At 45.2% G+C, this 61,242-nt stretch overlaps 5 protein-coding genes across 14 annotated transcripts; 3 read left to right on the top strand and 2 right to left on the bottom strand.

The window, feature by feature from the left end:
- The first annotated feature begins 31,013 nt into the window (after nt 1-31,013).
- LOC125540277 (Arabinanase/levansucrase/invertase) lies at nt 31,014-34,312 on the top strand. Of its 5 annotated transcripts, none has more exons than XM_048703874.2 (3): nt 31,014-32,222; nt 33,014-33,053; nt 33,628-34,312. In XM_048703874.2, exon 1 carries the CDS (start codon nt 31,040-31,042, stop codon nt 32,219-32,221), a length of 1,182 nt encoding a protein of 393 aa, XP_048559831.1. In that variant the 5' UTR covers nt 31,014-31,039; the 3' UTR covers nt 32,222; nt 33,014-33,053; nt 33,628-34,312. The 5 variants fall into 5 exon arrangements, with proteins under 5 accessions (XP_048559831.1, XP_048559832.1, XP_087401507.1 ...); XM_048703875.2 differs by having other exon boundaries at nt 33,690-34,312; XM_087545381.1 differs by having other exon boundaries at nt 33,700-34,312.
- Nucleotides 33,801-37,095, top strand: LOC125540279 (transcription factor MYB16). 2 transcript variants are annotated; one of them, XM_048703877.1, is made up of 4 exons: nt 33,801-33,935; nt 35,249-35,441; nt 35,534-35,663; nt 36,068-37,095. In XM_048703877.1, exons 2-4 carry the CDS (start codon nt 35,309-35,311, stop codon nt 36,861-36,863), a joined length of 1,059 nt encoding a protein of 352 aa, XP_048559834.1. In that variant the 5' UTR covers nt 33,801-33,935; nt 35,249-35,308; the 3' UTR covers nt 36,864-37,095. The 2 variants fall into 2 exon arrangements, with proteins under 2 accessions (XP_048559834.1, XP_087401508.1); XM_087545382.1 differs by lacking the exon at nt 33,801-33,935 and adding an exon at nt 34,180-34,308.
- A 2,139-nt stretch (nt 37,096-39,234) lies between these two features.
- LOC125540276 (uncharacterized) lies at nt 39,235-42,218 on the bottom strand. 2 transcript variants are annotated; one of them, XM_048703871.2, is made up of 3 exons: nt 41,335-42,218; nt 40,894-41,264; nt 39,235-39,927 (listed from the first exon to the last, which is right to left on the bottom strand). In XM_048703871.2, the coding sequence occupies exons 1-3, from the start codon at nt 42,209-42,211 to the stop codon at nt 39,709-39,711; spliced, it is 1,467 nt and encodes a 488-aa protein (XP_048559828.2). In that variant the 5' UTR covers nt 42,212-42,218; the 3' UTR covers nt 39,235-39,708. The 2 variants fall into 2 exon arrangements, with proteins under 2 accessions (XP_048559828.2, XP_048559827.2); XM_048703870.2 differs by having other exon boundaries at nt 40,894-42,218.
- An 8,234-nt stretch (nt 42,219-50,452) lies between these two features.
- On the bottom strand, nt 50,453-53,317 carry LOC125540280 (uncharacterized). Of its 4 annotated transcripts, none has more exons than XM_048703878.2 (3): nt 52,014-53,317; nt 51,459-51,641; nt 50,453-51,229 (listed from the first exon to the last, which is right to left on the bottom strand). In XM_048703878.2, exons 1-3 carry the CDS (start codon nt 53,179-53,181, stop codon nt 50,967-50,969), a joined length of 1,614 nt encoding a protein of 537 aa, XP_048559835.2. In that variant the 5' UTR covers nt 53,182-53,317; the 3' UTR covers nt 50,453-50,966. The 4 variants fall into 4 exon arrangements, with proteins under 4 accessions (XP_048559835.2, XP_048559836.2, XP_048559838.2 ...); XM_048703879.2 differs by having other exon boundaries at nt 52,096-53,309; XM_048703881.2 differs by lacking the exon at nt 51,459-51,641 and having other exon boundaries at nt 52,096-53,309.
- A 3,344-nt stretch (nt 53,318-56,661) lies between these two features.
- Nucleotides 56,662-59,819, top strand: LOC125540281 (pentatricopeptide repeat-containing protein At4g01990, mitochondrial). Its single transcript, XM_048703882.2, has 2 exons — nt 56,662-57,190; nt 58,240-59,819. The coding sequence occupies exons 1-2, from the start codon at nt 56,777-56,779 to the stop codon at nt 59,479-59,481; spliced, it is 1,656 nt and encodes a 551-aa protein (XP_048559839.2). The 5' UTR covers nt 56,662-56,776; the 3' UTR covers nt 59,482-59,819.
- The last annotated feature ends 1,423 nt before the right edge of the window (nt 59,820-61,242 follow it).

Genomic DNA, 61,242 nt, shown 5'->3' on the forward strand with positions numbered 1-61,242 from the left:
CCACGCGTCTTCCCAACGAGGATCGCCCGAGTCGAAGGCGCCGGAGGGGCGCTGGCGGACGCCGGGGTAGCTCGAAGATCCCAGGCGGCGCGGCGGCATGGTGGCGTGGTTGTGGCGCGTCAGTGGCGGGGCGAGGAAGTGGCAGAGGAAGCAGGGAGAGAGCGCGTGGCAATGTGGATAGCGATGGGAGGCCGTGTGGCGGGCGCATCAATTTATAGGCGCGCCGGAAGCGGTGCGTCAAATCTAGCGCGCGACCTCCCGCTCCCCCCCCCCCCCCCCCCGCGCGCACAATCGGTTCCTGCCTCCGTTGGAGCGCGCGAAAACGTCCCACGCGTGCTAAAATGGCAATTTACTGCGTGCGCGGGGTTTTTGCCGCCGCTGTTGGAGATGCTCTTAGTCATTGCACATCTAAAGATGCGTTTGGTTACCTGCATATAGCCCAACCAGTCCTGTGTGGAAAGAAAAAAGTCTGTTTGATTCCATACAGGGAGGTCTAGCTCGCATGGGCATGAACCTTAAAGCAGCCCAGAGTCTGGCTTGTTGGGAACGCTTGAATCGGTCGTTTCCGGTGAGCCAGGCTGAGTCGGGCGCAAGAGTGGAGCACGGCGTACGCCGCAATGCAGGGGGAATCGGGGCAGAGATGGTGGGAGAGGGAAATCAGTGGAGACGGGATAGCGCGAAATATAGCCTCACTCCCCATTTACTCGCTCGCCCCTAGCCCTAGAACAAGCCCTTCCTCTGTTCTTGGCACCGAGGGTGGAAGCGACTCAGATCTGCCCAACCGGCGGTGGTGGCAGCGGTGGCGGCGGCAGTGGGGTCACTCTTTGGCAGCATGAGTTGCTTCCCCCTTCTTCGACTCCATCTGATTTGTCAGCCATTTGCAAAGATATTTCAGTAGGTGTCAACTTATTCAAATCAAGTCTATGATATAAAGAGAGAGGCATAACACTAACACCGGCTCCAAGATCACATAAAGCAGTTTTAACATAGTTTCTTTTAATGGAGCATGGTATAGTTGGTACTCCTGGATTTCCAAGTTTCTTTGGTATTCCACCCTTAAAAGTGTAATTAGCAAGCATGGTGGAAATTTCAGCTTTCGGTATATTTCTTTTATTTGTAACAATTTCTTTCATGTACTTAGCATAAGGATTCATTTTAAGCATATCAGTCAAACGCATACGCAAAAATATAGGTCTAATCATTTCAGCAAAGCGCTCAAAATCCTCATCATCCTTTTTCTTGGATGGTTTAGGAGGAAAAGGCATGGGTTTCTGAAATCATGGTTCTCCTTCCTTACCGTGCTTTCTAGCAATAAAATATCTTTTATCATAACGTTGATTCTTTGAGTGTGGGTTATCAAGATCAACAGCAGGTTCAATCTCTACATGATTGTCATTGCTAGGTTGAGCATCAACGTGAACATCATCATTAACATTATCACTAGGTTCATGTTCATTACTAGATTGTGTTTCAGCATCAGAAATAGAAATATCACTGGTATTCTCAGGTGTGTCAACAATAGGTTCACTAGAAGCATGCAAAGTCCTATCATTTTTCTTTTTCTTCTTCATAGAAGAACTAGGTGCATCAACATTAGTTCTCTGAGAATCTTGCTCAATTCTCTTAGGGTGGCCCTCAGGATACAAAGGTTCCTGAGTCATTTTACCCCCTCTAGTCATAGCTCTAACAACATTATCATTTTTCTTATTATTTAATTCATTGAGCAAATCATTCTGAGCCTTAAGTATTTGTTCTACTTGAGCGGTAACCATAGAAGCATGTTTACTAATAAGTTTAAGTTCACCTTTAACACTAGCCATATAATCACTCAAGTGTTCAAGCATATCAGCATTGCGTTTCAATTGTCTACCAACATAAGCATTGAAGTTTTCTTGCTTAACAATAAAATTATCAAACTCATCTAAGCATTGGTTAGCAGACTTGTAACGAGGAATATCACCTTCATCAAATCTATAGAGAGAATTTACCTTCACTACCTATGTCGGGTTATCAAGACAATGTATTTCTTCAATAGGTGGTAAATTCTTAACATCTTCAGCTTTAATACCTTTTTCTTTCATAGATTTCTTTGCCTCTTGCATATCTTCAGGACTGAGAAATAGAATACCCCTTTTCTTCGGAGTTGGCTTAGGAGTTGGTTCAGGAAGTGTCCAATCATTTTCATTACTCAACATATTATTCAATAGCAATTCAGCTTGATCAACTATTCTTTCCCTGAAAACACAACCAGCACAACTATCCAGATAGTCTCTGGAAGCATCGGTTAGTCCATTATAAAAGATATCAAGTATTTCATTTTTCTTGAGAGGATGACCAGGCAAAGAATTAAGTAATCGGAGAAGCCTCCCCCAAGCTTGTGGGAGACTCTCTTCTTCAATTTACACAAAATTATATATTTCCCTTAAAGCAGCTTGTTTCTTATGAGCGGGGAAATATTTAGCAGAGAAGTAATAAATCATATCCTGGGGACTATGCACACAACCAGGATCAAGAGAATTAAACCATGTTTTAGCATCACCCTTTAATGAGAACGGAAACAACTTAAGGATAAAGTAATAGCGAGTTTTCTCATCATGAGTAAACAAGGTGGCTATATCATTTAATTTAGTAAGATGTGCCACAAAAGTTTCAGATTCATAGCCATAGAAAGGATCAGATTCAAGCAAAGTAATTAACTCAGGATCGACAGAGAAATCATAATCCTTATCAGTAATAAAGATAGGTGAAGTAGCAAATGCAGGGTCATATTTCATTCTAGCATTCAAAGACTTTTCTTTAAGCTTAGCTAATAATTTCTTAAGATCAGATCTATCATTTCAAGCTAAGAAGTCTCTAGCAGTTTCTTCATCCATAACATAACCCTCAGGCACAACAGGAAATTCATATCTAGGGGGAGAATCTTCATCATCACTTTCAACAATATTATCAGTTTCAATAATTTCATTCTCTCTAACCCTAGCAAGTTGTTCATCAAGAAATTCACCTAGTGGCACAGTAGTATCAAGCATAGAAGTAGTTTCATCATAAGTATCATGCAAAGCAGAAGTGGCATCATCAATAACATGCGACATATCAGAATGAATAGCAGGTGTAGGTGTCGCAAGTTTACTCAAAACAGAAGGTGAATCAAGTGCAGAGCTAGATGGCAGTTCCTTACCTCCCCTCGTAGTTGGGGAAAAAATCTTGGTTCTTTGATCTTTCAAGTTCTTCATAGTGATCAGCAGATATAAATCCCAAGTGACTTAAAGAATAGAGCTATGCTCCCCGGCAACAGCACCAGAAAATAGTCTTGATAACCCACAAGTATAGGGGATCGCAACAGTTTTCGAGGGTAGAGTATTCAACCCAAATTTATTGATTCGACACAAGGGGAGCCAAAGAATATTCTCAAGTATTAGCAGCTGAGTTGTCAATTCAATCACACCTGGATAACTTAATATCTGCAACAAGGTATTTAGTAGAAAAGTAATATGATAGTAGTTGTAACGGTGACAAAAGTAACGATAGCAGTTTTGCTTTTATAGTGATTGTAATAGTAGCAACGGAAAAGTAAATAAGCGAAGAACAATGTGTGAAGAGCTCATAGGCAATGGACCAGTGATGGATAATTATGTCAGATGCGATCAATCATGCAACAGTTATAACATAGGGTGACACAGAACTAGCTCCAGTTCATCAATGTAATGTAGGCATGTATTTCGAATATAGTCATGCATGCTTATGGAAAAGAACTTGCATGCCATCTTTTGTCCTACCCTCCCGTGGCAGCGGGGTCCTATTGGAAACTAAGGGATATTAAGGCCTCCTTTTAATAGAGTACCGGACCAAAGCATTAACACATAGTGAATACATGAACTCCTCAAACTATGGTCATCACCGGAAAGTATCCCGATTATTGTCACTTCGGGGTTAACAGATCATAACACATAATAGGTGACTATAGACTTAGAAGATAGGATCAAGAACTCACATATATTCATGAAAACATAATAGGTTCAGATCTGAAATCATGGCACTCGGGACCTAGTGACAAGCATTAAGCATAGCAAAGTCATAGCAACATCAATCTCAGAACATAATTGAAAGTGTGTTATATCGACTAGAGGGGGGGTGAATTGGAGATTTTTATGAAAGTCTTCAAAACATGGGAGTTTTGAAGACAAACGATAGAAATGAACCTATAACCATGCAGCGGAAGGTAGACTACCCTAGACAAGCCATAGTCAAGTATTCAATGAAGTGAAAGCATAAAGACTAACAGCAGCTAGGCAGTACGGATCAGGATGGAAGATAATATGAAACCAATCTGAACAAACAGTCACACAATGAAGACAAATGGACAATGCAAATAGGCAATGACTTCACAAGGACCAACTGTAAATAAAGAGATGGGAAGGATAGAACCAGTGAGCTTGGTGAAGACAAAGGTTTGGTAGACCAGTTCCAACTGTGGTGACAGTTGTACGTCTGCTTAGGGCGGCTAGGTATTTAAACCTGAGGACACACAGTCTCGGACACCCAGTCCTGAACACGCAGCTCAGGACACTCAGTCCTCACCGTATTCCCCTTGAGCTAAGGTCACACAGACCTCGCCCAATCACTCTGGTAAGTCTTCAAGGTAGACTTCCAAACCTTCACAGACTTCGTTCACTGGCGATCCACAATGACTCTTGGATGCTCAGAACGCGACGCCTAACCGGCTGGAGGATTCACAGTCCTTCAAGTGTAATAAGTCTTCAGATCACACAGACAGGAAGACTTAAGTGATGCCTAACACTCTTTGGCTCTGGGTGTTTAGGGCTTTATCCTCGCAAGGAATGCTCTCTCAAAGGCTTCGAGGTGGGTTGCTCTCAAACGACAAAAGCCGTGCACTAACTCTGAGCAGCCAACCGTTTATGGTTGTAGGGGGTGGGCTATTTATAGCCACTAGGCAACCCGGCCTGATTTGTCCGAAATGACCCTTGGTCACTAAGGAACTGACACGTGTTCCAACGGTCAGATTTCAAACACACACGGCAACTTTACTTGAGCTACAAGCAAAGTTGACTTATCCAACTCTAGACAAGATTTGCTCTCATAGTCTTCACTCAAAGACATAGGATTTTGGTTAAGCATCACTTCAGTCATTCTGACTGGTTCACTTGGACCCCACTTAACAGTATGGTGGTTCCTATGACTCAACAAAGAAGAAAAAGAACGACGAAAGAACTAAGTCTTCGCGCTCCATAGTCTTCATGCGATGTCTTCTCTTGTCATAGTCTTCAATGTGAATGTCTTCACATACCACCTTTGACTTCAATGTCTTCTTACATTTTTAGGGGTCATCTCTGGTAGGAAAACCGAATCAATGAGGGACTTATACCTGTGTTATCCTACAATTCTCACAAACACATTAGTCCCTCAACTAGGTTTGTCGTCAATACTCCAAAACCAACTAGGGGTGGCACTAGATGCACTTACAATAATGGATACTAGGGATCAAACCCTAACAAAACTAACTCGATTATATGATAAATCTCATCCAACCCATCACCGTCCAGCAAGCCTACGATGGAATTACTCACGCACGATGGTGAGCATCATGAAATTGGTGATGGAGGAAGGTTGATGATGACGATGGCGACGGATTCCCCTCCCCGGAGCCCCGAACAGACTCCAGATCAGCCCTCCCGAGAGAGTTTAGGGCTTGGCGGCAGCTCCGTATCGTAAAATGCGATGAATCCTTCTCTCTGATTTTTCTCCCCGAACATGAATATATGGAGTCAGGATGGACGTCGGTGGAGCGTTAGGGGGCCCATGAGGCAGGGGCGCGCCCCCACCCTCGTGGACAGGGTGTGGGCCCCCCTGACATTGATTCTTTCGCCAGTATTTTTTATATAATCCAAAAATAATCTCCGTTGATTTTCAGGTCATTCCGAGAACTTTTATTTCTGCACAAAAATAACACCATGGCAATTCTGCTGAAAACAACGTCAGTCCGGGTTAGTTCCATTCAAATCATGCAAGTTAGATTCCAAAACACGGGCAAAAGTGTTTGGAAAAGTAGATACGGCGGAAACATATCAAGATTGCCCTTCCGAAGATGGGAGAGTTGTTGGTGATGATGATGACGATGATTTCCCCCTCCGGGAGGGAAATTCCCCCAGCGGAATCGCTTCGCCAGAGGGCGAAAGTGCTCCTGCCCAAGTTCCTCCTCGAGATGGTGGCGCTCCACACCGAAAGTCCTCTCCTTATTTTTTCTAGGTCAAAATTACTTATATACCAGAAGATGGGCACCGGAGGTGGGCCGAGGGGAGCACAACCCACCAGGGCGTGCCTGGGCTCCCTGGCGCGCCTAGGTGGGTTGTGCCCACCTGGTGGGCCTCCTCTGGTACTTATTGGCTCCAATATTCCTCATATATTCCATAAAAATTCTCCATAAATTTTCAGCTTGTTTGGAGTTGTGCAAAATAGGTAGCCTAACGTAGCTTTTCCAGGTCCAGATTTCCAGCTGCCAGAATTCTCCCTTTTTGTGTGTACCTTGCAAATTATGAGAGAAAAGGCATTAGAATTACTCCAAAAAGCATTATTATGCATAAAAACATCATAAATAACAGTAGGAAAACATGATGCAAAATGGACGTATCAACTCCCCCAAGCTTAGACCTCGCTTGTCCTCAAGCGAAAACCAAAATCGAAAAACATGTCCACATGCTTAGAGTGAGAGAGGTGTCGATAAAAACAAAATACATACATAGAAGCATCATTTATATTATTATAACAGCAAAAAATTTAAACATAAGACTTTTATCATAGAACTTTTATCATAGACTTCTCATGAATAAGTAACAGTTCATCACACTATCGAAGTATAAAGCATAAACTCTATTAAAAACCAACAAACTATGTTCTCAGTCAAGTTTGCAACTACAATTCATCATCTTTTCAGGAAGGGTCACGTATCGGAGCCTTTAGGCAAGTCCACATACTCAACCATCATATAGTATTCTACAATTGCTAACACTCACCGTATACACATGACCAAAACATTTCAACCGGGCGCATAGAAAGATGGGGGCTTATAGTTTAGCCTCCCAACGTATTCACCTCAAGGGTGATGTCAACAATAATAACTCATGCTACCCATATTCAACTGAACATATGTGCCTAGATCTTTCCTCACCACATGATGCTTGCCAAAGGAGAAAAATAAAAGGGAATAGAGAGAAGAAACTTTGACTCTTGCATAAAAGTAAAAGATAGGCCCTTCGCAGAGGGAAGCAGAGGTTGTCATGCACTTATTTGTTTGTATGTTCAACCCCTTAGTGCAAAAGAACGTCAGGTTGTATTGCCCCTTATGATGCCGATCTTTATTATGTAGTCTATCACTTTTATTCTTCACCATCACAAGTTCGTACAACGCTCAATTTTCTCTTACACTAAATGATCTCACACTTTTATAAGCAATCTTTATTGCCTTATTGCACCGATGACAACTTACTTGAGGGATCTTGCTCAATCCCTAGGTAGGTATGGTGGACTCTCGAAAATAAGGTTTGGGTTTAAGGGTTTTTGGATGCACAAGTAGTATCTCTACTTAGTGCATAATTTTTGGCTAGCAAAGATGGGGGGCAAACACCACATGTTGAAGGATCTATGACAATATAACTTCTAAGTGAATATGAACAAACATAAGTCATTATGTTGTCTTCCTTGTCCAACGTCAACAATTTTGGCATATAATATTTTGATTGGGGCTCACAATCACAAAAGATTTCTAGGATAGTGTATTTATATGTGAATCTTCTCTTCCCTTATTAATTCTTTCATGAGTTGCATCATTGACCAATGTTATGTTTGTCAATCTCTAATAAAATTTTCTACTTATACTTTTCCTTATGTGGTGCCATCACCTACCATAAGATTAGCATATGAACATTTTCATTTATTTCCTTTCTTTTTATTGCAACATCAAAGTAAAGAAAGCAAAAACTCAAACTAAACTTTATTATATATCTCGCACACGATTACAAGGATAGATCACTAAGCAAGCTCTCGAAAAGAAAGGATCGAACTAAACTTTTATTCATCTAAAGCAAAAGATCAAACTAAAATAAGTAAAGGCAAAATATAGTGGGGATGATACAATACCGGGGCACTTCCCCCAAGCTTGGCGGAAGCCAAGGGGAGTGGCCATACCCGATACTCAATTTTGTTTTGGTGATGAAGAAGAAGGTGGCCGTGATGATGAAGTAGAGGAGATCCTGTCCTTCAGGATCAAGAGATTATCCAATCGACGGATGACGCTCCGGAGGAAGATGATGTGCTATTGATGCAGAATATTTTCACGGGCGAGAGATTTATTTTGCACATGAACCGTTTCAATGATGTGAAAGGCTTCAATCTCAGTAGGAGTAAGATGAGCATAGTAAGGTTTAAGGATATCTTCTTCTTCCTCCTTGGCTGGCAGTACTTGCTCGACCACCGGAGGTTGATCTACGGTAGTCTCCTTGCTCTTGTCTCCCTTGACGGCTTCTACAGGCTCTTCTCTCTTCAGCTCGATCTTCATCAACCAAGGATCCTCTTCTACATTGTTGGAGGAGGAAGAAGACATGATACCTGTCTTAACAGATCTGACCAAAACAACAAGGAAAGAGAACAAAAGATTTCTCCGCGATACGGTGGTCAATGGTTTCAGGGGGTATATAAAGATTTTTTAACTTGGGAAACAAGCAAACGGAAGAAAAACGGAGTCCGGAAGGTGCCCCAGGTGGCACAACCCACCAGGGTCACTTTCCCATTTGGAGAGGAGTTTTCCTGCAAAGAATCTGAAACGAGAGTTGTACAAAAGAACATATTCTCCAACTTTAAACTCATGCTTTTGGATTCTTTTATCATGCCATATTTTAACTTTTTCTTTAAATAACTTGGCATTTTCATAAGCTTGGGTTCTCCATTCACCTAATGAGCTAATATCAAATAACCTCTTTTCACCGGCAAGTTTGCAATCATAGTTGAGTTCCTTGATTGCCCAATATGCTTTATGTTCTAACTCAAGAGGTAAATGACAAGTCTTTCCATAAACCATTTTATAAGGAGACATACCCATAGGATTTTTATATGCTGTTCTATAAGCCCAAAGTGTTGGGGAACGTAGTAATTTCAAAAAAATCCTATGCACATACAGGATCATGGTGATGCATAGCAACGAGAGGGGAGAGTATGTCCACGTACCCTCATAGACCGAATGCGGAAGAGTTAGCACAACACGGTTGATGTAGTTGTACGTCTTCACGGTCTGACCGATCCAAGTACCGAACGCACGACACCTCCAAGTTCTACACACATTCAACTCGATGACGTCCTGCAAGCTCCGATCCAGCAAAGCTTCACAGGAGAGTTTCATCAGCACGACGGCGTGGTGAGGATGATGATGATGCTACCAACGCAGGGCTTCGCCTAAGCACCGCTACGATATAACCGAGGTGGAATATGGTGGAGGGGGGCACCGCACACGGCTGGAATAGATCAACTGATCAACTTGTGTGTCTAGAGGTGCCCCCCTGCCCCCGTATATAAAGGAGCAAGGGGGAGGCCGGCCGGCCCTCTATGGCGCGCCAGGAGGAGGAGTCCTCCTCCTAGTAGGAGTAGGACTCCCCTCTTTCCTACTCCTACTAGGAGGGGGAAAGGAAGGGGGGAGAGGGAGAAGGAAACGGGGGCGCCGCCCCCCCTCTCCTAGTCCAATTCGGACTAGAGGGGGAGGGGCGCGCGGCCTACCCTAGGCCATCCCTCTCTCTCTCTCCCCACTAACGCCCATAAGGCCCATTATTTCTCCGGGGGGGTTCCGGTAACCCTCCAGCACTCCGGTTTTCTCCGAAATCACCCGAAACACTTTCGGGGTCCGAATATAGTCGTCCAATATATCGATCTTTACGTCTCGACCATTTCGAGACTCCTCGTCATGTCCGTGATCATATCCGGAACTCCGAACTACCTTCGGTACATCAAAACACAAAAACTCATAATACCGATCGTCACTGAACTTTAAGCGTGCGGACCCTACGGGTTCGAGAACTATGTAGACATGTGAAAGGATCGATATGGTTGACTAGAGGGGGGGTGAATAGGCAACTAACAATTTTTAGCTTTTCTTTAACAATTTAAACTTTGCATCAAAGTAGGTTGTCTAGATATGCAACTAGGTGAGCAACCTATATGATGCAACAAGGATAGGAACACAAGCAAGCAAGATATATGAAACAAATAAGCTTGCACAAGTAAAGGCACGAGATAACCAAGAGTGGAGACGGTGGAGACGAGGATGTGTTGCCGAAGTTCCTTCCCTTTGAGAGGAAGTACGTCTCCGTTGGAGCGGTGTGGAGGCACAATGCTCCCCAAGAAGCCACTAGGGCCACCGTATTCTCCTCACGCCCTCACACAATGCCAGATGTCGTGATTCCACTATTGGTGCCCTTGGAGGCGGCGACCGAACCTTTACAAACTAGGTTGGGGCAATCTCCACAACTCAATTGGAGGCTCCCAACGACACCACGAAGCTTCACCACAATGGACTATGGCTTGGCGGTGACCTCAACCGTCTAGGATGCTCAAACACCCAAGAGTAACAAGATCCGCAAGGGATTAGTGGGGGGAATCAAATATCTCTTGGTGGAAGTGTAGATCGAGGCCTTCTCAACCACTCCCGAGCAAATCAACAAGTTTGGTCGGCTAGGGAGTGAGATCGGGTGAAAATGGAGCTTAGAGCAATAATGGAGCTTAGGGGTGGAAGAGGTAAGTCAACGGGGAAGAAGGGGACCCCTTATATAGAGTGGGACAAGGATCCAACCGTTACCCACCAACCAGCCCGCGGCCAGCGGTACTACCGCGCCTAGCCAGCGGTACTACCGCAAGGCCGCGCGGTACTACTGCTTGCAACCAAGCGGTACTACCGCATGGCTGTGCGGTACTACCGTACCGACCCACGGTACTGCCGCAACCCCAGCGACAGTAAAGATAAACAAACACGCAGAAGATGGGGGCGGAACTTCCGCACGCGCGGTACTACCGTGCCCCCCATGCGGTACTACCGCAAGGCAAAAACCCCCAGCCAGGGGGAAGGGAACTTCCGTGCCTACTTCCGCAAAGAAACGGAAGTAGCAAAAACCTGACACAGTAGTACCGCCGAGGGGCGGTACTACTGCCTGACTGCATAGCGCGGTACTACCGCTCGGCAAAAACGGTACTACCGCGGTAGGTGCGGATGTAAAAAATTACATCCGCCCCTACTACCGCAAAGGGGCGGCACTAGCCTGGTGGGCAGCGGTAGTGCGGCTCCAGGGGAGCGGTACTACCGTGGGCACCTGCGGTACTACCGCGCCACCGCGCGGTACTACCGCGGATGCCTACGGTACTACCATTTTCCTGGGAGCAGTACTACCGCGACCAACCACAGCAGCCAGACAAGGGAGGCAAGAAAACGGAGGAAGCTCCAAGGGAAAAGGAGGGGACAAGAAGGAGACGTGTACGTGATGATTCCACCCAAACCTTTCCAACGCGGACCCCCTCTTAATAGTACGGCTTTCCTACGACTCAAATCCACCAAAAAGAAACGTAGAAAAGACGACGTCTTCATCAGTCTTCGAGGGGCACCCAACCGTCTTGTGCCTAGCAATGAAGTGTCTGGAATACTCAAGGCACACGATTAGTCCGCAAATGCGTTGTCATCAATCACCAAAACACTTAGGGATAAATATGCCCTTACAACATGACCGAGACATGTCTCCGGTCAATAACCAATAGCGGAACCTGGATGTTCATATTGGCTCCCACATATTCTACGAAGATCTTTATCGGTCAAACCGCATAACACTATACGTTGTTCCCTTTGTCATCGGTATGTTACTTGCCCGAGATTTGATCGTCGATATCTCAATACCTAGTTCAATCTCGTTACCGGCAAGTCTCTTTACTCGTTCCGTAATACATCATCCCGCAACTAACTCATTAGTTACAATGCTTGCAAGGCTTATAGTGATGTGCATTACCGAGTGGGCCCAGAGATACCTCTCCGACAATCGGAGTGACAAATCCTAATCTCGAAATACGCCAACTCAACAAGTACCTTTGGAGACACCTGTAGAGCACCTTTATAATCACCCAGTTACGTTGTGACGTTTGGTAGCACACAAAGTGTTCCTCTAGTAAACAGGAGTTGCATAATCTCATAGTCATAGGAACATGTATAAGTCATGAAGAAAGCAATAGTAACATAATAAATGATGAAGTGCTAAGCTAACGGAATGGGTCAAGTCAATCACATCATTCTCCTAATGATGTGATCCCGTTAATCAAATGACAACTCATGTCTATGGCTAGGAAACATACCATCTTTGATCAACGAGCTAGTCAAGTAGAGGCATACTAGTGACACTCTGTTTGTCTATGTATTTACACATGTATCATGTTTCCGGTTAATACAACTCTAGCATGAACAATAAACATTTATCATGATATAAGGAAATAAATAATAACTTTATTATTGCCTCTAGGGCATATTTCCTTCACAAAGTACATCATCTAATTTCTTAGACCAATTTTTCCGGGACCTATTAACAGTCTTTTGCAAAATTAATTTTATTTCTTTATTACTAAGTTCAACTTGACCACTAGACTGAGGATGATAGGGTGATGCAATTCTATGGTTAACATCATACTTGGCAAGCATTTTATGGGAAGCACCATGAATACAGTGTGAACCACCATCAGTCATTAAATATCTAGGGACTCCAAACCTTGGGAAAATAACTTCCTTAAGCATTTTAATAGAGGTTTTGTGATCAACACTACAGGTTGAAATAGCTTGTACCCATTTAGTAACATAATCAACAACAACCAAAATATGTGTATACCCAGTAGAGGAAGGAAAAGATCCCATGTAATCAAATCCCCAAACATCAAATGGTTCAACAGCAAGTGAATAATTCATAGGCATTTCTTGACGCTCACCGATATGTGTATACCCATTAGAGGAAGGAAAAGGTACCATGTAATCAAATCCCCAAACATCAAATGGTTCAACAGCAAGTGAATAATTCATAGGCATTTCTTAACCCCCTCGCAAGCATCCGCAACTACGAGAAAAGTATTAAGAATAAATTGTAACCATAACATTAAACTTTTGGATCCAATCGGTCCCTTACAGAATAGCGCATAAACTAGGGTTTAAGCTTCTGCCACTCTCGCAACCCATCATCTAATAACTACTCCACAATGCATTCCCTTAGGCCCAAATATGGTGAAGTGTCATGTAGTTGACGTTCGCATGACACCACTAACGGAATCACAACATACATACTATCAAAATATCGAACACATATCAAGTTCACATGATTACTTGCAACATGATTTCTCCCGTGACCTCAAGAACAAAAGTAACTACTCACAAGTGATAATCATGCTCAAGATCAGAGGAGTATTAAATAGCATATTGGATCTGAACATATAATCTTCCACAAACCATATAGTAATCAACTAGAAGATGTAATCAACACTACTAGTCACCCACAAGCACCAATCTATAGTTCCGGTACAAAGATTGAACACAAGAGATGAACTAGGGTTTGAGATGAGATGGTGATGTTGAAGATGTTGATGGATATTGCCCTCCCCAAGATGGGAGAGTTGTTGGTGATGATGACGACGATGATTTCCCCGTCCGGGAGGGAAGTTTCCCGGGCGGAATCGCTTCGCCGGAGGGAAAAAGTGCTTCTGCCCAAGTTCCACCTCGAGACGGCGGCGCTCCATCCCGAAAGTCCTCTCCTTATTTTTTCTAGGTCAAAATGACTTATATACCAAAAGATGGGCACTAGAGGTGGGCCGAGGGGAGAACAACCCACCAGGGTGCGCCTGGGCTCCCTGGCGCGCCCAGGTGGGCGAGGTGGGTTGTGCCCACCTGTTGGGCCCCCTCTGGTACTTATTGGCTCCAATATTCCTCATATATTCCATAAAAATTCTCCGTAAAGTTTCAGCTTGTTTGGAGTTGTGCAGAATAGGTAGCCTGATGTAGCTTTTCCATGTCTAGATTTCCAGCTACCGGAATTCTCCCTCTTTGTGTGTACCTTGCAAATTATGAGAGAAAGGTATTAGAATTACTCCAAAAAGCATTATTATGCATAAAAACATCATAAATAACAGTACGAAAACATGATGCAAAATGGACGTATCAATTGTAAATACAAATTGATTATTTTCAAATTTGAGCAAATTAGTTGAAGTTGGACAAGGAAAACAACATGATGAGTTATGTTTGGGTACATTCGTATCAAAGTTATATTGTTATGGATCCTCCAACATGTGGTGCTTGTTTAGCATCTTTTGCTAGCCAAAAATTTTGTACTAAGCGGGAATACTGCTTGTGCATCCAAAATCCTTGAGCCAAATTTCTTCCATGAGTGTCCATCATACCTACCTATATAAGGTATTACCCTACCATTCCAAGTTAATTTGCATGTGCTATCTCTAAAACCTTCAAATAAACATCTGTTTTGTGTGACCGTACCACTCAGGCATGGAGCGACGGGGCGGTCAGCATCTTCCATTAAGTAGGTTATTCTCATGAGGGTGTTTATTCACTTGTCCTTGCACGAGAGAGGCTGGTATAAGGGATACCCAATCCCGTCAATCAAAAAGAAAAAATATAAAATAAAATAACCCCCCCCCCCCGAAAGTTTGAAGTTTCGAGGGCACCCGTGAATTCGGCTAGCCATGGCTTGTGTATGTATGGTTGAGGGGGAGTAACTTCTCATTTCCGCATGGGAACCGTCATTAATGTGTTTAGCATGGAAGATATTGAATACCTTAGTCGTGACGTTGATAGGAAAGGCACACCACTCAAAATGTATTCTTATCTGTTTTACGCAATGAGCTTTGGCACCTCTGTGAATCAATGTTTCCCTCTGCGAAGGGTTTATCTTTTACTTTTTTGTCATTTTTATTTTTGATGAGTCAATTTCTTATTCCAACCTATTCTTTAGTTGGCAAGCACCATGTCATGGGGAAAGATCCAGGCATATATGGCCATTCAAATATATTTGATTATGAATTTTTATTGTTGACAATTATTTCTATGATAAATGAATGTTGGGAGGAAAAACATTAAGCCCCTATATTTCTCTGTGTTTGATGGATGCTATTTGTTTTAAAAATATGCTTTGAGTACCAGCAATCATAGAAGACTATATGATAATTGAGTATGTTTAGCTCTTACTTAGACTTTGCTGAAAATAAGTTGAACTAAAATTGTTTGGTGACTAAGAACATAGGTTGTTAAGTTTTAAGAGAATGCATTGTTTGAACCATAACACATGAATAGCTTGCTACTTGATCATGAGAAGTTTTATGAAATGAGCTACTATTTACGATACATATTGATGCTAGAAAAGGTGTTTGGAACTATCATTGATCAAACTTATGCACTATCCTAGCATTCACACTTCATAAATTATTTCTTTTATCAGTTACCTACTCGAGGACGAGTAGAAATTAAGCTTGGGGATGCTGAGACGTGTCTAACGTATCTATAGTTTATGAAGTATTCATGCCATATTTATAACAATTTTATATGGTTTTGGTATGATTTGAATGGAACTAATCCGGACTGACGTTGTTTTCAGTAGAACTACCGTGGTGTTGTTTTTTGTGCTGAAATAAAAGTTCTCGAAATGGGTTGAAAATTTATGATGATTTTTTATGGACTAAAAGAGACCCCCGAAGCTTCGAGGAAGGACCAGAAGACTCACGAGAAAGCGACAAGCTTGGGGGCGCGCCCACCAAGCTTATCGCTCCCTCGTGGGCCCTCTTGATATGGAACCAACGCCAATAATTCCTATAAATACCAAAACCCCCAAAAAGAAACCAAGAACTTCCGCTCCGCCGCCGCAAGCCTATGTACCGAAGCGGTCTCATCTGGAGCCCTATTCCGGCATCCTGCCGAAGGGGGAAATCATCACCGGAGGCCATCTTCATCATCCCGGCGGTCTCCGTGACAAGGAGGGAGTAGTTCACCCTCGGAGCTGAGGGTATGTACCAGTAGCTATGTGTTTGATCTCTCTCTCTCTCATGTTCTTAATCCGGCACGATCTTGATGTATTACAAGCTTTGTTAATATAGTTGGATCATATGGTGTTTCTCCCTCTCTATCTTGTTGTGATGAATTGAGTTTTTAACTTTGAGATTTCACTATTATCGAATTGAATAATTTTTGGATTTGAGAACACTTGATGTATGTCTTGCATGTGGATACCCGTGGTGACAATGGTGTGTTCTATTGATTCACTTGATATATGTTTTGGTATTCAACTTGCGGATTATCGTGACATTGGGGTAATCTATGCATAGGGGTTGATACATGTTTTTGTCCTACTTTCTCTGGTAGAAACTTTGGGGAACTCTTTGGAGTCCTTTGTGTCGGATTGAATATTATGAATCTAAGATTGTTTGACGCATATCGAATAATCAGCTCACGGATACTTGTGGTGACATTGGAGTATCTAGGTGACATTAGAGTTGGTTGATGTGTATCATATGGTGTTATTTTAGTATGAACTATAGGGCTATTTGCGACACTTATAGGGATGGCTCAATAGATTGATCGAAAAACATAACTTTGAGGTGGTTTCATACCCTACAACAGTTTCATCTTATGTTCTCCACTAGATAAGAACTTTGGAGTGATTCTTTGTCGCACGTTGAGGGATTGTTATATGATTCGGTTATGTTAGCACTGTTGAGAGATTTCACTAGTGAAAGTATATGAACCCTAGGCCTTGTTTCTAAGCATTGAATACCGTGTGTGCTTCATTTTATCACTCGCTACCTTGCTATTTTTATATTTTTAGATTACAAAAACCTATATCTACTATCCATACTACACTTGTATCACCATCTCTTCACTGAACTAGTGCACCTATACAATTTACTATTGTATTGAGTGTGTTGGGGACACAAGAGATTTCTTGTATTTGATTGTAGGGTTGTTTGAGAGAGACCATATTCATCCTATGCCTCCCACGGATTGATAAACCTTAGGTCATCCACTTGAGGGAAATTTGTTGTTGTCCTACAAGACTCTGCACTTGGAGGCCCAACACGAATCTATAAGAATAAGTGTGTAGTAGAGATCAATCCCCGGTCACTTGTAAAGGTTAGGAGCGATAGGCTTTTACTGACACCTCGAATTACCTCCACATCCTAAACCTATGCAAAGATAGTGATATACTTCATGGCCAATAAAGGCACAAATGCTGAGTGGGGCCCCTTCAAAACATTCACGAAGTTATTAAACTAGCATTCAACAGGTGATCTCATATCCGCAATAAACGTTTCAGATTCTACACATACCAAGGTTCATCCATATCCCCGAGATCTAGGGGTCTACTCACACATGAGAACAACAATCATCATGGAGATGGTAATGGAATACATGGGGGGATGATTCAACCGATACACCAAAGGATCCACTAGGGTTCTTGATGTTGCAGATTATAAGGATGTGGATGATGATGAAGGTGAAGGTGATGATGATGTAGGTGTTGATGACAATGTCGTTCCTCGCGTGGTGAGAGGAATCTCCCTCTTCTCTGGGTCAATCCTCCCTCCGGATGGGTTCCGGAGGCTAGGGTTCTGCCTTCTGGATGAGTTTCTAGAGTCTCTCTTTGCCCTCTACATGATCCGTTTCCATGGGGTAAACATAGCTGATCCCGTGGAGGCGGCGGCGCGCCAAACGACCGCTCATGCGAGCGCGCACGGTCACATGGAACGTCGTTGTTCGCTCTAGAAGCACAACGACGACTGTTTCTTTGGCCTTCTTTCTTGGTCTTCTATGGAATGTATGTATCACCTTTAATACATGATTCCCGTGCTATTTTTGAGTGTTTACTCCATTAAATGAATATTGCTCCAAAAGATGTCACCTGAAGGATCATCAACAAAAATAAGTGCACGAACGCGATAAAATTCCACAAAGCCCACCTTGTAGGCACAAAATATAAGGAAAAACATCACGTAAATTGGACTCGTTAGTCTTCGGGGTTCTTAGCACTTTGAGGAGCGTGTGCATCCTTCCAAATGGACGTCTCATCGCGCCGAGAAAGATTATGGGGACTATGAGGTGGAGATTCAAAAGGAGGAGTTGGTGGCTAGTCGTACCAAGCCAAACACAAGGAAGGAGAAGTCCACTGCTGCCTCTATCTCACATGCCAACCCTGTTCCACTGGGTCTTGCTCTTTCCATTACAATATAAACCAGTTTGTTGAATCCTCCAATGCTCACGATGATCGCTTTCACACCTTGGCGCTGTAGGACATCTATCAGATAGTGATTGCTCATACGGGTTTCCCTCCTGAACATCATGTCAATATGGCCTACTATGCTCTGAAGTGTGACTGGAGCGAGGCTACCGTACCACGGTTCTATGCTACCTACTTCTTCCATGAGGATTGCTCCATCAACCGGATGACCCAACACTCCCAGATTACCCTTACCTATGAGGAGTTTGCTACTGCTCTTGGCATGCCTGGTACAGAGGCGAAACTGCATTCATAATGCTAATCCCAACTTTGAGGCCATCCCAGTTGTCTACTGTGGCCACCTATGCAATTTGACATCCACGGTGACTAAGGTGCAGGCTGCTAAGGACCCCAATGACACCTCCATTTTTCGCACCAAGTACAAGTTGCTTTTTTAGTGCATCCTCAACTCCATTGCTCCCAAGAAAGGTGACAGTGGGATGGTATGGGCCTATAGCATTGACCTGATTATTATTATTAGAAGCCCCCCATCGTTCCATTGATATGGCTGACTTTATCTGGAATGAGATTCGCATGGCTAGCTTTCAAAAACTTTGGACTTTTCCTCATGCGCCATTCATCCAGAGGCTAATTGACTCCGACTACCCATGCACTATCATGAAGACGTGAACTAACACCATGTGGACTCCTCGTGATCGTGATGTGGACAACACTACTTCCAAGGGCAAGGCCACTATCATTGAGTCATCCTCTCGCCTGACCAAGTCCCTCATGAAGCCCTTTGATCGCATTGCTCTCTTTTTTGGGTAAGTCCAACGAAGTGATATTTGATACTTGCTGCTACACCGCCATTCATGTCGCCACTCAAGAGGTTCGTTGTATCATCGAGGCGAATGCTCCCAGGGCTCATCTTCATGCTCACGCTGGGAGCCCTGTTGAGGTTGATGAGCCCGTTACTGGTCGTCTTCCTCTTTCGGATGTCGATTTCCCATTTGTGCATGACTTCCCTGAGTTCCTCATGGGCGACACTGATGTTGCCTACAGTGACGAGGATATTGCTGATGATGTTGAGTGATGATTCTTGGAGTTGGTTCTTCACCCCCTTTTTGGTCCTTTGATGACAAGGGGGAGAAGGCTTATCTTAGGAGAGTTTGTGTCATGTTTCGAGTGTCTCATGGCCCTTGTTTTTCTCTTCATTTGGTATTTGGTGGCATGAACACTATTTATCATTTGTGTTGAACTTTGTGTATCGTGTTGAACTTGTTTCCTTGTAATGAACTAAGTGTGAGGAACCCTATTATTATTTTCTATGTCTGCAAGGTTGATGTTGCTTATGTTGGTTTAGTGCATAACAGTTACATTGCTTCTTCTCCTTGCTCATGACTAATTGTTCAACCTTCACACTTTAGTGCATTTGAGTCACTTTGATCAAACGATAATAATGGTTGAAAGAGTATGGGGAGTTCTCTCTACAAATGCATCTTGCTTTACGTCCAGATCTTTTATGCACATGTAGATAGGGGGCTCTCCTATTCTCAATATACCGCTCTCCTAGTATAACATATATCTGTCATTGAGAGCTATATGTGTTTTGTCATCAACAACCAAAAAGTGGGAGACTCGAAGTGCAATCATGCCCTTGATCGTATTTTGATGTTGATGAGAATATATATATATATATATATATATATATATATATATATATATATATATATATATATGACTAATTATGTTTGCTAAGTGAATACAAAGGTTATTATTCTCCCTGGCATGGTTGTGTGGGGATCATGGACACATCAAACGAGTTATGAGTCAAGAAGAGGACAACAAGCGAACAGGCGTAGATTATTCTTTATATATAACTTCAGTTATAGGGATCCCACACTATTAAGAGGGGTCCATGTGGTATGTTCAAGATTTTCTCAAGTTCAACTTATTGTCACCATCTTCCTACACGTACATTGGCACAAACTAGGTTTTGGAAATACCCCACACCTTCAAAAACTCCTTAGCCAAAACCTATTGCCAAAAATTACTTCACTCTGCGTTCTCTACCGGATCATCCGGACCTAGTCCTAGGTCGTCCGGACGTTGCCCAGATCATCCAAACATTGTCTGATATCATCCGGCAAGAGCATGAGAAACCAACAGAAACTCATCCTCTGGAGCTGGATCAACCAGACCGGGTCCCAGATCATCCAAACCACGTCCCGAATAATCCGGCTAGGTGTCAAGGAACCAACAAAAGCCTCCTCCCTAGAGCTGGATCAACCGGACGGGCTTTCGGATTATGCCCGGGTAGTCCGATTGTCCTTTCGGATGAGTCAGGCTCCCCACTGCACTTTACCTTCCCAGAATCATCCGGTGTCCCTTCCAGACATCCGGACTCCCTGGAGTGGTACATTGATCTGGCCAGATCACAACTACAAATACAAGGTTTAAAATAAACTTCAGTCACTACATGTCATGAAAAATAGTTCAACCACACATTGCTTCGTGATTAGGAGCAATTGTTCGACCACGTAGTTGAAAATTACTGGCACGGATCACACTTAGCCGGTTCATATCGAGGTGATCACATGAGTTGGTTATATGCATGCAAAGATACCCGTAAACTCCAGCGATGCCACACCCATGCACCTACTATAAACAGTAAATTCGAAAAAAAAAATTGTGGCAAACGTTGGTGAAAGTTTTTAGTGCTTCCAAAGTTTCATTATGGTGACATTCGTGAAAGTTGTGTTAAAAAACCAAAATTGATGCTCAAACTGCTTTCAAAAATAGCACATTTTGACCAGTATTTTGTTTTGTCGTGACTTTCACAAATGTTATTCCATGTCAGACTTTGCAAGCACTCGAAACATTTATCAACGTTTGCCACAAAAAAACTCAGAATTTTTTACTTTATTTCTTGACTTTTTTTTGGATTGAATGTTTATCCGAGCTCGAGCTCGAGCTATATATTCTGCGTACCAGGACATGACACGATCTGTATGTAAAAAAGATTAGGGCTTGAGGTACGTTGAAATTCAGGACGAGAGTTTTGTGGTTAGGAGAAAGCCACGTCTCGCTTTAAAAACAGTCCGTACCAATATGTCGTGGGTGTGGCATTTTTACTTTATCACGGATCAGATCGCTCGCGCGCTGTCTCAGCATTGCCAAGGCATCATTACGCGCGCGTTGTCTCATCATTTATGTGTGATATTTAGCCAACAGACATGACACACAGTTAATAAACTTCAGCTATTGGTTGCTGCCTTAAAGAACAATCGTATTTCGGTTGCTATCTTGCTTTTGGGATAAAGAAATAGTTGCATTTCCTTTAACGCCGTGCTGATCCATCTCCTAACCATGTGATGTATCATCTTATAGTTTTCTTTGAGAAGAGTGAATTTCCGTTTTTGCCCTCTATTTTGACATTTTTAACATTAATTACTCAATTTAGCGGGATTTCATCCGTTTTATCCCATTTAGCAAAGGTATTACCATAATTTACCCTGTCTAAATTTTTGAGAGTGTTTCGACCGATGGGTCATTGTAAGGTCCAGCTGGCATGCCACATCGGCAGGGTTTTTTCCTGATGGTTTTTCTGCACGCCGAACAGCATCGCCTAGCTTCTCCTGACCGGCCAGGATTGATATGACGGATCGGAGCAGCCGGGCGGATAGCCAAGTCGCCCAGGTCGGCCGCACCAAACTAGCCTCCATTATTCACGGCACACGTCCTCGCATTCCAATCACACGCACGATCATGCCCCTAGTCAAGCCCAAAACCACTACTTCATTTGTTAGGAGGGGGTAGGACGACATAGGCGACGAGCGGCAGGCAAGACTTCAAGGCGTGGCCGCTGGCGACTGTCGGAGCGGGCGGTAGCCAGTACGGCAATCTTCTCCCCTCCCATGCATGGTCGCATCCTCTATTTCTCACCCATGGTGCTTAGGTTTTTTGTGGCTAGATTTTCTCTCAGTCTGGGATGTATATTAGAAAGGTTTAGGCTAGTCGTTTTTAGTTCGACAAAGTGTTGTTATGAAATGATTGTACTTGATCAGTGTGGCATGTTCCTGTTGAATAAATTATAGGAAAAACTGTTACTGATATAATCTGAAATCATGTATGTTTTTCTTCAGTATTATCATATACGACTTTAAGTATGCATGATTCTGTGTATCAGATTAAAAGTGGTGTAAGTATACCACTTCAATAACTCTGGTGCACATACATATCCGAATACCTAGTCAAGCATGAACTAGGTAAATGATGTTCTAGAAGTTTCCTTTCCCGTGGTAGCACATATGTTGACCGGTAGAGAGCTAGTGTATGTTTCTTGAGTTGCTCTGGTGCGATCATATCGAGCCTGGACGGTCAGGAGAAACTAGGGCGATGCGGTTCACCGTGCAGAAAAACCATCAGGAAAAACCGCCGATGTGACATACTAGCTAGACCTTAAAATTGGGACCCATCGGTCATAACGCTCACAAAATTTTAAGCAGGGTAAATGGTGGGAACAGTTTTGCTAAATAGGGTTAAACGGATGAAATCAAGCTAAATGGCATAATTACTGTCGAAAATGCCAAAATAGAAGGTAAAATATTTGGCCAACAGACATGACACACAGTTAATGAACTTCAGCTATTGGTTGTTGCCTTAAAGAACAATCGCATTCCGTTGCTATCTTGCTTTTAGGAGAAAAAAGTAGTTGTATTTCCTTTCACGCCGTGTTGATCCGTCTCCTAACCATGTGATGTGTCATCTTATAGTTTTCTTTCAGAATAATGAGTCCCTTTATTCGATTTTGAGAATGTTTAGAGGTACAAAAATAAAATTTGTAAGGTATAAAACAACGAGACATGAGTATCGAAGCTAGTAGAAACATCTGCACGAGTCCGCATCCCTGAAGAGCAAACAGTCATGTGCAGCAACCCAACGCGGTCCCTAAGGTCAAGGCACTAACAACTAATCTTCGGGTATCATAACAAGTGTTGTGAGGATTTCACAGCAATATGTATGATTTGGTGATTTGGTGGAGGCAAGATGCACACTGAAGAGTGAAGGCTCGTGTCCTTGGAGGAGACGAACTCTTCGAGCACCTTCCCCCGCCTCGCTCCCGCGAGCGACCGAGGGAAACCCTCGCGCCACCGCCTCTTCCCCCTCCCCTATCGGCTCCTTCCCTGCCGCCGCCAGGCAAAGCATGGCTGGCGTAGGTGGCGGCGGGGCCCTGCTCCCTCCCCTCTCCCTTGGATGGTTGGTACGGGATGGCCATGCGGGTGGGGACGCCGGGCTACCACGGGGCCCGGCGGCGCAATGGCAGGCCCGCGGGACGGCGGCGGATTCGCCTAGCTGGTGGCGGCGCAGTGATGTCTTGGAGACCTGGTGTGGTGCGGAGGCTTCTCCTTTCTTAGGTGGTGTCGTGCGGGACGGCCTGACTAGATCTGGCCGGATCTCGCTACGGTGGGTCGTCTTGTGGCATGGGCTACGGGCAGCAGGTGTTGTGGGTGGCTGGCTCCGACATGGCTTCCTTAGGCTGGTAGAGTGGGCGGCATGGCGGTGGCGGGGTTGGTGTGTGTCCGGATCGGCGGATCCTTTCCTTGCCCATGGATGGCACGGGCTGCGAGACGGCACAAGCTACGACCGGCAGCTTCCTCCATGGCTCGGTCGGGGGAGGCAGTTGCGTGGTGGCGATGGTGCTGGCCTGGTGGCGCCGGGTTGGTGTTGATGTTCTTCTCCACGGTCGCATGGCAACGGGGCTTTGCAGGGTAGCGTGGAGGTCCTCGACTTTGCGGCGGCGGTGTCTAAACGGGTCGTGGGGAGCCGACGGAGGTGGATGCTTGACGGTCGAAGGTACCGGCTACCACTGGGTGGCCAGAGGTGTCGGCTGCATGGGGCTCCCTGTCTGGATCTGGAGTTGCCAGATCTCATGGAGCGATGCCCCTCCCTCCCGGTAGCGCTTACTGGTAGATGGTCGACGTCGTGTGCTGACCTCTGGTGATGCATGGATTGGACTTGGCCCTCCTATCGGAGGTTCGTTGCTCCACGCGTGTGTCCATGTTGAGGCGGTGTCTTGTGGCTCGGTTTGGTGGCGGTCGCATGTTATGGCATCGGTGTCGAGTTCGTCTGAGGATGCCGGGGCGACGGCCCCGCATGATGGGTTACACAGTTGGCTTCTTCGGCAGGTTCCGTGGTAGCGCTGCACCTCTCGGTTGTATGGGCGGCAAGGGATGTAGTGGCGGGAGGCTCTGGCTTGCTTCGACAATGCCCAAATCTGGTGTAGCTACGCTGGCCCTCGTTGCGGAGGTGTTCGGGATGCCTCTGTTGGTGCAAGAGAAAGCTTCGCGCTTGGCGCCAGCCCGTGGGTGTCGTTCTCTTCTTGAAGGCATCGTCATGGATCTCGATCCTGTACCATGGCTCCGGGTGAAAACTCTTGTCTTCTTGCTCGGACTCGATAGCGGCGACGGTTCGCGCCGTCACCCTCCCGAGGGCGTTGTCGTGGAGCCCAGGCATCGTCGTTCGGGCCTCGACGAGGTGTTAGGCTAGTAGCTATAGGCTTCATGTTGTACGTTTGATCTGCTTTTGTGAGGGTTTCCCTATCACAATGTATCATCCGGTCGTGTATCTTGGTGTGTTGCTTTATATATAAAGCGGGGCGAAAGCCTGTTTTGAGAGATGCACATTGAAGATCTAGGTATGGGATTTGACATACCCCTGCTTGAATGTTTCTCTCTTATGTGAGCTAGTGATTACAACTTATCGGATCTAGCTTGTTGGCTTCTGAGTTTATGTTCACATGGCTCATCATTGTCGAGGTATCATCACACATGCGCTGTCTCGTCAGTTACGTGTGATATTTTGCCAGCAGACATGACACACAGTTTATGAATTTTAGCTGTTGCTTGTTGCCGTCATGAACAATCGTATTCGGTTGCTATCTTGCTTTGAGAAAAAGTAGTTGTATTTCCTTTCACGCCATGCTGATCCATCTCCTAACCATGTGATGTATCCTCTTATTATTTTGTTTGAGAATAATGAGTCCCCTTACTCAAATTTTTAGAATGTTTAAAGGTACAAAAATAAAACGTAAGGTATAAAACAACGAGACATGGAGTATCGAAAATAGTAGAAGCATCTCCACGAGTGAGCCTTCCTGAAGAGCAACTAGCCAAACAAGGTGATTAGCGACATGTTTTTTCTTCGGCGAGTGAACTCTATTAATAATAGGATAGGTTACACGCAGTCCCTAGGTTCAAGGCACTAACAACTAATCTTTGGGTATCATTACAAGTGTTGTGGGGTTTCGTAGCAATATGCATGATTTGTTGATTTAGTGGGGGCAAGATGAACAATGAAGATCTAGGTATAAGATTTCACATAATCCTGCTTGAATGTTTCTTGTGCGAGCCGAGTGATTACATCATATCTTATCTAGCATGTTGGCTTATGGGTCTATGTTCACATGTCTCATCCTTGCTGATGCATCATCACACGTGCATTCTCTCATCATTTATGTGTGATATTTGGCCAACAGACATGACACACAGTTAATGAATTTCAGCTATTGGTTGTTGCCTTAAAGAACAATCGTCCTCGTATTCGGTTGCTATCTTGCTCTTAGAAACAAAAATTAGCTGCATTTCCTTTGACGCCTTGCTGATCCATCTCCTAACCATGTGATGTACCATCTTGTTATTTCGTTTGAGAACAATGAGTACCTTTACTCAATTTTGAGAATGATTAAAGGTACAAAAATATAACTCGTAAGGTATAAAACAACGAGATATGTGATGAGCCTTTATGATCCGGTTTTGGTCTACAGAAAGTCCCTACTTATTAACCATGGAGTGACTCTGGGTATCTAACCCACTGGGAAGATGTCCTCCATGAAAAATATTCAAGCAAGTTATTATTCTTGACAATTGTTCCAATTTTTCGGAGCCTTTAAACAACCTTTAGGTGTAAATAATGTTAGGGAAGTGGGCCTGGGTATGAGGACTTACAGTCACAACCTTGTAGTTCAATGTGGGATCTCGTCTTGATCAACAACATGGTTAATGTGCTCAAACGCGATGAAGTGGGGGATGTGTCCAAAGTTTGTAATTTTTAACAACCATTCACGACCTGCATCGAGAGTCAGTTGTCCAACTCATGGCCCTTACCGTCGCGCGGGTTACCTCGGTTACTAAGGATTTCTCCAGACAAGAGCACTGGGTGTTTAAAAACTACACCTCATATATCCCCAAGGAATTTCTTTGCGCTACCTTACTAATCTCTAATGTCATTGATTTTCTTGATAGTGTTCCAGGCATCCTCGCTTTTTATCTCCTTCTTGATCAATCTACAGGATCCCAAGTACCTGCGGAGCCTTAGAACGAGAAGAAGATAAAAGATAACTCCAATTGTGAATCACACATACAAATCACGTCAATAAGGCAAAGTCATCCAACAATAGCATGCACAAATACATAGGGTTGCAAGGCCTTGACTCAACCCATTTCCTTACTTAATTACTCACACATCATGATCGTATTGCAAGAAGAAATCATCGAAGACGACATAAAGATGAATGATTAATCGATGAATAGTCTTACAATGTTGTTGATTGCGATGCACCAATTACAAGTGTGCATAACTTAGGGGATTGCCTACGATGGTGATGCAGGTGATGGCTATGGAGATGAGATGGGAAATGGTGGTGGCTAGGGTTTGTCAATGGCTTCTGGTGGTGTTCTGGCTCTCTGCGGTGTTTCTCGGTGCCTCTTTGTGAATTAGGCTAGGCCCCCTTTATTAAGTGTGTTCTTTTGGACATTGCGGAGCTCCTGGTAGCTAGTATGAGCGGGCGTGGTCGTACGAACGTCGTCTTTTGTTTTTTCCTTGCTGGCGACTCCATTTGGCTTGGTTTGGTTCCCACACTTGGTACATATTTCATTGTATATGATGATTTTCTTCCACCTTTGGGTCTATTTCCCACGGAAACACATTAAATATTGGATTTCAGAATTTCTTACATTCATTAGTCATCAGTGGCAATATTTAAGTGCTTCTCTTAGATATTATGAGATTATCTAGTTTGAAAAATGGTGAAATGAGTGCAAAAGTACCACTCATCAACCTACCCTACCTTAAACCTTGACCGTCCTTGAGCAAGAAACAAAATCACCCGCAAGAAACTTAGTTGTTTAAACCAAAATAATGAAAAGGCTTTGGTTCACTTACGATCGGTATGCCTAGATAGCCATGTGCTTCCTTCACCTGAAAACTTAGTATAGTTGTAGCGGTGGCATGGTTATTATTCAAGCTTAGATAAGCCAAGATAATCAACACAAAACTTTTCTTTGTCTAGACAAAACAATCAGCTAGCTTTTATTCTATTTCTTCTAGCTAACACCTTCTTGCTTGGAACACTTTAGAAGCTCTTCTCTTTTTGCAATAAAAACATCTATACCTCTATACCATTATATAGTGTGTGAATAAGAGTGAATACTAGTTGTTCGGTCTGCTGCATCCAATGGTTGAGAAGTGGCAAATCCGGACGTTATAGGTCGTTGGATCATCTCCTCCGTAGTGTAGGATTTCTCCACGTGTATGCCAATTTTTGCTATCCTGGGGTGTGAGAGGTGGGAATATCTTCTTGATTTCTCCAGAACCTCTTTTTTGTGACTCAAACAAGAGCTTCATCACTAACTAATAACATGATTACAGTCTTGTCTAGTACACAAAAGGATGTTATCTGGCACCTGGTGTATCCAGGCACACTCCGGATTTGATTCTGAAGCAAATTTGGCAACTTTGTGAGCTGCTATATTTGCCTCCCTCTTAACATGATAAACTAGGTGATTTCCCCGCGTGTTGCCGCGGGATTTTAAAGATTAATTTTGGATACTTTCTATATGAATGAAATGATCTAAATCGAAAGCTATTATTTTCAAAAGTAATTATATGTGAACAAAGAGTATGCATGTACGTTGGACTATTGGAGATAGAACAATTAAATTGAGGTATGCATGTGCTACAAAATAGTTCTAGTGGATGATGATGTGGGGGGCTGCATGTTGAGAGAATTAGACTTAGTGGGGATCAACTATTTATGTATTATAGATATCAAAACCACTAAATCCTTCTACCAGCTCTTATATTTCATTGATAATTGACAAGATGCTAGCTTTATGATGTTTCCTGGATCTCCAAAAGGACATAAGCTCCTGAGAACCAGTCTCCATTGTTCCTTGTCGAGTATTGAGAATCTTCATCATCTTAGCTCCATCTGCAGGGGCGGAGCCAGGATTTGGGTATAGAGAGGGCCAAGCGAAGCTAGTAAAAAACAGTGCAAAAAGTAACTATCAGAATATTCCGCTTCATGTGAAGAAAACACAATTAAATTTGTATTAGCTTGTTCCAACAATGTATGAGCTTAAATTTGCCTCTTGATTGCCAATATAATGATTCTATTTTATCAAAAGAGATCTTACCTGCTAATTTTCTTACATCATACATTATCATGCAGTGTTGTAGTTTATCATTTTACTTAGAGACCTTAAAGCAACATGCTTAAAATTTGAATTCATCTTTATGCCGTTTAGTGGCACTTTTTTGTTCATAGCTGCTAAACTACAACTCTCCCACTTAACACATGTCAGAAAACCGAAAGAGTTAAAATCCGAGCTTAATATTTTGACACGCAAGATCAAAAGTGAGATGTGTTAGTAGTGGTATATTTGACACGCGCGAAATTCCATAAAACATGTTAGCGAAGGATCGAACACAAGACCTCCCACCAAGGAACCACGTCCATAACTACTATACTAACTGAAGTTATGTGTATAAAAGGGCAGCCAGGAGCATATGAACTATAATAGGCAGCAGACTAAAACTTCAAAAAAATTCAAACAAGATTTTTAAAAAGGAAAAACTTATTAAATGCAAACATTATTTGGGAAAAAATAAAAAAAGCAAATAGGAACAAAAATTAAATACGAGAACATTTTTTTGAAATTATGAACTACTTGTAAACGCAAAATATTTTTTGAAAAAAATAACAAAATTAGAAAACTATACATTTTTAAAAATTACAAACTATTTTTTACAAAGCTCGAGCATGTTTTACATTAGCCAATTAATTTTGAAAACATGAACATTTTTAGAATTTGTGAAAACTGTAGCATTTTTTGAATATATGAGAAAATTTGGAAAACAAGAACATTTTTTTAAATCCACAGACATTTTTGAATTTGTGAACAAAAACTAAACATGCGAACATTGTTTGAATTTGTAAGCAAATTTTGAAACATGATATTTTCGAATATGTGAAAAAAATTCGAAAACGAAAATATTTTTTGAATTAGTGAGAAAAATTTGTAAACAGGAATATTTTCAAAATTCCCAAACATTTTCCAATTTGTGAAAAAAATGATGTGAGCGAATTTTGGAAATGGGAACTTTTTTTGGAATAAAATATTTTTTGTTCTGTGCACAAAATTTAAAAAGGTGAATTTTCGAAATTATTTGTAAACATGAACATTTTTCGAATTTGTGAAAAAACAATTAGAATCATGAACATTTGTTGAATTTTTAGAACTAATTCCGAAATGGAGAACAATTCTGAAAATACCAAATAAATTTCAAACACGAACAATTTTGGATACATGAATGAAAATTTGAAAACAAGAACATTTTTTGAATTTGTGAACAAGTTTTCAAAACAGGGATATTTTGTGAAATTGCTGTCATAATTTGAATTGTTTTGATAAAATTGAACAAAAAAATTCCGAACAAGTTTTGAAAACAAAAACATTTTTTGAACTTCCTGAATTTTTTAATGGGCCCGGCCAGGTGATCGCTCGACCATTTGTTATGATCAATTTTGGAAAACCCGGCCATTTTTAAGAATATTGAACGTTTTCTAAAAGCACGAACATTTTTTAAAAGTTTCCGAAGAATTTTCAAAACATGAACTAACAATAGAATTTAAAAATAAAAAAGATACAAAAAAGGAAAAGTAAAGTAAAAAGAAAGAAGAAAAGTAAACAAAAAAACAAAAAAAGAGAAGCAGGAAATCGGTTCACAGAACCTTCTAGAAGGTGCCCAAAACCAGAAAAACCGGCTGGGAAACTCTAGAAAGTTCCCAAAACTGAAAATTGCTGCCACACTTTAATGGGCCTGGCCAGGTGATCGCTTGATCGCCAGGTCTTTATCCGAAAGGTCGACACCTTGATGCGAAAAATCTTACTTGACGCACGTTGCGTCAAGTTGTCGGGCTTTCGCACAGAGGTTTGCAGCGAGGGATGACTTGGGCCGGCCCGCCCACCACTTCTGCCATCCTGGTTTTGGGAACCTTCCAGGGGTTCCTGAACCGGTTTTCTTCGGTTTTGAAAACTTTCTAGACGGTTTAATCATAGAAACATGTCGAACAACGAAGAAACCGAGCCTTCTAACCACAGCATAAACGAGTGCAAACGGGCAAAAAACGATACAGGTAACCAAACACGCCTTAATACTCCCTCCATTTCACAATGTAGTGCGTTTATGTTTCTCAAGATTTAAATTTGATCATAAATTTAACCAACAAGACCGACTACAACGGAGGCAAAAATTATATCATTAAATTATTGCTTCCGTCACAGTTAGTCTTGTTTATTAAATTTATAATTAAATTTAGATCTCGAAAAATACGGACACACTATATTGTGAAAGGGAGGGAGTATATGATACTCCTTCCCACTATTAGAAACAAACGCTTGAATTTCGTGATGTTTCTTTCTGTCATCCGGCCGTTGGATTTTTCGCCGCACATCCAAATCCCCGGCTCCGCCACCGTCACGCTCTCACCCGGCGGCGCCATGCTCCTCGCCAATCTCCTCCCGCCGGCGCGCTGCCCACTGGCCTCCCCTCTCCGCTGCCAGGCCCCGACCCACCACCACCAGCCCGCCGTCTCCCGCGGCCTCCTCCTCCGCGGCGCCGGCTCCCCCGTCGTCAAGCGCCTGCCCGCCGGCGACTGGCTCCTCTGGTACCACTCCGGGGCGCGCGTCTCCCTCGCCACCTCCCCCGACGGCCTGCGCTGGAGCCCACCCGTCGCGCCCGACCCGCTGCTGCCCTCCACCGACTGGTGGGTCTTCGACACCGCCGCCGTCCGCCCCGGCGACGTGCTCATCATCTCCGGCCCCGACGCGCCGTCGTCCCGCCGCCTCCCGCCCTCCTCCTCCGCCGTATACTGGCTCTACTACACCGGCTCCAACGACGCGCGCCTCGCGTCGTCCCCGTTCCCCGCCGCGGACGTCGCCGCGCTGCCCGGCCTCGCCATCAGCCAGGACGGCCGCCACTGGGCGCGCATCGAGGGGGGCCACCACACCGGCGCGCTCCTCGGGGTCGGGGAGGACCACCCTCAGGGCTGGGAGAAGCGCTGCGCGGCGGCCCCCAAGGTGGTGATGCACGCCGACGGGGACCTCCGGATGTACTACCACTCGTTCGACGAAATGTCGCAGAGGCACGCGATTGGGGTGGCCAGGTCCAGGGACGGCATCCGGTGGGAGAGGGTGGGGAAGGCGCTCGAGGGAGGCGGGCCTGGATCGTTCGACGAAGGCGGGGTGCGGCAGGGGCATGTCGTCCGTGACCGCGCCGCCGGTCGGTACATGATGGCGTACGAGGGTTTGGATGGCAGTGGTGGGGTGAGCATTGGGTTGGCCGTGTCGGAGGACGGGCTGAGAGGGTGGAGGCGGTGCAGTGAATCACCAGCGCTGCGCCCGTCGGAGGATGATGATGAGTGGGACGTCGCTGGGGTTGGCGCCCCGTGCCTGGTGCAAATGGATGGGCCGTATGATTGGAGACTCTATTACATGGGTGTAGGGACGGATGGTGAGGCTGCTATTGGGATGGCATATTCAGAGGGTCAGGGTCTTCCGAGGTTCAACAGGTGTGATGCTCTTCTCATGTAAGGTGAGCTGTGTTGTCTATGTTTCAGGGAATGTATGTTGATGCGGAACTTCTGCATGGCTCATTTGACAATGCTGATCAAGTGATCATGATAAAATTTGATGTTGGTTTTACTTAGCGTCTTGATTCAACCTGCTTCGGTGCTTTGTAACACCAATGTATTTACACTACTCTCAATTTCCTAACATTGCTATCCCCCACATCCATGATCCGTCAGAGCATGTCAGACAAGCAATGGTGTTTGGCAAAATAGTAATGGTATGCTTGGGTCTGAACTGTTACCGAGACCGGATGGAACCTGTCTGGGCACTGATTGTATATTCTGCCTAATAAAGTTCTACTGTCAGTTGTTTGAAAAGGTTTTACCACCATATTTGCTAGAGAGCATCTTCATAATCACAGGTGGATCTAGAATTATAGTATGCATGTAGCAGCGTGAAAGTGTGGAGTCTGTTCCTGTCATTTACCATTTGTTGTGCTCTTGTTTATCTTCTTCTACTTAGTTTTTGCTAATTCTTTTACACTGAATGCATAGCTGGTGGCTTTTATGTTGTCCGGAACCTTCCAGCTTACAATAAAATCAACTTGTGCATATCATGCTAACGCTGTATCATGCACAAGTGGCAGGGGTTAAAGTACGCACAAATTTCCACGAGTTCTTGTCTGTTGTTGCTACTACCATCTAATACTGGTTGTTGGTTCAGTATGACGCACACAAGTTGGTATTGGTCCATCGGCTTCTCTAGTCTAGATTACAATAGTCATAACAGCTGCCCTATTTACTAACATGGCAGGACACCAGCGTCAGTTCTCACTAATCAATTCTTCCTCCAGGTATGCATATCCCTTTTTCACAACTTACATATAAAGAGGTTATGGACAATGATATTCTGCAAATTAGATGTCTGTGCTGAAAAAGTGACTGTTTTATAAGGGCCTTTATGCAGTCATATCAAGGTTATGCATAATATCATGGCAGTCTGTCCGAGAGTAGATATTTAAGTGCTTTATTTGCCATCAGTACTTCTATCCTGCAGTGCATGTCTTTATAATAGATGTATTTGAGAAGAGATATTTGCATTGGAATCACATGTACTTTTCCAAACCCATAGGATTACCATATTTTGAAAAAAATCACTTTATCTGTATGGTTGCAAATTTACTAGTTGTAGTTATTGTTGGTATGTCATCCTGTGCTGGAAATTTCAACAGTCTAGGACCCTCTAAATTTAATGAAAATAATTTCCACCTATGCCTGCAATCTTTAACCTGATTGCAAATTAATGCCACCTATCAAATCGCCATAGCTTCAAAGAAGTAGACTAGCAGTGTCTGATTTCATAATTTGTGTTATTTAGCAATTTCATCGTGATAGCAGTTGTTAATTGGCCTTTATTTGAAATTGCAGTTAAATCTCTAGCTATATGCCACTCAAACATTTGTGAACTTATTCATTGTTCCATCGACAAGTTTGGTTCAGGTCAACATGTTAGACAGCGGTAAACAACAGCTTCCCAGCAGATCATCCAAGATTTCCTTTGCAGGAGGCAACCAAGGTGATAAACAAGATGGTACAATCTTCCACTGGCACAAGGGGTTGATCTAGTCTGAAAAGCCATGTGCAGATGGAAGAACCTGTACCACAATCTTGAATAATGTAATGTTACATAGTTATTTCAATGGGGTCATGGATGTCCTTACTTCCTTCGCAATGAGGTAAGTGTTTCATCCCTGACCTGTCTCCAGTTAGTTTGTTCACATGTTCTCTATTCTAACACAGTGCAAATGTGCTGTTATAAACACAAATTATGTCTTTAAGATGTCATAATGCTTATTTTTCTTAGGCTGAATAATGATTCTTGTCATGAAATAGTTTTGGCATCCTTCTTTCCCCTCTCTTTGCTGTACTTCAGTTGAAGTATCCCCATATCTTACTCATACACTGGGCATGTATTTTTAGGTTGAGACTACATGTTATCCTGTCTACTTCTCCACAGTGGACAGTGCAGCTCTTATATCCATGTGTTACATGTGTGCAGTATTACGTTTATTGAACATTTTGTGTTCTTCCCATTTCCCCCACTATTCAGTAAGTGTTTCCTTACACAGAACTGCAAGTAAAGTTACTCATGTAGTTTGATGTTGACTATTCACTGCCGTAGTGGTCCCATATCATACCAATACATGTTTATCCAGGTGTCGTCTTTGTACTTTTTCATCTGCAATGCTTCCAGTATCTTCCTACATCTCACAAAAAACATTGATTTTTTTTAGTTCATATAAGCTGTTCACACTTCAGTTTCAGTTTTTTTTTGCATGAAATAAGTTCAATTATCTGCGCTTCCAGTTTAGAATTAAACAAAAATGGAATCCATGATCAGTAAGGCATTGGTGACATTACTGAAAGCACCTTCTAATCCATGAATTACTTCACCAGTATAAATGGCATTTGCTAGAGAAACTTGCACTTCATCTACAGCTGTATTGTACACCAAACAGTTCACTCTGAGAGAGATTATAATTAAATCCTTAATTCCAAGCATTGGTAGACATTGCATGTTAATAAGCCTATGTTTTGTACTGGACTGCCAGAATGGCTGTACCAAATGGATTGCTCCTCTAAGAGGACTCATCCCAAAATGAAGCAACATACGTAACGAACATTGACCCTCAATAACTTTCAGGCAAAAAGAAAATTACCTTACGGTCTCACCAACCTGGACTTGGTGTCACAGTGGAGGGGTCCGGTCACCGCTTGGAGTTATAGCAGCTTTTATTTCGAGGGCCATAGCCGTGGACCTGAATGCTAAACTCATACTCAACTGAAAGTCACTTGCTTGTTACTCTTACATTCAGTCGATCGGTGAGGAGCTGTACGTCTTCTTGCACCCAGTAACCTGCACCAAAACCAAACCGTCAAAAGGGCATTTATGTCATCATGATAAGGCGTGGAAAGTTCAGTTTTCATACCTTCATATCGTGCTAATGACGTATAGCTCTAACCTGCCTTCTCCTGCTGCTCTATTTAGCTCCTCTGCACTCAGCTGTCAGCTCTTGGCTTCCTAAAGGTAGCATAGTACTCTACTCCAATGGGGAGATCACCATGCTGTGACAAGGTTGGCCTAAAGAAAGGTCCATGGACATCGGAGGAGGATGAGAAGCTTCTTGCCCACATCGAGGAGCATGGTCATGGGAGCTGGCGTGCATTGCCTTCCAAGGCCGGTGAGTCTACAAAAGCTTGATTTTCATCCGGTTGCTGAGGAACAGAGGCGTCTTTCTACGGAGTTGATGAGGGTTCGACCAACATCTTGCAGGTTTGCAGAGGTGCGGCAAGAGTTGCAGACTGAGATGGACCAACTACCTGCGGCCGGACATCAAGAGGGGCAAGTTCAGCTTGCAGGAAGAACAGACCATCATCCAGCTTCATGCTCTTCTTGGCAACAGGTGTGTAGTGTTTTTTATGTAGGTTTTTTACTCAGGTTATCACAGCACAGTTACCAACTTAAGCTCCCTTTCAGAGTAGTACAGATCCTTCTGTTGCCGCGTCATCAATGTCTTACCTGCATTCTTTTTCGGGTCTAAGATCAAGTGCAGAGTCTCTGACCTTGTCAGACTGCTGTATGAATATTCTTTTTCAGAGTCTCTCGACGGGTGTTTCGGATAATTTGTAGTGTTGAATGCACCAAATATCAGCGTTTTCATTCTGTGTATTCAGAATCCTCCTGATTTTTTGCACTTCCAGAATAAAGAATTTTGGCTGGCATTCTGTGTATTCTGTTCAGCAATGATAATGCATGAATACATATATGATCATCTCTTATTAAGTGTTGCTTCCTGGGACTGTGCAGGTGGTCTGCCATCGCGACGCACCTGTCGAGGCGCACCGACAACGAGATCAAGAACTACTGGAACACCCACCTCAAGAAGAGGCTAGCCAAGATGGGAATCGACCCCGTCACCCACAAGGCCACCAACGGAGCTCCTGCAGGCACCGCAGCCGACGTCAGATCAGCCAAGGCCGCAGCCAGTCTCAACCACATGGCCCAATGGGAGAGCGCCCGGCTCGAGGCCGAGGGGCGGCTGGCTCGAGAATCTATGATGCGCACAGCAGCCTCCACACCAACCTCAATCCCTCTGCATCCAATAAACTTGCCAGAGCCTACCACTCCCCCGTGCCTCGGCATGTTGCAGCCATGGCAGGGCGCGAAGCTAGACCTGGAGTCACCCACCTCCACACTGACGTTCATTGGTAATAATAACAGTGTCAGCCTAGGGGCGTCTGAAAGCAACTCCGCGATGTGGAAGTTGAGAAGCGATGATCTGGAGTGCGAAGAGAACAGCGTGCGCAAGTTCCTCCGCGAGCAGCAGATGCAAGGACTGGAAGGCGCGGAGAGGGGAGAGCACATCATTGGCTGCGAGGAGCCGTGGTTCCAAGGGACGGTAGGCGTCGGAGCTGGCTTCACAGACATGCTGCACGATACATTGGATTGCTGGGGCGAGTCCAGCAATGGCCAAGCCGAGCTCAGCGGGCAGGTCTCCGGGGACGGAGAGAGCGGCAGCAGCAGCTACTGGAGCGGCATCCTCGGCATGGTGGTCACCTCGGAGCTGCCACCATCCCACCCCCACCCACCAGCATTTCTCTAGGACGACGGCCGTCTCTACATTCTTCTTCTTTCCGGCCAGGGCTTGCGCCGAAATCGACCGAATCCTCCGAAATCGGAAGAAAATAGCAAGAGGAAGAGCACGGCACTGCGATTCTACAACTACTACTGGCAATAGGTCGCTGTTTTTGGCTCATCCTCATGTGTAATTAGCCACTACGTACTAATGTATTGTGACCCTGAGGATGCAGTAAATAAATGCATATTGCTTTCTAGTGTTGACTCATCAGTGTAGAATTAGAAATAACCAAGACGAGTGCATGTTAGGTGAGTCATGCAGGACCGACGACACCATAGTTAATGGCGCACGGACTTTACAGTTGGTTGGTTGAATGCTCGAGCTGCCGTGCTTCCCTTGCCTTCATCCAGATCAAAAACCAGAATGATTGACCGGTACTGCTCATGCTCAGATCGAAGCTTCGGTCCCCAGAAACCCCTGGCTGCCTGCTGTGGACCTTTGTTTTGGCATAAATGAGGGAATTTTCACAGTAATTCAACTCTGAGATCTAGGACTGTTCGGTGAAGGTAAACAAACGCCTTTACTCCATTTGGATACAAATGTGCTGGAAATGAAGCAATTCGCACTGAAGCCATCAATACAAGATAATAGGGGTAATTTACAGCTCCAGTAACAGACCATTAGCTAAAACCTGTAATAGTTTTTGGAACTGCACCCGCTTCAGTTTTTACACATACTCCACGTGCTACTGGTACAAACCATATTTGCCCCCAAAATTTACAGGTGTGCTTGCTCTTGCTCGGTTATATGCGGTATCTATTATATACAGTTAATTTCTTTTTGAACTTTCTAGCATCCCAGTGATCCTGCCTGCAACTCATTCTCTGTTCTGAATTTCCTGTGGCATGAGTTGCACTTGATGTTACAAATAGAAATAGATCCGGTTTTGGAGTTGCTATGTACTCCTTCATACATTGGATGAACTTCATGTTACTGCCGTCGGTTACTTCCCAACATCAAGTTCAGTCCTGCCCTTTTCTGTACATTGGAGATTTCACAGTTTATGAAGAAAGTAACTGGGAACCAAGAACATCCATTATATATAGCCTGGTAACTCAGACGACTGCATACCATCTTATACCATCCATCCCTACACCACTCTAGTGTTTCCGGTCCACGTTTCCGTCTGCTTGTAACCCCCATCCGTTTCGTTTTACTTCGCATATTCTCAAGTTTGACAAAGCTTACAGAAAAAAGATGTCAATGTTCACAAAACCACATCAATGTATCATTAGGTAATTAGGTCCATCATGGGATAGAATTGTTTTTTCATACTGTATTTATCTGGTATAGTAGATGTTGATATTTTTCAACATTACAAATTTGGTCACCATACTGTAAAGACAAAACGAACATGCGAAGTAAAAAGATCAGAGTACTAATTCCTTCCTCTGCGCCTGAAAATATAGCTGACAGCTTTTGCATCATCAGTTATAACACTGCACTGTCGACCAGTCATGAAGCAACAGTTTCACAGGACGGCAAGAGCAAAGAGGGGAAACCGGTGAAAGCTCCGCAATCCCGGCTGCCAATCTTGCCCATTTACCTTACCTGACTCTTTAACCAGTGATTGACCGGTACTGCTCGGATCAAAGCTTCGGTCCCCAGAGACCTGGCTGCTGTGGACCTTTGTCTTGGAATAACTGAGGGAATTTTCACAGTAATTCAACACCGAGATCTAGGACTGTTCAGTAAAGGTACTGATCTATACTTTATAAAACCTAATAGATGAACATGCGTCAGCTCAATGCAGCCTAGCTTTCGAAAGGAAAAGGCTAGAGATGAATATGACTCCAGCCTTTTCGGATGAACAGTGCTATTCATGCTGTTTGCAGCTAGTGCGCACCGGAGTAGTATAAATGTCACTAAAACATTAAGGAAGCATATGCTGTAATCAAATATACCAGCTGTATAAAATCAAACTGAAATAGCCAGGCTAGAAAAATAATCATAGAAGTCGGTCGCCATCACGCCCTCTTCGGTTCTTACACATGTTTTGGTCTCATCTTGTACCTGTGCCATGTCCCACACTTCCACATACTGATACAAACCGCGTTTGCCCCCAAGAATTTACAGGTCTGCTTGCTCGCTCTACTATATGCTGTGATGGCAGACCCAGAGCGCTGGTAACACGAGGCTGAGAATGATCCCGCCTGCAAATCATTCTCAGTTCTGAATTTCCTGTGGCATGAGTTGTACTTTTGTCACAAATAAAAATGAATCCCGCTTTGGAGTTTCTATGTACTCTTTTTCACAGTGTTATATTTATCTGGTAATTCTTTTCGTAGTGTTCAGAATACCAAATCAACATCATTAGATCCATCATGGAACGGTATTCTTTTTCATAGTGTTAATATTTATCTGGTATAGCAGATGTTGAAAATCTTCAATATAAATTTGGTCAAACTGTACAGACAAAACTAACATGCGAAGTACTCTCTCCCTCCCACAATATAAGATGTTTTTGCAAACTGGAGCTCAATGCTTTTGTGTCATCTCGCAACAGTTGCACAGGACGACAAGAGCAAACAGGGGACAATGGTGAAAGCTCGAAGTCCCAGCTCAGCTGCCACTCTTGCTCATTTACCTACCTGACTAATAACCAGTGAGTGACCAACACGCAGCAAAAACCAAAAGACCAGCGCAACACATCAGGCAAATGAACTTACAAAAGGATATGAGACTAGGTATCACATCCAACAAGGCAAGCAGCCCTTCCAGCTGAAGAACTTGTTGCCCTTGGCCACAATCATCCTCCTCGACACCCTGGTACCGGCAGGCCCCTCGCCTCCTTGCACGCCCTCTCAAGCTACGCCACCCGCCCCTGCACCCTCCGGAGGTTCAGCCCCTGCACCAGCCCCAGCGCCTCCTCCTCGCCCACCACAACCCGCCTCTGCTTCGTCATTGGGGTTTGGAGCTTCGGCAGCCACTGAGAGGACGGACCCTTCCATGCCTCCAGCGTCGACTTCTTGTGGTTCAGGCACCTGCACAGCTCCCCCCTCTCCTCGGACGTCAGCGTGGGGTGTGGCTGCATTGCACAAGGTCATACCATTACATTGACACAAGCTAGTGCTAATTTCCACTTGTCTGACAGTTTCACTTAAAGATGCACACTACCAAGGCTGAAATCACTCTATTTTATGGCGTACAACTATTAGTCTTTAGATTTGAATGGTTGTATATTGACTAAGAAACAGTAGTAAATGAAGTGATCAAGGTTTAATGAAATTGCAGGTAAGCTATGAATAGAGAACCCGGTATCAAAATCCAGCAATTCTATACTCCCAAAATAAAACCAAGTTTTGTAAACATTTTTTCTTAATGGTACTAGAGCAGTTAAGCTCAATCATGAAGCAAACAAGGGCAATTGTGTAGTACCCTTCAATTTGTGTGTTTCCATGCTTCAAAGGAAGGGTGTGCATGAGAAAGAAATTAAAGGAGGAAGCACATACAAAAAGGAGAGGACGATGATTAAAGGAGAGAAAAAAAATTAACATTTGCACATAGAAAGCATCAATGGCAATCTGGTAGAAGGTTCCCAGGTTCAATTGCAACAGTAGGCTAAACAAAGGCAATATCTTGGTTGTAAAATTATCAGAGTTCAATACCAAAGAGGATAGATTCGAAAGACTAATGGCAGCACGAATCACAAAAGTGCACTGCCAACAGGGGAAGGTGTAAAAAGGTTTACATCTGCGTGCAGGCAAACAAAGTTGGGTTTTTGATAGAAAGTACTGATGTACGGGTGAATTTGTTTTTTGTGTGGAATCTTAGTAACTTACTATAGATAAAATAAAGTGCCCCAACATGCGGAGCTACAACTCAAGATATATGTGTGAATTGAAAACAATTGGCATTTCTAAGGAAAGGAGGTATTACTTTGCATGACAAATATTTTGTTTAGGGGAGATAAATATTGTGACCATTTGAACTGTAAGCTTTGTGATAGTAATATGAAGGGAAGGAGGTTTCTGGCATTCAACAGAAAGCTTACCACTTGACACTGTCGGTGACGATAATAACGACGGTGGAAAGTTGCAATATACATGAGACGGCTTGGGCAATGAAGCAGAACCACACACCCTCTCAAACTGGAATGTGTCGACGCCGCGCGTGTAACAACCTCGCCTGATTGACGAGCTTCCCACATGATATAGGAGCAAGTGCCTCCCCACTGCACCCGTGAGCAAGGACCCAGAAGGCAGCAAGATTGTTTCATTCTCCATCTGCCACTGCCACTGGGTGGAAATCCCACCATTGTTTCGCCAAACCGTAAAACTACGGCGAGCTGTGTTGGGTGTAGGCACAAACATCCGAATCGTGCCTTGGCCTGCCTCCGCAATGGCCACATCATCGCTCGGAGCTCTGGCACAGGGTGGGTGGTCAGCCATGGAGAACTCCATCCTCTGAATGTCAAGCACCAGCAATTTTTCACCTGAAATCCAGTAGAAGCAGCCATGGGCGTAATGGCGTGACCTGAAGCAAGCCATCCATGTGAAATCCGGTAGAGGTAACGACTCGCTCCGAGTCAGGGCTCGCCATTGCCCTGTGCGGGAAGAGAAGACAAGGGCCATCTGCTTAGCTTGGAGCAGCACCACCCAGATCACCCTGAATGACGTCTCCTCCGTAGCCGTAGCAGCTTCCTCCTCGTCGACGCCGGGAGGGACGAGGAAGGTCTCGGCGAAGCTCTGCCCATATATCATGAGGTGGTCCGCAACCGAAGCGGCCATGTCATCGGGGATTGGGGGGAGCAGGAGATACTGCCGGTGCAGGGGGTCGCACACCACCATCTCATTGAAGAGGGGTCCGAGCCCATCACCGGAGTCGTGGCGGCGGGGTCTGTCGAGGAGGACGCGGCCGTCGCGGACTTCCCGCACGGTCCAGTCCCGGGCGGGGGCGGGGATGAAGGCGAAGGGGGGGCCGGGGGCGGGGAGGAAGGCGAAGGAGAAGTCGGCGGCGAGCGCGACGGCGCCGGCCGCCGGCGCGGAGGGGTGAGGCCGAACGGCGGGGTGGAAGCGGCGAACAACTGGGTCGAGGAAGCCGAGGAGGGGCGGGGGGTGGATCTTGCGGAAGCGCCGGAGGAAGGAGCGGTCGGTGATGAGGCGGCGGAAGGAGACGCAGGCGGCGGAGGCGCGGATGAGGTCTTCTGGGGTGGGGAGGCGGAGGAGGATGTCCACTAGTAGCTCGTCGGGGATCGCCAGCGAGGCCATCTTCCGGCCGCCGTCCGGCGGCGGCGGCGGCGTGTGTGTGGGTCTGTGGGAGTTCGCACGATGCAGCGTGTGCTGTTGGGGAAGTAAGCCCACGGTACACATGGGCTGCAGAATACGGGCCGAGAACTCAAGTGAATAAGTTAAGTTTAGTACTCGTAAAAAAAAGAGTTAAGTTTAGTTGTCTAAAAAAAAGTGTCCCGGTCGATTCTTTCAATCTTTCCTAGGGTTTACCTCCTCTCAACGGCGACGGCCGTCGTTGAGTGTTTGCTTCCTTCCTGTTGTGCCTCGCCGTGGAATCCACTCGGGTTGACCAAGGGACGGTCCTTGCACTGTTCCCCGGCCTTGGTGGTCCGCCGGAGGGGTCGTTGGGTTAGGGTCCTCTCACAGCCCGAAGTTTCTTCTCGGGCTAGGGTTTCAAGGATGGCAGTGGATGAATCGATCTCAACGGGGGTGCCCCGCAAGGTTGATCCAGGGAAGCAAATTTCAGATGGGGTTGGAACCTCTGCGACGGATGGTATTAACAGCAAGCACACAACTGTTGTTGGGAGTGTTTCTTTAGTTGCAATTCTGCTTGTATTCAGCGGAGACACAGAGGAAGGCATGCTTGCGCTTCCATCACCTGATGTACCACATCCCAAGAGATCAAGGACCAGTTTAGTTAGAAAGGAAGGCAATGTTATAGTGGCAAAAACACATCTGGCGGGCTCCCTAGAGGGGCGCCGCCAAGCCCATTGAGTGCACTCTATTGGAACTGCCGCGGCAGTTCGAGAAATTCGTGAGTTCGCGAATAAATTTGTGAAGGAAATATGCCCTAGAGGCAATAATAAAGTTATTATTTATTTCCTTATATCATGATAAATGTTTATTATTCATGCTAGAATTGTATTAACCGGAAACATAATACATGTGTGAATACATAGACAAACAGAGTGTCACTAGTATGCCTCTACTTGACTAGCTCGTTAATCAAAGATGGTTATGTTTCCTAACCATGAACAAAGTGTTGTTATTTGATTAACGAGGTCACATCATTAGTTGAATGATCTGATTGACATGACCCATTCCATTAGCTTAGCACCCGATCGTTTAGTATGTTGCTATTGCTTTCTTCATGACTTATACATGTTCCTATGACTATGAGATTATGCAACTCCCGTTTGCCGGAGGAACACTTTGGGTGCTACCAAACGTCACAACGTAAATGGGTGATTATAAAGGAGCATTACAGGTGTCTCCAAAGGTACATGTTGGGTTGGCGTATTTCGAGATTAGGATTTATCACTCCGATTGTCGGAGAGGTATCTCTGGGCCCTCTCGGTAATGCACATCACATAAGCCTTGCAAGCATTACAACTAATGAGTTAGTTGCGAGATGATGTATTACAGAACGAGTAAAGAGACTTGCCGGTAACGAGATTGAACTAGGTATTGGATACCGACGATCGAATCTCGGGCAAGTAACATACCGATGACAAAGGGAACAACGTATGTTGTTATGCGGTCTGACCGATAAAGATCTTCGTTGAATATGTAGGAGCCAATATGGGCATCCAGGTCCCGCTATTGGTTATTGACTGGAGATGTGTCTCAGTCATGTCTACATTATTCTCGAACCGTAGGGTCCGCACGCTTAACGTTACGATGACAGTTATTATGAGTTTATGCATTTTGATGTACCGAAGTTAGTTCGGAGTCCCGGATGTGATCACGGACATGACGAGGAGTCTCGAAATGGTCGAGACATAAAGATTGATATATTGGAAGCCTATATTTGGACACCGGAAGTGTTCCGGGTGAAATCGGGATTTTACCGGAGTACCGGGAGGTTACCGGAACCCCCCGGGAGCCATATGGGCCTTAATGGGCTTTAGTGGAAAGGAGAAAGGAGCAGCCCAAGGTGGCCGCGCGCCTCCCCCCTCCCCTAGTCCTATTAGGACTAGGAGAGATGGCCGGCCCCCCTCTCTCTCTTTCCCCCTCGGGGAATCTAGGATTGGGGGGGGGGGGAGTCCTACTCCCGGTAGGAGTAGGACTCCTCCTACGCCCTCCTCCTGGCCGGCGGCCCCCTTCCCCTTGGCTCCTTTATATACGGAGGCAGGGGGCACCCTAGAACACACAAGTTGATCTTCATGATCGTTCCTTAGCCGTGTGCGGTGCCCCCTCCACCATATTCCACCTCGGTCATATTGTTGCAGTGCTTAGGCGAAGCCCTGCGACGGTAGAACATCAAGATCGTCACCACGCCGTCGTGCTGATGTAACTCCTCCCCGACGCTTTGCTGGATCGGAGTCCGGGGATCGTCATCGAGCTGAACGTGTGCCAAGAACTCGGAGGTGCCGGAGTAACGGTGCTTGGATCGGTCGAATCGGGAAGACGTACGACTACTTCCTCTATGTTGCGTCAATGCTTCCGCTTCGGTCTACGAGGGTACGTAGACAACACTCTCCCCTCTCGTTGCTATGCATCACCATGATCTTGCGTGTGCGTAGGAATTTTTTTGAAATTACTACGTTCCCCAATAATTTGCCCCTACCCTTTTATGCATCGTTGAAACTCAGATAAAAGGCTCAAGGGTAGATGCATTAGCAAGTACTTTTGGTTATGATAATGGTTTTGCAATTGATATTAGAGGCGGAAGTGGTGACATTGGTGTATTCTAGAATAATGAAACAAAAGTTGATTTTCTTGGTTACTTGGAATATCATATCGATTGCTCAGTATTGGAAGAGGGTTAGGACCCGTGGAGGTGCGCTGTTGTATATAGAGAGGCCCAGACCGATCTCAGACATCAAACTTGGGACACCCAGAAGAACATCAGTACCACTAGCAACCTTCCGTGTGGATGTGTTTAGGGGGGTGATATCTGGTACTCCCACCCCTACGATGCTCCCGGTGCTCCAAAACTCAGTAGCACATTTTTGTATCTCGAGCAATGTTTCAAATTTTGATTTAATTTTTTTTGACAACATACTTTGATGTTGTGTCAATGTGCTGGATTTTTTTCAGAATTTTTCGAACATTTAAAAATGTGCTGCCGGGTTTGGAGCACCGGGAGCACCCTAGGGGTGGGAGTACCGGATATTTACCCGTGTTTAGGGGATTTCAATGAGGTTCTGCGCCCCGAAGAGCAGGAGGGCGTAGGAGAGAGGAGTAACGCTTAGCCTCAGGCTTTCTGTGACGCCATCGATGTTTGTATGTTACTTGACGTCGGATATATTGGCAGGTTTTGGACCTTCGAGAAGAAAGTAACAGGGGGAACGTATAACAGGGTGCATCTTGATCGAGCCCTCGCAAATGCAGATTGGCGAGCAAGATTTCCCCTAGTGGACCTAACCCATTTGACAGCGGCCACATCAGATCATTGTCCAATACTATTGAGTCTGAACAGAGAACACCCGAGATGCCAGAACCCTGGAAATTTTCGGTACGAAGTGATGTGGGAAGGCCATGAGACATGGCGAGACAACATCACTACACCGTGGACAGGGGGAGAACTATGCAGCAGGGCGAACCAGCTCGGAACAAAACTGCAGGCGATCTCACATGATCTTGGAAGGTGGTACACAAACACCTTTGGAAATGTCCGAAAAGAATTAAAAAAGATTGAACAAAGAATTGGAGAAGCTAAGGTCTGATCCGAGCCGGATAGCACCATCACATGTTGAACTAAAGATTAATGAAAAGCTTGTGGAGAGGTATCATCGAGAGGAGCTACTATGGAGGTAGAGGTCCAGGATTGATTGGCTAACCTCGAGGGACAAGAATACTAAATTCTTCCACCTGAGAGCTGGCATCCGCCGAAAGAAAATTTTGATGAAGGCATTACAAAATTTCCTAGGGGTAATGACTAATGATCCCGAGCAGTTGAAGGGACTAGTACACGATTCTTATAAAACTCTATACACTAGCGAGGGGGTCAGCAATATGGAGGCAGTCCTTGAAATAGTACCAACCAAGGTCTCCGCCGAGATGAACGAGGTGTCAGTGGCTCCTTACACAGCCGAGGAGGTAAAGAGTGCACTTTTTCAAATGTTTCCTACCAAGTCTCCCGGTTTGGATGGCTTTCCGGCTCACTTCTACCAGCGCCATTGGGATCTTTGTGGCCCCGAGGTGACTAAGGCAGTACTAAGGATTGTCAGATGAGAGGACAGTGTAGAGTGCATTAACGACACGGTTTTGGTGATGATCCCTAATAAGGTAATGAACTCGTCTTTATTGTCCCAATTTAGACCCATAAGTTTATGTAATGTGCTATACAAGATTCCATCCAAAGTTGTGGCAAACAGGCTGAAGCAGATTCTATCTGACATCATCTCAGAGGAGCAGTCTGCTTTTGTCCCCGGAGATTGATAACTGACAACATAATTAGCGTATATGAATGCTTCCTTTTATGAAACGCAGCAGAGCAAAGGTGAACAGTTACAGTGCACTTAAGCTCGATATGGTGAAGGCATATGATCGCCTTGAGTGGGACTATCTTCAGGCCATGTTGTTGAAGTTGGGTTTCACACCATCGTGGGTACAAATTTTGATGAACATGGCGCAGTCAGTTTCGTTCTCGGTGCTCATTAATGGTGAGAGGCTTGATCAATTCACACCTAGCAAAGGCATCCGGCAGGGAGATCCGATATCCCCTCATATCTTCTTAATTGCAGCAGAGGGCCTTTTCGTGCCTCATGAAATCCAGTTCTTCGGCATCTCAGTTGGGGGTATCAAGGTGGCTCCAACGGCCCCGGCCGTCAACCACCTACTCTTTGATGATGACAACCTGCTGCTTTTTAAGGCGAACATTGAAGGGGCTAATGCAGTTTCAAACCTACTGGAGAGCTATTGCTTGGCATCAGGTCAGCACATAAACTGTGACAAGTCTTCTATATTATTTAGTCGTGGTTGCCCACGGGCCACTAGAGATAATGTCAAGAATATTTTGAACGTTCAAAACGAATCTCTCAGTGATAGATATCTTGGCATGCCAACTGAGGTGGGTCACTTGAAGAATGGGACTTTTAAGTACCTATGAGATCGTGTATGGGAGAAGGCTAGGGGATGGATGGAGAAGCTTTTATCTGCTGCAGGAAAGGAGGTATTGATCAAATCTGTAGTGCAGGCAATACTGGTGTTCTCCATGTCATGTTTCCGACTCCCTCGAGGGCTTTGTGAGAGTGTGACTTCTCTGATCAGGCAGTTTTGGTGGGGCAGCAAGCAAGGCAAACGTAAAATCGTGTTGGGTAGCATGGGATGTTATGACGAAGCCCAAACACTTGGGTGGGCTTGGCTTCCGCAACCTGGAACTCTTTAACCTAGCATTGCTGGCAAGGCAGTCGTGGCGGATCCTTCAAAATCCATCATCCTTGAGCGTTAGGATTTTAAAGTCCATTTACTTCCCGGAACAAACATTATTTAAAGCCACTTTGGGCCCTCATCCTTCCCAGATTTGGAGGTCTATTCTTGATGGCAGAGATATAATGGTACATGGTCTTGTTAAGAGAATAACCAATGGAGAAACAACTAATATTTGGTCTGAGAATTGGATTCCTAGGGAAAATATGAAGCGGCCACCGACATCACTCATGCGCGCGCCTCCAAGTAAGGTGTCTGAGCTGATTAATAGCAGAACCTCATCTTGGAACGAGCAACTAGTGCGATCAGTTTTCATCCGTATAGATGCAGAAGCGATCTTGGCTATTCCTCTCTGTACTAGGCAAGTGGAGGACTTTTGGGCATGGAGTGAAGATAGAAGGGGAATCTTTACTGTCAGGTCAGCATATAAGATGATCCAGCGAGTCAAACTCAGCAGGGAGGCGTGGTTAGATGGAGAGGAGGGTTCGCCTCACTCTGATTTGGACAGCATGGGATGGACAAAACTATGGGGGATCAAGGTCCCATCAAAGCTGAAAAACTTTCTTTGGAGATTGGCACAACACTCTATACCTACAGCGGCTCTGCGTTACCCTTTGGGCGCTGTGGGGAGTTCGTCGAAAGGCAATTCACGAGCAAATTTATTAGTGTCCTTTCTCCATTCATGGCTTTGTCCAGTCTTATTTATCCGAACTGAAATCCATCGAGAAGAAGTCAGTACAACAAGTTAACCCACGATGGACTCAACAACTACTTTGGATCGCACCACCTGCAGGTATGGCAAAACTAAACGTTGATGCAGCCGTAGGGAGAGGAGGAAGATATGGTGCAGTGGGGGCGCGCAATAGCTAGAGATGCCGAGGGCGTGTTCCTGGGGGCTTCAGCAATAGTCTGTCCCAACAATGGAGACCCAACTGTCCTCGAGTGTTTGGCAATAAGAGAAGGTCTGGCCCTATCAGATGATCTATATGAGCGGAGGATCAAGGTGGGGTCGGATTGCAAAGTGGTAATCGATGATATCTGTAGCAAGAATCTGACTTCTTATGGCGCAATCATTCATGAAGTAGTAGATCATAAGAGTACTTTTATTTCATGTATTCTTAGTCATGAATCTAGGAGTTTGAATGTCGAGACTCACAAACTCGCGAAGCATGCTTTATCCCTATCGGCTGTCCGGCATGTGTGGCTTGGGCAGCCGGATGGTCTTACTTTCGTCCGTGTAAACATTGTGACGGTTTGATTAAAGCTTCGGAGTTTGTCTAAAACAAAGTTGTCTAAAAAAGTGAATAAGTTTAGTTTCTCTCTGTCAAAAAAGAGAGTGAATAAGTTGTTATAAAAAAAGCTATTATAAGAAAAGTGAATAAGTAGGTGCATTATAGTACTTCACTGATCATTTTATTTAACCAATGTGGATAGATAAAAAAACTGCACTTCCCTAAAAGAAGCACAGTACCATATCATCGATTAAGACTTAGTTTTCGGTTGCTTAACTATGATGTGATGTCCTTCTTTTTATGATCTGATGTAATAAAAATAGGTGTAAAAATAGGCAAGCAGATCAACAAGACACTAAAGTAGTACTATAAAATAAGGAAAAACGACTGGAACAACAAGATTACGAGAATCCATCAAACACCAAGCGTAATCTATGTCTACACAATGGTAGCAAAGACGCTGGTGAAAAACTTCACATCCGGACAATCTTGCTCATATATATAGCTCACTCACTGCAAGTGGCAATAATGCAAACAATCAACACAGCACATGCACAAACCGAATGAAAAGTCAACCGAATGTAATCAACTTTACAAAAGGATCAAGAAAGATGGAGAAAAAGAGAGGAGGCACCCTACTTAGCGGTCTCAGCCCCAAAAATGTCACTCTCTTAGCTAGCTATTACTCCCTCCGTCCCAAAATTCTTATCTTAAATTTGTCTAGATACGAATGTATCATTTGAAGATCACATTGTACGTGGTAGCACATCCTAGGGAAGATCACATTGTCCAAGGACTTGTTGCCCTTGGTTGCAGTGGTCTGGACACCTCTGGTACTCTAGCCCCTCATCACCTTGCACATCCTCTTTAGCTATGTCATCTAACCATGCATTCTTCGTAGGTCTAGACTCAATTGATGCCTCCTTCTCTTGTTATCGGTCATGACTCGCCTCGGCATCCATGCCAATTGTGGTCTTCGACACATAAGGTCGGTAGCTGAGTGATTTTTTTACGCAAATGTGCAAGGAATGAAGCAGTTAATTGACTTGACGAAAATGCTGGTGGCGTCTTTTTTAATGCCAAGAAAAATGCAAGAAATCATCTATCTATTCAGTAAACGTAGCAGTACAGTACAGTGCGTACTAAATTTGTAGTTTCAGTACCGAATCATGAGTTAAAACGTGACAGATGAACACGTGTCAGATAGATCATTGCTTTTCAATCATCAATCAAAAAAGAAAAAGAGATGAATGAATATCATTTGCATCCTTCTCGGGTGAACAGTGCTGCTATTGATGCTGTTTGCTTGCAGCCAGTGCACACCAGAGTAGAGTAAATATTGTCCTTTTAAGGTAACAGATGTTATAATCAAATACTCCCACCGTCCCAAAATAAGTGTCTCAACTTTGTATAGTAAAAAGTGTACAAAGTTGATACATTTATTTTGAGACGGAGGGAGTACTATGCTGCTAGTTGTATAAGTCAAACTAGAAAAGGCAGGCTAGAAAGAGTCATAAAAATTCGTCGCCCCACACTTGTCAGTTTTTTTACACATTTTGTTTGGTCTCACCTGTCTTTTCCACATGCTGACACAAACCATATTTGCCCCTCAAAAATCTACAGCTGTGCTGATAACAACTTGATATAAGATGTTCACAAGTATAGCTTGCAAAAGCATCGTATATTGTGGGACGGAGGGAGTAAACGGGCAGTAACATCAACTTCATCCGCATGACATGAATACCCACACAAACTTCTGTGAGCTCCAAATCACAACAAAATAATACAGTACGTACTTGCCAAGTAGTACTGCATACCAATTCCAAAGCTGGATTTGTTTCCCACTGGGAATTTCTACTCAACTCATTCCAAAGTCCACTACAACTACTCAACTCATTCCAAAGTCCACTACAACTACTCAGCTCATTCCAAAGTCTACTAAAACTGATGCCACAGGCAAATGACCTTGATTTTACCATCAGACAAAAACTGGATGTTAACTCAGATGAATGTCTACTCACAACAGTGGGGGCTGAATACCAATCTTATACACCATGGACGAGCGTTGCCTCACGGCCCACAGCCACGCAATGCAGCTAATGAGTCGAGACCGCAACAAAATCGACGATGACATGCCGACCAACAGGGCAGCTAACGGTGAAAGCTTTGCAATCCAACCTTGCTCATCAACCTCATAACCAGCGACCAACACACAACAAACTTACAAAAAGGAACGAGTCACTCATCCAACCCTGACGCCCTTGGTCGTCGTGGATGCAATGGTACTGCTACTCTGGCTCCTTGTCTCCTCGCGCGCCCTCTCTAGCTCGGCTACCAGCCCCTGCACCCCCCACAGGTCCAGCCCCAGCGCGCCGCCTCCTCTGCCCGCCACGACCCTCGTCAGCATCACTGTCGACGACGAGCAAGGGGTTTGGAGCTCGAGCGGCCACTGCAAGGGCAGGTCCTTGCACGCCTCCAGGGTCAGCTTCTTCCACTTGGGGCACCGGCACAGCGCTCCCCGCTCCCTGGACATCAGCAGCATGGTGTGTGCCTGCATATGCACAAGGATACACCATTACATGGACACAAGCTCAGTTGTTGTCTGACAATTTCACTTGATGTTGCACACTACTACTGAGGCTGAACTTGCTCTCTTTTACGGTACGCAACTATTAGTCTCTCGCTGGGTTATATATGAAAACCTTCATATGAGAATGGTTGGAAGGCTTAGTAATGTGATTGACATTTAAGAAAACTGAAGGCAACTTATGAAGTGAGACCTGTCCTCCTTTCCCTCGCCACAGCACGACGCGCCTCGGCATCGTTGACGACGACGAACAAGTGGTTTGAAGCTTGAACGACCACTGGGAGGACAGTTCCTTGCGTGCCCCCAGGGCCAGCTTCCTGTACTTCAGGCACTGGCACAGATTCCCCAGCTCCCTGGATGTCAGCATGGCGTGCGCCTGCATGCACAAGGGGCTCAATCTATTGCTAATTTTCTGTTGTCTGAGAATTTTCACACAAAGCTGCACACTAGCAAGGCTCAACATACCCTCTTTTATGGTGTGCAACTGCTAGTTAGGCTATATATGAAGTGACCTTTGAGATGAGAATGGTTGGATGTTGATTGACAATCTTAGCTATGGGATTAATATTTAAGAAAATCGCAGGTAACTTTGAATAGAGAACACTATCTAGAATGCAGCGAAGTTCTGTAAACAATTTTTTTGTTAAGGATACTAGTACAGTTAAGCTCAATCATGCAGCAACCCGGGCAATTGTGTGGAGATAACTATGAAGGGAAGGAGGTATCTGTCACTCAACGGAAAGCTTACCACTTGACACTGTCGGTGACGATAACAACGATGGTGAAAAGTTGCAATATACGTGTGACAGTGCAGGAAATGAAGCACACACCCTCTCAACCTGGGATGTGTCGACGTCGAGGGTGAAACCACCTGTCTGGACCGACGAGCTTCCACACTGATATAGGAGCAAGTGCCTCCCCACCGCACCTGTGAGCAAGGACCCAGAATCCAGCGAGAACGTCCTCTCCTCCATCTGCCACTGGGTAGAAATCCCAGCATTGTTTCGCCAAACGTTATATTTAAGGCGAGATGTGTCGGGTTTAGGCACAAACATCCGAATCATGCCTTGGCCTGCCTCCACGATGGCCACATCATCGCCCAAATGTCTGGCACAGAGTGGGTGGTCAGCCATGGAGAACTCCATCCTCTGAATGTCAAGCACTAGCAATTTTTCAATTGAACCTGAAACCCAGTAGAAGCAACCATGTGCATAATGGCGCGACATGAAGAGATCCATCCACGACCATAACAGGAAGCCCAGCAACAACTCGCTTGAAAAGGCTCGCCATTTCCCTGTGCCGGAAGAGAAGACAGCGGCCACTAGCTTAGCTTCAAACAGCCCCATCCAGATCACCCGGAATGATGTCCCCTCCTCCTCCTCGTCGCCGTTGCCGGGAGGGACGAGGAAGGTCTCGGCCAAGCAATGCCCTTCTACCAGGAGTTGGTCCACGACCGAAGCGGCTAGGTCATCGGGGATTGGGGGGAGCAGGAGATACTGCCGGTGCAAGGGGTCGCACACCACCATCTCCTTGAAGAGGGCTCCGAACCCATCGACGGAGTCGTGGCGGCGGGGTCTGTCGAGGAGGACGCGGCCGTCGCGGACTTCCCGCACGGACCAGCCCCGGGCGGGGGAGGGGAGGAAGGCGAAGGAGAAGTCGGCGGCGAGGGCGACGGCGCTGGCCGCCGGCGCGGAGGGGTGAGGCGGCACGGCGGGGTGGAAGAGGTGCCGACCTGAGTCGAGGAAGCCGAGGAGGGGCGGGGGGTGGATCTTGCGGAAGCGCCGGAGGAAGGAGCGGTCGGCGACGAGGCGGCGGAAGGAGACGCAGGCGGCGGAGGCGCGGATGAGGTCTTCTGGGGTGGGGAGGCGGAGGAAGATGTCCACTAGTAGCTCGTCGGGGATCGCCAGCGAGGCCATCTTCCGGCCGCCGTCCGGCAGCGGCAGCGGCGGCGGCGGCGGCTGTGTGTGTGTGTGCTGCTCTGTGGGAGTGAGTTCGCAGGAGGGTGTGTGTGTGCTGCTGGGGAAGTAAGCCCACACACGGTACACATGGGCTGCAGAATACTCCTAGTTCGTCGCGGGCCGAAACTTAAGTGAATAAGTTTATTTTATAAAGTTTCTCAAAAAAAGTTTATTTTCTAAAAAAAAATATGCATATAGAGGACGGCGTTTCGATGCACAAGATTGAAATTTCAGAAAATAGCAAACAAATCAAAAGAAATTGAATTTTTTTGGCACCAAAGATGCACAAGTTTTCTAGGTGTATGCAATTTTTTGTGGTGATTTGACAGAGGATCAGTCCTTGATAAAAGAAAAATCGGACCCTTATCTTATAACTTGGAATTCCTCTCCCTATGATGGTGTTTGCGATGAATGAAATGGAAATGGAGTGAATGAGCAGGAATGAATCTCCGGATCGCTTCTCCTATATTCCGAATGTAGTGGCGTCGACTCTCTCTGTCTTCCTCTCATGTCGCCTCAAGAATCTCATTTAAATCCCCGGCACAGAGCCAAAGATAATCATACTCTCTCCTCGAATACTTCAGCAATTCCCATCTATTTTTCCTTTTATATCTTGTCGACTCTTCATAGAAATTGGTGAACCTCCACTCCTTCTCTTCTACCTTTTCATTCTGGATCACTACATCAATGTGAGAGTTGCTAAACAAGTTTAGGCCAACCACCAAGTTGGTGTTCCAGAAGAGAACCAGACCGCCGCTATGTCCAACACTCTTAACAGCAAAATCGATAGAAAACCCAAACCTGAACTGCAAATCTTGAGCTCTCGTGGTAGACAACTTAGTGTTCGAGAGAAAAACTAAGCCCAAGTGATACAAGTTAACCAAGTAGTTTATTCATTAACTATCTCCGGCCGCTCGCAACCCCGGCAATTTAAGCATAGGGTATTCATTGCTTTTGAGTCTCTCTTTGGTGTAGTACTAGAATTTTGGCTCATTGATCCTATTACTGAAGATCCCTCTAGATAAATTAGGGAGATGCCTTTAGGAGCATTAGAGTCGGGAGAGTTAGAGCCAACAACTCCCTTCAACATCAAGCATATCTTTGTTACCCTTGTTTTGGCTCCTTTGGGTTGTATAATGATCTGACTATTCTTCCTAGCAGTCACAGCTTTCCATTGCCTAATATGATCTAGCCTTCTCTCCAATTCCTCCTACGAGTCATCGTCCTGGCCTTAGAACTCCTCTTCATCTCCAACATAATCATTGTTCATGTGATCATGATTACCGCTACTTTGGCCAGATCTCCCTCTGCCTGTTCCACAAACCCTTCCTCATGGTGGTCATATACTCCCTGAAGTTTTGATATCCTTGAAAACTAGCGCATTTGGATGGTGGATATGGTTGCCACACTCTTTTGTAAACATGACCTAACATACCGCAAACTGCACACCATTCCGGCAACCATTCATACTTCAACGGAGAAGATGGTGTTTGTTGTCTTTCACAATGGATGGTGTGTTTTTAAGCGGTTTCCCTAGATTCAATTTAACCCAAGCCTGAAAGAAACTCTCAGAGAAATCTTGTGGTGCTGGTTCAACGTATATGAATTCTCCCACTTTACTTGCAAGCATTTTTTAGCAGCCCCATGAAACCATCTAGGAGATCATAGATCTGAATCCAAATGGCTATATTGAATAGTTGAATTGAGCTCAGCTTCGTGAACTCATCGTAGGGTGCAAGAATGACAAAAAAATATATACATCCACGAGCCGTTGTCCATAACTTTCTCCCGGTTACCGAGACATGAGAATGGCATCGTGTACAAATTTTCGTCGAAAGATTTGATTTAACCTCTTGAGCAAGATCTCGGGCAGATCACATATTCTTATAGAACCAAAATTTACTATACTCCATGTCCGTGTTGACCCGAGCGATGGCCATCCAACGAGTAGCCTCAGTCGGGTTTTGATCCTCCTTTTTCATGTCATAATCCAGTGATCGTCCTCCGTCAATCCCAACTCCATCATTGGCTCAAGATCGAATTGTTCCTTCACCGTAGAAGTCAAAGATTCCAGCGCCATGGCTTCCTCTTCCGAGAAGAGATAACTGTTTATGGGCTTTGGAGAAATACTGACTCTCATATCTCCGAGGAAACCCACCAAGGACGGGAAAAGCGCTGCAAAGAGTGCCTCTGGGTCAGCCCAAGTGGAATCCAAACAGCTCTAGGGAGGAGGGAATTGGAGATCTCAACGCTGGCACAGTTGCGGCAAGAGAAGAGGAAGCCCTAACGATAGAGAACCGACACTGTCGCTTGAACCATGTCATGTTGTGGATTTTTTTACTAAGTGCATTAGAGCATCTATAGTCGGGTGCCCCAAACCCGCCTCAAACGCCTGGACGGGCGGCTCGTTCACTGTCCCATCACAAAAATGCGATCCAGACGGGCACCTTAAACGGGTCTCAAACGCCCGGGCGGACGGCTCGTTCACTGTCCCGTCACAAAAATGCGACCCAGATTGGCGCCTTAAACGGGCCCCAAATGACCAGGCTGACCGGCACCCCTCATATCCAGGCCAAATATGTGGCGGATATGGAAGCGCCCGGCGCCTCCACCACATCAGAGCCGACAGCCCGACCCCATCGCAAATTGCACCAAATCCACCCCCGGACCTACCAGATCCATTTGCTCGTCAGCGGGCGAGACCACAACATGGGATACTATCTTGCGATGGTACCTATCCTTAGTGGGTGGGGTTTGTGAAGACCATATACGAACCATAGGGCGGGAAACAGAGCCACTTTACAACAATGCAGGAAGCAGGTAGGAAGGATGCAGAGAGGGCATCCGGAGTGCTTCAAGCTCGTTGGAGAATTGTTCGTGGGTCTGCAGAGAATCTGTGGCAGCTCATGACATGTTGTGTTTTTTTCAACAATATGATTGTGGAGGATGAGGGTGATGGTGTTGCCCAAGCCAATGATTTTGAAGCATTTGGAGAACAAGTTCAAACCTCGGAAGGTCAAGATGCAGCTCAGCTTATGAGCTTTCTACATATGTATCAGAATCTTCGAGATCATCATGTGCACGTGCGGTTACTCGATAATCTCGTGGAGCATATTTGGACCCATAATGGAAACAAAAAAGTTGATGTTTGAGTTGTACACTTCAAATAATTTTTATGCAACACTATTTATGTTTGGTACCAAACTTAGTCATTTACGTGTGACATTGGCTTGTATGATCGGTGTGAATGGATTTAAGAGTATGAATTTAAGACATGTGGATACCGGGAGTGAAATATGACTGCCCGTCCGGATGCGTCTGCGGATGTGTCCGGATGTGTCGCCGGACGTACGGGGGGCCGGATTTGACAAGTCCAACTGCTCTTACTGGTCTATACTTTTGGGTTAGTTCAATATACAGTTACATCATTTTGGTTAGCGACCGCACGGGCATGACCAGTTAACAAACCGGCGCCCGGTGTTTCATCGTCGCCGGCTCCACTCCTCCCCTCCCAGACCCAGAGTCGAAACCCCCAAACCAAAACCCTAAACCCATGGCGGCGCTCGCCCCCTCCGCCGGCGCCCGCTTCCTCCGCCGCCTCCTCTCCACCGCCGCCGAGGTGGCACGGGAGTTGCCGGCCCCCGCCGCGAAGAACCCGAAGAAAGCGGCGCGCCCCGTCGGGAAGCGGGCGGCGCGCGCCGTCGCCCCCCAGGACGCGGAGAAGGCGGCGCATCCCGCAGCAGAGGCGGCGCCGGATGCGGAGGGCGCGAAGAAGGCGGCGGCGGCGGGGACCAAGGACTCGCGCCCGCTGTACCGGCGGCTGTCGGCCCTGGGGAACGCCGGGGAGGGGAGCGTGTCGGCGGTGATGAACAAGTGGCTGCGGGAGGGCCGGGAGACGCGCTCCGTGGATCTCGAGCGCTACGTCAAGGAGCTCCGCAGGTACAAGCGCCATTCCCAGGCCCTCGAGGTACGAATGACTATATCCCCTGTCGCGTTCTCTGCTTGTTGGTTAATGTCGGTGCTCTGCTTAGGACGGGATTGGTACCGGAAAGATGGTTTTTTGCAGCGTTATTCTGCAATGTGCTCAATTAATTTGGAACTGAATGAGTAGATGAAGTGATTCGGCTTTGCCTCCTCCAACTAATTTAGGTGTTGGCCGTCCATTATTAGATTGCGCGAATGGAATAGAAGTAATCGTTGTGAAATCTTAGCTTTGCACGGTTCATTCGGCGCCCTTGGTGCAAGGACTTTCCGGATTCATGATGGAACTAAACTGTTCCCTCTGAAATTGACTTTCAAAAGCAGAGCTCTGTATTATGGGCATGTTTCGTTGATGCCCCAGTGCAGATTTTCGGCCAAGGAATCCTGTGCCCTCACTTGGTCAATTATTTTTAGGAAATTGTGAGGGGAATGGGTGGGCACTCATAGAAATCCAATTTTTCACAACGAGCCAAGCAAGAATTGAAATATGAATGGGCTGCCAGAGGTTTGGCAGTGCTAATGTGAGCACCAACCAAACACAGCCTACATACGTACAATCCACAAATAATTTCGCAGGCTATATCAGCAAATGGTTGGGCAACATTGATAGCCTCTTTCTTAGCTAGCGGTAACAGAAATATTTTGATAGAGCTTTTAAAGATCCTCTGAACTAGATTCTATGAGCATTTCTGCAGCACATCACACCACAGAAGCGGCAAACCAGTCTGCTGAGTGCTGACCCTAATTAGAATGCTTGTTCTGTTTCAGAGTTTTCTGATGTGCGTATAAAATAATATGTTTTCAAGCAGAGTAGGGAGGAGATTTGATATGTTTAATGTTCCATATTTCAATATCTGTAATAGTATGTTATCACAACTATGTGCACAGTTGTCTTCAATGCCAGAAAAATTTTACTTGTAGTATGGCTGGAGTTCTCAACTCATCTTTGTTTCATACCTTCTGTTTGTACTTCTGCAATTGGTGTTTAATCATGTCTGCTGTACTTATGCAAGGATTTGTCTTTTCTTATGGCAGTTGATGGATTGGATGATTCATACAAAGGGCATGAACATGTCTTACACTAACCATGCAATACGTTTGGATCTCATCTACAAAGTGCGTGGCATCGAGGCAGCTGAAAAATATTTTGAAGGCCTTCCTGATCCAGCCAAAAACCATCGAACCTTTGGGGCACTTCTGAACTGTTATTGCTCATCGAAAAAGGAAGAGAAAGCAACAGACCTTTATCGCAAGATGGATGAGCTAGGCATTGCATCCAGCACTCTGCCCATCAACAATCTCATGTCCCTATACATGAAGTTAGGCCAGCATAAGAAGGTCTGTAGCCTGTTTGAGGAGATGAAGGAGAAGAATGTTAAGCCGGATAACCTGACGTGCTGCATTCTGATGACCAGCTGTGCGGCATTGAACAAGATAGATGACGTTGAACAATTTCTAAAAGAAATGGAAGAAAAGGGTGGGGTTCTAGGGTGGTCTGCATACAGCACACTGGCTTCCATCTACCAGAGTGCTGGTTTGGTTGAAAAAGCAGAGTCTGCTCTGAAGAAACTTGAGGGCCTTGTTCAAGATCGTGATGGCAGACAGCCTTTTGATTTCCTTATGAGTCTATATGCTTCCGTAGGCAATTTGAGCGAGGTCAAGAGGGTGTGGGGCGTGGTTAAGGGCACTTTCCCCAAAGTGACTAACACGAGCTACTTCAGCATGCTGCAGGCTCTTCTTAAGCTCAATGATGCTGATTACATGAAGCAGGTCTTTGAGGAATGGGAGTCTAATCATGAGTGCTATGACGTGAAGCTGACTAACGTGATGACTCGAGCCCACCTGAAGAATGGCATGGCCAAGGAAGCAGAGCAGCTGTGGGAAAAGGCCAAGGAAATGGGTGCATGTTTTGACTCTAAAACATGCGAGCTGTTTCTCGATCACTACATGGGGACAGGGGACATGAAATCAGCGCTGAACTGGGTCGAGAATGTGACGAAGCTCCCCAAGAAAGCAGGGAAGCTGGATCCTGATAAGATCCCGAAGTTCTCCAAGTACTTCGAAGAGCAGAAGGACGTGCAAGGCGCCGAGAGGTTCTGCAACTGCCTGAGGGCGCTCGGGTGCATCGACGGCAAAGCATACGAGTCCCTCCTGCGGACCTATCTGGCGGCCGGTGAGACGAGCCGCTCCGTCCGGCAGCAGATCAAAGACGACAAGATTGAGATTTGCTATGACATTGGGAAACTGCTCAAGAGGTTGGGCGACAAGGGGCGATGAAATGGTACCTGTTTCTGCCCCTAGTTTACACCGTTGGTTTCTTATGATTCCTTCCGTGAACGAATAGCAGAAAGCAGGTATTATATAGTCCGAGGGGATCTTTCTCCTACGTTTGGTGCTTCTGATGCCCTTGTTCTGGCTCATCGGCGTTTGGTGCTTGTGCAAGAAGAAGCAGAAAGCAAATAATTTTTGTATTAGTACAACTTGTAGCCTGAGGGGATCTTTCTCCTACATTTTTCCTTTTTCCTTTTTTGCCTTTCTTCTGTATGTATTGGCTGTTTCAGACTTTTGATGAGTACTGGAGCAAGGATGCTACTACAGGATCGTTCCTTATTCTCTTTCTCTGCGTGCCATCAGTTTCCATGCTTGTGTCTTTGTGAATATCAGGTGATAATCACAAACAACAACCAGATAACAAGATTGTACTAGCAATGTTCATGTTCATAGTGAAAACATGTCTAAAAACCAACGGAATAATATTGCCCTCCTTTACTTGAACTTCCATTGGGGTGCAGAGAGGTCTTTAACAATGAAATCTGAAAGAAACACACCAACTTGGGTTCTTCAGTTAACCCGATTCAGTTCTTATGTTCTCATTATGCTCAAGATTGCCGCCGGAGCGGGAGCGGCAAGGGGCTGGGAGCTTTTGCAATTTATGAAGACGAAGTTCATGTTACTGTTGTCGGTTACTCCCCAACATCAAGACCAGCCCTCTCCTCTGTACGTTGAGGTTGAGAGTTGCACAATGTATGAACTGAAGAGAGCAAATAATTCATCAGAAAGAAAGAAGCCCATCCATTACAGCCTGACAACTCAGATAAACGCGCCAGATTGTGATGTTATACAAACCATTGTGTCGCGTTCGCGGCGTCATGACTCGCAGCTACGCAATGCAGCTAGCGAGGTCGAGACCACAACAAAATCGACAGTGCGGTACTTGTTGCCAAGTAACAATGGTGAAAGTTTTGCAGTCCCAGATGCCACTCTTGCTCGTACCATCACGGCAAGGAGACAGGACTAGCTGGGTCCGGCATGGTGCTTAGGGATTCCGAGGGGGAGGTTATCTTCTCGGCTTATCAGTACCTGTTCAACTGCAAAGATGCCCTTGAAGCAGAGATTAGCGCTATTCTTGAAGGATTGTCAATGAGTATACAGCGGTCAGAATTGCCAATTGTGATCCAATCCGATAACGCGACCGTTGTTGCTGCATTGACTGATGACTCGTTGGACCGTTCTGCATACGGTCATCTCATGTTGGAGATCAAGATAACTCTGGACTCGCGTGGGTTTATTCCGTTGAAAATTGAGCGTCATCAAAATAGAGTTGCTCATAGTTTAGCTAGTATAGGAAGATCTGGTGGTAGCACCGCTTGTTGGTTGCGCCGTGTGCCAGACATCGTTACTCATGATGTACTAGCAGACTGTAATTCTGTTTCTGAGGAATAAAACCCACGTTATCCCGCAAAAAAAAAAACAAATCAAACAAGCAAGCTTCACAAAAAGGATAAAGTCACTCCATGTCTCCATCTAGTTCGTAGCCAGCCTGCCACATCCTGGACGCCTACTCTGGTCCTTCGTCTCCCCATCAGCTACCTGGCCCTGCACCCTCCGCAGGTAAAGCCCCAACGCCTCCTTCTGCTCGCCCCACCACGACCTGCCTCAGCATTGCCATCCTTGTTCACGACGAATAAGGGGTTTGGAGCTCGGGCAACCGCTGCTCGGACGGGCCCTTGCATGCCTCGAGGTCCAGCTTCTCGAAGT

The sequence above is a fragment of the Triticum urartu genome, chromosome 2A, assembly GCF_056163025.1.
Source record: "Triticum urartu cultivar PI428250 chromosome 2A, HENAU_Tu73, whole genome shotgun sequence".
Classification (NCBI taxonomy): domain Eukaryota; kingdom Viridiplantae; phylum Streptophyta; class Magnoliopsida; order Poales; family Poaceae; genus Triticum; species Triticum urartu.

Bases quoted from the DNA above. Each gene is read 5' to 3' on its own strand.
- LOC125540277 (XM_048703872.2), top strand. From the start codon at position 31,040: ATGTTTCTTTCTGTCATCCGGCCGTTGGATTTTTCGCCGCACATCCAA.
- LOC125540279 (XM_048703877.1), top strand. From the start codon at position 35,309: ATGGGGAGATCACCATGCTGTGACAAGGTTGGCCTAAAGAAAGGTCCA. The intron at 35,442-35,533 runs GTGAGTCTACAA...AACATCTTGCAG, and splicing joins TGCATTGCCTTCCAAGGCCG to GTTTGCAGAGGTGCGGCAAG. The intron at 35,664-36,067 runs GTGTGTAGTGTT...GGGACTGTGCAG, and splicing joins CATGCTCTTCTTGGCAACAG to GTGGTCTGCCATCGCGACGC.
- LOC125540276 (XM_048703870.2), bottom strand. From the start codon at position 42,211: ATGTGTACCGTGGGCTTACTTCCCCAACAGCACACGCTGCATCGTGCG. The intron at 39,928-40,893 runs GTAAGCTTTCTG...TGTGCAATGCAG, and splicing joins GTCACCGACAGTGTCAAGTG to CCACACCCCACGCTGACGTC.
- LOC125540280 (XM_048703878.2), bottom strand. From the start codon at position 53,181: ATGGCCTCGCTGGCGATCCCCGACGAGCTACTAGTGGACATCTTCCTC. The intron at 51,642-52,013 runs GTAAGCTTTCCG...TTGTGCATGCAG, and splicing joins GTCACCGACAGTGTCAAGTG to GCGCACGCCATGCTGACATC. The intron at 51,230-51,458 runs GTCTCACTTCAT...GTGCATATGCAG, and splicing joins GGCGAGGGAAAGGAGGACAG to GCACACACCATGCTGCTGAT.
- LOC125540281 (XM_048703882.2), top strand. From the start codon at position 56,777: ATGGCGGCGCTCGCCCCCTCCGCCGGCGCCCGCTTCCTCCGCCGCCTC. The intron at 57,191-58,239 runs GTACGAATGACT...TTCTTATGGCAG, and splicing joins GCCATTCCCAGGCCCTCGAG to TTGATGGATTGGATGATTCA.